Here is a 72,089-nt window from a genome sequence, read left to right on the forward strand (position 1 = left end):
GCGAAGATAAATCTTATTAGTAACCTGAAGGCGCAAAAGCTAATAAAAAAAGGTTTCTATGCAGTTCTAGCACAAGTTGAGAAAATCAATCCCGAAGAAAACAACATCAATGATGTTCCCGTTGCAAAAGAATTTCCCGATGTATTTACGAAAGAATTAGCGGGACTACCTCCACACCGATCTGTTGAATTTCAAATATATCTTGTACCAGGAGCTGCACCAATAGCTCGTGCTCCTTACAGACTCGCACCCAGTGAAATGAAGGAATTATAAAGCCAATTACAAGAACTTTTAGAGCGTGGTTTCATTCGACCAAGTACATCACCGTGGGGAGCTTCGGTGTTGTTTGTCAAAAAGAAGGATGGTACATTCAGGTTATGTATCGATTACCGAGAGTTGAAAAAACTTACCAGCAAGAACTGTTATCCACTATTGAGAATCGACGACTTATTTGATCAACTGCAAGTTTGTCAGTTTATTCAAAGATTGATTTACGTTCCGGGTATCATCAAATGCGGGTGAAGGAGGATGATATTCCAAAGACTTCTTTTAGAACTTGTTACGGTCATTATGAGTTTATGGTTATGCCGTTTGGATTGACTAACATACCAGCTGTGTTCATGGACCTCATGAACTAAGTGTGTGGACCATATCTTGACAAGTTTGTCATTGTTTTCATCGATGACATACTTATTTACTCAAAGAATGATCAAGAGCACGGAGAACATTTGAGAAAAGTGCTAGAATTGTTGAGGAAGGAAAAATTGTACGCTAAGTTTTCAAAGTGTGCATTTTGGTTGAAAGAAGTTTAATTCCTAGGACACGTAGTGAAAAAAGAAGGTATTCAGGTTGATCCGTCAAAGATTGAAACCGTTGAAAACTAGGAAACCCCGAAAACTCCAAAGCATATACGCCAATTTTTAGGATTGGCTGGTTACTATAGAAGATTCATTCAAGATTTTTCCAAAATAGCAAAACCCTCAACTGCATTAATGCATAAAGGGAATAAATTTGAATGGAAGGATGAGCAAGAGAAAGCATTTCAATTGTTGAAGAAAAAGCTAACTACGGCACCTATATTGTCATTTCCTGAAAGGAATGATGATTTTGTGATTTATTGTGATGCCTCAAAGCAAGGCCTCGATTGTGTATTAATGCAACGAACGAAGGTAATTGCTTATGTGTCTAGACAATTGAAGATTCACGAGCAAAATTATACGACTCACGATTTGGAATTGGGCGCTGTTGTTTTTGCATTAAAGACGTGGAGGCACTACTTATATGGGGTCAAAAGTATCATATATACAGACCACAAAAGTCTCCAACATATATTTAATCAGAAACAACTGAACATGAGGCAGCGTAGGTGGATTGAGTTGTTGAATGATTACGACTTTGAGATTTGTTACCACTCGGGAAAGGCAAATGTGGTAGCCGACGCCTTAAGTAGAAAAGACAGGGAACCTATTTGAGTAAAAGCTATGAATATAATTATTCATACTAACCTTACTACTCGAATAAAGGAGGCGCAACAAGGAGTTTTGAAAGAAGGGAATTTGAAGAATGAAATACCCAAAGGATCGGAGAAGTATCTTAATATTTGGGAAGACGGAACCCGGTATAGGGCTGAAAGAATTTGGGTACCAAAGTCTGGAGATGTGAGGGAAATGGTACTTAGGGAAGCACATAAAACCAAATATTCAATACATCCCGGAGCGGGAAAGATGTACCAAGATCTCAAGAAACACTTTTGGTGGCCAGGTATGAAAGCCGATATTGCTACATATGTAGGAGAATGCTTGACTTGTTCTAAAGTTAAAGCTGAATATTAGAAACCACCAGGTCTACTTCAACAATGTGACGACCCGGAAATTTCCGGCCAAATTTAATCTTAATCTTTATATGAATTCGACACGATAAGCAAAGTCTGTAATGTTGAGTCTCAAAATTTTTGAACTGTTTCATACATTCAATTACCCTTTGACTGTTCTCGACGATTCACGAACAATTAATTGTAAATAGATATGTGCGTAGGTATATATAAATAATAATTCGAAATATAATTTGAAGTATTATATGTTGTTGTTATTAAAAATTAATAAAATAAAAGTAGAATATTATAATAATTATTATTTAAAATATATCTCTATATATATAAATAAGGTATATTAAAAATAAATATTAAATGATTGTAATACTCGTTTGATGTTCTGATTGATATTAAGCAAGTTAAATTCAAACTTATGTAATTTTAAAATAAACGGTGATACGAAAATGAGTTCTATAAATTTTAGGCTTATTAAAAATGTATTTAGGAACTATTTGTTAAGTTTTAACACTTTTTATATTTTATCCAGAATTGAGAGGGACAGTTGATGTAATTTTTAGTTAACAAATTAAGAATCAAATTTTATACCATAATGACCAAAATAAATAAATATAACTAATCTAAAAATTTGGAATTTTTTTCCCGAAGACTTTTATCCGCCACTAATTATCAACGGAGTACGAAATAATGCCTCTAATAAAACTGTACAGAAATAATAGTTAATTTACCCGTGACTTGTGAATAATTATTCTCGTGTGTTCTTAAATTCAACATATACTGTGTTTTCATTTCCCACTTGATATAAACTATCCATTGAATCATGCCACTACTTCTATTTAACTGTTTGATCTTTGTTTTATTTTCATTCCTTTAACCCATTTGCAAAGAATATATCTATACATATATTTATATGTGCACATTAGTTATATTAACACACCATCACTAATATCTCAATGTTCCATATTCGTGAACTCCTCATTTCCCTCACAACTAGTCACTGAAACTTTACACCATCACCACCATCCGGCCACCAAGATCCACCACCATTCGAAACCCACCATGAACACCCCACTGTTATCCTATGGAAACTATTTGATGAGAAAACCCACGATCACCATGACCACCATTTTAGACATCTTAAACCCATTTCCATCCACCCTCAAGCCTAACCGCCACCATCATTCCTTCAATTACATTTTCTTTTGATTGTATCAAGAAACGCCACACACCACACCCACTTACTATTTTCTAATTCATTCGATCACCATCAATCTTCACCACCTCCGAACCTCCATCAAAACCGTCACCTGCAACCATGATTAACTCGCTGCTATTCTCTTCGGTTTTCTGTTAACTTCAAACACCAAGTAATCACCTTTACTGTTTTGCAACCTTCACCCACCATCAAACTTTTGCACGTTGCGTTTTATTTAACGAGCCAAACCCAAAACCCAGTAACCCATATTGAGTGCTACTGTTTCGGATAGAACCCACGTTCATTACCAATTTGAAAGCCGCCATCACTGCAACATCATCATCAAACCCACCTGAGTTTCTCTTTTCTTTTCTTTCCTGTTGGTTCGAAACACAACCACTGTTACTACTCTATTATTTGCTAAAACTGTTGCTTGTCGTGTTCAACTTGCAACCATCGAGACCCACTACGGTAGATAAACGAAAAGAATAAAGATGTGATCGTGATGATGGAGGAGACGATGAATAGTAATAATAAATATGATGAAAACAGTGAACGATTATTATGATGTTTGATGATGATGACCCTACGATGTTATGATGATAATAGATGATATGAATAAAGATGATAACAACTGGATGATGAATATAATGGGTGATGACGTATTCAATAAATGCTGTAATTGAAAACAAAAAAAATGATTGATACAGGATTCAATACGTTAACATTTTTGCTGGATAAACACCCCTGTTGGGCTGCACGATTTATTCAATATGGGTTTAGAGGATTGTTGGGCCTAGAAGTAACCATACTCCACAAGGCTAGCAAATTTTATTACGCACATAAACAATAGTAGCAAAAATTTCATGGCCACGATCCTATACATTAATGATGATGATGATGATGGATCGTGATATTAAAGATGATGATATCACAAGTATGATGATAAGCATACATGATAGATGATGAAGAAGGAAGTTCACAATGATGATGATTATGATCAATGATTTCGGTTATGATGTTATGATGAAGTTACAGTGATGATGATGACCTCGATGATGATATGATGGGTTTGGTTATGATAATGATGATGATACGGATGCGAGATGATGATGATGTTAGTAATGCATGATTATAATTATGATGGTATAAACATAAACCTTATTATTATTATTATTATTGTTATTATTATTGTTATTATTATTATTATTATTATTATTATTATTATTATTATTATTATTATTATTATTATTATTATATTATTACGAAAATAATAAGGATGTTAATAAAATGATATAAACTTGTTGTTGTAGTGACCCGAACTTTTCCATGTTTATATATATTAAATAAAATTGATATTTACATGATTAAGTGTTTCCAACATGTTAAGCAATCAAACATGTTAAGACTTGATTAATTGAAATAGGTTTCATATAGACAATTGACCACCCAAGTTGACCGGTGATTCACGAACGTTAAAACTTGTAAAAACTATATGATGTCATATACATGGATATATATATATATATATATATATATATATATATATATATATATATATATATATATATATATATTATAATAAGTAAACATATCATTAAGTATATTAACAATGAACTACATATGTAAAAACAAGACTACTAACTTAAGGATTTCGAAACGAGGCATATATGTAACGATTATCGTTGTAACAACATTTAAATGTATATATATCATATTAAGATATATTAATACATCATAATATCATGATAATGTAATAATTTAACATCTCTTTAGATATAATAAACAATGGGTTAACAACACTTAACAAGATCGTTAACCTAAAGGTTTCAAAACAACACTTACATGTAACGACTAACGATGACTTAACGACTCAGTTAAAATGTATATACATGTAGTGTTTTAATATGTATTCATACACTTTTGAAAGACTTCAAGACACTTATCAAAGTACTTCTACTTAACAAAAATGCTTACAATTACATCCTCATTCATTTTCATCAACAATTTTACTCGTATACACTCGTATTCGTACTCGTACAATACCTAGCTTCTAAATGTATTTGCTATTGGTATATACACTCTAATGATTAGCTCTTAGCAGCCCATGTGAGTCACCTAACCATGTGGGAACCATCATTTAACTTCTAGTATGAAATATCTCACAAAATTAAAAACTAATGGAGCCTATATGGGAACACCAATTTCACGTAAAGTAGTACTCTCACAAACACATTCACTTTGCAATTTTCTTGAATCAAATTACTCTCTCTCAAGTTTTCTTCCTTTGTTCTAAGTGTTCTTCATCATCTTCAATAAAATCTAGCTCAATCTAGTTCATAAATCCATACATAAACCAAGTTATAAAACAACTACTCAAGAACACACCAACAACACTTCCAAGTTTGCTAGCTTACTTCCAATCTTGCAAATCCACTTTGAGTAATCATCCAACCTCAAGAAATCTTTCTTATTTACAGTAAGATATCTTTCTAATACAAGGTAATACTCATATTCAAACTTTGATTCAATTTCTATAACTTTAACAATCTTATTTCGAGTGGAAATCTTACTTGAACTTGTTTTCGTGTCATGATTTTGCTTCAAGAACTTTCAAGCCATCCAAGGATCCTTTGAAGCTAGATCTATTTTTCTTATTTCCAGTAGGTTTATCCACAAAACCTGAGGTAGTAATGATGTTCATAACATCATTCAGTTCTTATATATAAAACTACCTTATTCAAAGGTTTAAACTTGTGATCACTAGAACATAGTTTAGTTAATTCTAAACTTGTTCGCAAACAAAAGTTAATCCTTCTAACTTGACTTTTAAAATCAACTAAACACATGTTCTATATCTATATGATATGCTAAATTAATGATTTAAAACCTGAAAGCACGAAAAACACCGTAAAACCGGATATACGCCGTCGTAGTAACACCGCGGGCTGTTTTGGGTTAGTTAAGTAAAAACTATGATAAACTTTGATTTAAAAGTTGATCTTCTGGGAAAATGATTTTTCTTATGAACATGAAACTATATCCAAAAATCATGGTTAAACTCAAAGTGGAAGTATGTTTTCCAAAATGGTCATCTAGACGTCGTTCTTTCGACTGAAATGACTATCTTTACAAAAACAACTTGTAACCTATATTTCTGACTATAAACTTATACATTTTCTGTTTAGATTCATAGACTTAAGTTTAATATGAAACCATAGCAACTTGAATCACTCAAAACGGATTTAAAACGAAGAAGTTATGGGTAAAACAAGATTGGATAATTTTGCTTGTTGTTAATCATATACTAGCTAACTCATATTGTATTATACATGTATTCTAATATATTATGTAATCTTGGGATACCATAGACACGAATATGATGTTTTGACATATCATATCGACCCATCTATATATATATTTCGGAACAACCATAGACACTCTATATGCAGTAATATTTGAGTTAGCTATACAGGGTTGAGGTTGATTCCAAAATATTATATATAATTTGTGTTGTGATCTAGCCTGAGACTTGTATACACGAGGTCGTGGATTGATTCGATATAATATATATTTCTTTATTTCTGTACATCTAACTGTGGACAACTAGTTGTAGGTTACTAACGAGGACAGTGACTTAATAAACTTAAAACATTAAAACGTATTAAAAATGTTGTAATTATATTTTGAACATACTTTGATATATATGTACATATTTGTTATAGATTCGTGAATCAACCAGTGGCCAAGTCTTACTTCCCGAAGAAGTAAAAATCTGTGAAAGTGAGTTATAGTCCCACTTTTAAAATCTAATATTTTGGGATGAGAATACATGTAATTTTATAAATGTTTTATGAAATAGACATAAGTAAATGAAACTACATTATATGGGTGAATGATCGAAGCAGAATATGCCCCTTTTTAGCTTGGTAGCCTAAGAATTTGGGAACAGACCCCCAAATTAACGCGAATCCTAAAGATAGATCTATCGGGCCCAACAAGCCCCATTCTGGAATTTGGAATGCTTTAGTACTTCGAAATTATCATGTCCGATGGGTGTCCCAGAATGATGGGGATATTCTATATGCATCTTGTTAATGTCGGTTACCAGATGTTCACCATATGAATGATTTTTATCTCTCTGTATGGGATGTATATTGAAATATGAAATCTTGTGGTCTATTATTACGATTTGATAAATATATAGGTTAAACATGTAACTCACCAACATTTTTGTTGACGTTTAAAGCATGTTTATTCTCAGATAATTATTAAGAGCTTTCGCTGTTGCATGCTAAAATATGGACAAGATTTGGTGTCAGCATGTTTGTATAATATTGTTTAAAACTGCATTCGAGATTTATTTTGTTGTAACATATTAATATTGTAAACCAATATGTATTGGTAGTGTGAAGTGTGATATTTTTAGATTATCATTTCTGGATAATCTAGGTGGTGTCCTTTTAACCTTGTCGATAAAATAAAGGTTATGGTTTGTTTTTAAAAACGAATGCATTCTTTGAAAAACGTCTCATATAGAGGTCAAAACCTCGCAACGAAATCAATTAATATGGAACGTTTATAATCAATATGAACGGGACATTTCAGTTGGTATCCGAGCGTTGGTCTTAGAGAACTAGAAATTTGCATTAGTGTGTCTTATCGAATTTGTTAGGATACATTAGTGAGTCTGGACTTCGACCATGTTTTCTTTAAAAACGATTGCTTAACACTTTTGTTGGAAACTATATATTATTAACATGTAAATTTTATGTGATATATTAACCTCTTAATGTGTTTGATATTGTGTGATAGATGTCTACCACTAGTACAAATCCCATAGACTCACCTAATAATAATGAAGAGTCGAATATAATTTGGGAAGATTCACAAATTCCCGAAGAAGAACCGGAAGAGGAGGAACCGGAAGAGGAGGAACCGGAAGAGGAGGAACCGGAAGAAGAGGAACAGGAAGAGGAGGAACCAGAGGAGGAAGAACAGGAAGAAGAAGAGGTTCCAGAGGAAGAAATATTGATACCCACAGTAAATCGTTTAAATAAAAGAAAATCCTTAACCAACGGACCAAAGTTAAAAATGGTCAATGGTGTTTCCGCCGAGGAAGCAAAATATTGGGAAGATTACCAATTTTCCGATGAATCGGATCCCGATGAGGATTCTGATGATGTTATAGAAATTACCTCGACCCAATTTAATATAGCAAAAGAAAATAATAAGGGAAAAGGTGTAAAAATAGAGAAACCTGATTCCAATCCCGATGAACTTTATATGTATCGGCAACATCCGTATCTCCCAAATTGTAACAATAACCCGGGAACCTCTAAACCACCAGGTTTTTCTAAACCATTGTGGAAAACGACAGCTCGTATTAGAGGAACTCCATATATCCCTAGAAAATTAGGAAAATGAACCAAGTCCGAAGAAGAAGAAACCAGTGATTCAGTTTCGTTGGTTGTAATCATGTTGTGTATTATATGTATTGTAGTGTGCTTGCACTTTTATGTTCTATGTAAAAATTGCTTGTATTGTTTGTTAATTATCTTTTACAAATCTAATCCTTGTCTATTTTACAGTATAAAAATACAAAATGGACGTTAAGGATAGACAACCAAAAATTTTAGAAGACCTACCAGGTGATATGATTGATGATATCTTGTCTAGAGTCGGGCAGAATTCATCAGCACAATTCGTTACGGCAAAATTAGTTTGTCAAACGTTTGAAAGACATTCCAGGCATGCCTTAGTATATAAAAGGCTTTCCTTTGAAAGATATGGTATATCACATTGGGGAGACTTTAAGTTACGCCAAGTTTTCTTTAACGCATTTAGTGCGGGAAACCCAGATGCAATTTTACGCTACGGGTTACGAACCTATTTTGACTCAACATATCCCAACATAGGACTCCGTTCTTTAGAAAGAGCTTCTAACATGCAACATAAAGAAGCATATTATGCTTACGGGTTAATAATGTTTGATTCTCATCAAATTGAGAAAAAGAACATTGGGTTGCAACTTTTAAATAAAACATTCTCACAAGTGACGGACTCAGTAGTTGGGGTAAGAAACAAGGTTATTAGATTGCTACAAGGCAGTTGGGCATTACAAAACCCTCGTCCTTTTGACGACATTACAACATGCTGCCTAGCCAATGGTCATAATGGTTACTTTTCACAAGACCAAGGATGGGAAGTCATTTTAGTAAAACCAGAATGCATGACTTGTTTTTAGACTTATGAATTACGTGTCTTTATTTCTTTTGCTGAACAACTTGCGTATTAATTAGAATTACCTTTATAGCTGCCGTGTAGCAAAGTTGTTATGTGTTATTGTAAGTTTGTAAAATTTTGTATAAAGTTTGAACCGAAATATTATTGTAATAAGTTTTTCATATAGAAGCGTAGTAGTTGAGTTGTATAGTAGCTAGTAAGTATGAACTTAACGGGTAGGTACTACCCGAAGTAAAACTATAATATGCTAAAATGAAGAAAAAGCTTTTATAAATAAGTTCATATAATGCTACGAAATACTGTTGACTACTCCTAAATTCTATATGATTAACTCAATTCTTTTGGCTATTTTTGAAGGAAATGGCACCGACGACTCGTCAGAACTTGAACATGAGTGAGGAAGATTTTCGTGTTTTCCCTGTAGCAATCATAGCCGCAGTACAGGCTGCGATGCAAAATAACAATAACTCTGGATCTAGCTGTGGAACTAATTTTACAAGAAATCGTGTAGGATGCTCCTACAAAGAATTCACTGCCTGCAAACCTTTGGAATTTGATGGAACCGAAGGACCAATTGGATTGAAACGGTGGACCGAGAAAGTCGAATTTTGCCATAAGTAAGTGTACTGAAGAGGACAAAGTTAAGTATGCTACGCATACCTTCATAGGTACTGCGTTAACGTGGTGGAACACCTAACTTGAACAGGTATGACAAAATGCTGCTTACGCGCTACCGTGGTCGGCATTCAAGCAATTGATGAACGAGCAGTACCGTCCTAGAAACAAAGTCCATAAGCTCAAGGTAGAGCTTAGAGAGTTACGAACACAAGGGTTCGACATTACCACATATGAACGACGATTCACAAAGTTGTGCCTATTATGTCCAGGAACGTTCGAAGATGAAGAAGAGAAGATCGACGCGTTTATAAAAGGGTTACCAGTAAGGATTCAAGAAGATGTGAGTTCACACGAACCCGCTTCCATACAAAAGGCAAGTCGAATGGCTCATAAACTCATAAATCAGATTGAGGGAAGAATTAAAGAGCAGGCGGCCGAAAAAGCCAACACGAAAAAACTCAAGAGGAAGTGGGAGGAAAACGGTGACAAGAATCACCAGTACAACAAGAAAAACAATTACAACCACAATCGCAACAACTATGCCAACAACCGCAACAACAATCGCAACAATAACCGCAATCCTAACAATAACTACAACAAACGTCCCAACAACAACAACAACAACAACAACCGTTCCAACAACAATAACAATCCCAACAACAACCTCAATAACAACAACGGCAACAAAAACCAAAAATGCCAAAGGTGTGAAGAGTACCACCAGAATGAGTTCTGCATGACATTTTGCACCAAGTGTAAAAGAACTGGCCATGGTGCAAGAAAGTGTGAGGTCTACGGACCTAAGTTTAACAGAGCTAAAGGGACAAATAGTGTCAAAACAAGTAATGTCGCCTTTGTTTGTTATGGATGTGGAAAACCGGGCCACATTAGAGGTAATTGCCTGAATCAGGGGAATACTAATGGGCAGGGCCGCCGAAGAGTTTTCAATATTAATACGGCAGAAGCGCAGGAAGACCTGGAGCTTGTTACGGGTACATTTCTTATTGACAATAAATCTGCTTATGTTTTACTTGATTCGGGTACGAATAGAAGCTATATGAGTAGAGATTTTTGTGCTAAATTAAGTTGCCCATTGACGCCTTTGGATAGTAAATTTTTACTAAAATTAGCAAAAAGTAAATTAATTTCAGCAGATAATATATGTCGGGATAGAGAAATTAAACTGGGGGATGAAACGTTTAAAATTGATTTAATACCTGTCGGGTTAGGGAGTTTTGATGTAATAATTGGCATGGACTGATTGAAAAAGGTAAGAGCAGAGGTCGTTTGTTACAAAAATGCGATTTGCATTATGCGTGAAAAAGGAAAACCTTTAATAGTGTACGGAGAAAAGAACAACGCGAAATTAAATCTTATTAGTAGTTTGAAGGCGCAAAAACTAATAAGAAAAGGTTGGTACGTCATTCTAGCACATATCAAGGAAGTTAAACCTGAAGAAAAAAACATCAGTGATGTTCCCGTCGCAAAAGAATTTCCCGATGTATTTCCAAAAGAATTACCGGGATTACCCCCACATCGATCCGTTGAATTTCAAATAGACCTTGTACCAGGAGCTGCACCAATAGCTCGTGCTCCATACAGACTCGCACCCAGCAAAATGAAAGAATTACAAAGTCAGTTACAGGTACTTTTAGAGCGTGGTTTCATTTGACCAAGCATATCACCGTGGGGAGCTCCTGTTTTGTTTGTCAAGAAGAAGGATGGTACATTTAGGTTGTGTATCGACTACCAAGAGTTGAACAAACTCACCATCAAGAACCGCTACCCAATACTGAGAATCGACGACTTATTTGATCAACTACAAGGCTCGTCGGTTTATTCGAAGATTGATTTACGTTCTGGGTATCATCAAATGCGGGTGAAGGAGGATGATATTCCAAAGACTGCTTTTAGGACGCGTTACGGTCATTACGAGTTTATGGTTATGCCGTTTGGGTTGACTAACGCACCAGCTGTGTTCATGGACCTCATGAACCGAGTGTGTGGACCATACCTTGACAAGTTTGTCATTGTTTTCATCGATGACATACTTATTTACTCAAATAATGACCAAGAGCACGAAGAACATTTGAGAAAAGTACTAGAGTTGTTAAAGAAAGAAAACTGTACGCTAAGTTTTCAAAGTGTGCATTTTGGTTGGAAGAAGTTCAATTCCTCGGTCATATAGTGAAAAAAGAAGGTATACAGGTAGATTCAGCAAAGATTGAAACCGTTGAAAAGTGGGAAACCCTGAAAACTCCGAAACACATACGCCAATTTTTAGGGCTAGCTGGTTATTACAGGAGATTCATCCAAGATTTTTCCAAAATAGCAAAACCCTTGACTGCATTAACACATAGAGGGAAGAAATTTGAATGGAAGGATGAACAAGAGAAAGCGTTTCAATTGTTGAAGAAAAAGTTAACTACGGCACCTATATTGTCATTACCTGAAGGGAATGATGATTTTGTGATATATTGTGACGCCTCAAAGCAAGGTCTCGGTTGTGTATTAATGTAACGAACGAAAGTAATTGGTTATGCGTCTAGACAATTGAAGATTCACGAGCAGAATTATACGACGCATGATTTGGAATTAGGCGCGGTTGTTTTTGCATTAAAGACTTGGAGGCACTACTTATATGGGGTCAAAAGTATTATATATACTGACCACAAAAGTGTTCAACACATATTTAATCAGAAACAACTGAACATGAGGCAGCGCAGGTGGATTGAATTGTTGAATGATTACGACTTTGAGATTCGTTATCACCCGGGGAAGGCAAATGTGGTAGCCGACGCCTTGAGCAGAAAAGACAGAGAACCCATTCGAGTAAAAGCTATGAATATAATGATTCACACTAACCTTACTACTCAAATAAAGGAGGCGCAACCAGGAGTTTTAAAAGAGGGAAATTTAAAGGATGAAATACCCAAAGGATCGGAGAAGCATCTTAATATTCGGGAAGACGGAACCCGGTATAGGGCTGAAAGGATTGGGTACCAAAATTTGGAGATATGAGAGAAATGGTACTTAGAGAAGCTCATAAAACCAGATACTCAATACATCCTGGAACGGGGAAGATGTACAAGGATCTCAAGAAACATTTTTGGTGGCCGGGTATGAAAGCCGATGTTGCTAAATACGTAGGAGAATGTTTGATGTGTTCTAAGGTCAAAGCTGAGCATCAGAAACCATCAGGTCTACTTCAACAACCCGAAATCCCGGAATGGAAATGGGAAAACATTACCATGGATTTCATCACTAAATTGCCAAGGACTGTAAGTGGGTTTGATACTATTTGGGTAATAGTTGATCGTCTCACCAAATCAGCACACTTCCTGCCAATAAGAGAAGATGACAAGATGGAGAAGTTAGCATGACTGTATTTGAAGGAAGTCATCTCCAGACATGGAATACCAATCTCTATTATCTCTGATAGGGATGGCAGATTTGTTTCAAGATTCTGGCAGACATTACAGCAAGCATTAGGAACTCGTCTAGACATGAGTACTGCTTATCATCCACAAACTGATGGGCAGAGCGAAAGGATGATACAAGCTCTTGAAGACATGCTACGAGCATGTGTTATTGATTTCAGAAACAGTTGGGATCGACACCTTCCGTTAGCAGAATTTTCCTACAACAACAGCTACCATTCAAGCATTGAGATGGCGCCGTTTAAAGCACTTTATTGTAGAAAGTGCAGGTCTCCTATTTTTTGGAGTGAAGTGGGGGATAGAAAGATTACGGGTCCAGAGATAATACAACAAACTACCGAAAAGATCATCGAAATTCAACAACAGTTGAAAACCGTCCAAAGTCGACAAAAGAGCTACGCTGACATTAAAAGAAAAGATATAGAATTTGAAATTGGAGAGATGGTCATGCTTAAAGTTACACCTTGGAAAGGTGTTGTTCGATTTGGTAAACGGGGGAAATTAAATCCAAGGTATATTGGACCATTCAAGATTATTGATCGTGTCGGACCAGTTGCTTACCGACTTGAATTACCTCAACAACTCGCAGCTGTACATAACACTTTCCACATCTCAAATTTAAAGAAATGTTTTGCTAAAGAAGATCTCACTATTCCGTTAGACGAAATCCAAATCAACGAAAAACTTCAATTCATCGAATAACCCGTCGAAATAATGGATCGTGAGGTTAAAAGATAGGTCAACACCTCCAACTTCTTAAAATTTCGGGACGAAATTTATTTAACGGGTAGGTACTGTAGTGACCCGAACTTTTCCATGTTTATATATATTAAATAAAATTTATATTTACATGATTAAGTGTTTCCAACATGTTAAGCAATCAAACTTGTTAAGACTTGATTAATTGAAATAGGTTTCATATAGACAATTGACCACCCAAGTTGACCGGTGATTCACGAACGTTAAAACTTGTAAAAACTATATGATGTCATATACATGGATATATATATAGTTAACATGATATTATGATAAGTAAACATATCATTAAATATATTAACAATGAACTACATATGTAAAAACAAGACTACTAACTTAAGGATTTCGAAATGAGGCATATATGTAACAATTATCGTTGTAACAACATTTAAATGTATATATATCATATTAAGATATATTAATACATCATAATATCATGATAATGTAATATTTTAACATATCTTTAGATATAATAAAAAATGGGTTAACAACATTTAACAAGATCGTTAACCTAAAGGTTTCAAAACAACACTTACATTTAATGACTAACGATCACTTAACGACTCAGTTAAAATGTTCATACATGTAGTGTTTTAATATGTATTCATACACTTTTAAAGACTTCAAGACACTTATTAAAGTACTTCTACTTAAAAAAAATGCTTACAATTACATCCTCATTCACTTTCATCAACAATTTTACTCGTATACACCCGTATTCGTACTCGTACAATACCTAGCTTCTAAATGTATTTACTATTGGTATATACACTCCATTGATCAGCTCTTAGCAGCCCATGTGAGTCACCTAACCATGTGGGAACCATCATTTAACTTCTAGTATGAAATATCTCACAAAATTACAAACTAATGGAGCCTATATGGGAACACCAATTTCACGTGAAGTAGTACTCTCACAAACACATTCACTTTGCAATTTTCTTGAATCAAATTACTCTCTCTCAAGTGTTCTTTGTAGTGACCAGAACTTTTCCATGTTTATATATATTAAATGAAATTTTTATTTACATGATTAAGTGTTTCCAACATGTTAAGCAATCAAACTTGTTAAGACTTGATTAATTTAAATAGGTTTTATATAGACAATTGACCACCCAAGTTGACCGGTGATTCACGAACGTTAAAACTTGTAAAAACTATAGGATGACATATATATGGATATATATATATATATATATATATATATATATATATATATATATATATATATATATATATATATATATATAGTTAAGATGATATAATGATAGGTAAACATATCATTAAGTATATTAACAATGAACTACATATGTAAAAACAAGACTATTAACTTAAGGTTTTCGAAACGAGGCATATATGTAACGATTATCGTTGTAACGACATTTAATGTATATATATCAAATTAAGATATATTAATACATCATGATATCATGATAATGTAATAATTTAACATCTCATTAGATATAATAAACAATGGGTTAACAACATTTAACAAGATCATTAACTTTAAGGTTTCAAAACAACACTTACATGTAACGACTAACGATGACTTAACGACTCAGTTAAAATGTATATACATGTAGTGTTTTAATATGTATTCATACACTTTTGAAAGACTTCAAGACACTTATCAAAGTACTTATACTTAACAAAAATGCTTACAATTACATTCTCATTCATTTTCATCAACAATTCTACTCGTATGCACTCGTATTTGTACTCGTACAATACACAGCTTCTAAATGTATTTACTATTGGTATATACACTCCAATGATCAGCTCTTAGCAGAACATGTGAGTCACCTAACCATGTGGGAACCATCATTTAACATCTAGCATGAAATATCTCATAAGATTACAAACTAATGAAGACTATATTGCCACCCTCATTTCACGTGAAGTAGATATAACACAAACACATTTACATTTCAATTTTCTTGAATTAAATTACTCTCTCTCAAGTGTTCTTCCTTTGTTCTAAGTGTCCTTCATCATCTGCATCAAAATCTAGCTCAATCTAGTTCATAAATCCATACATAAACCAAGTTATAAAACAACTACTCAAGAACACACTAACAACACTTCCAAGTTTGCTAGCTTAGTTCCAATCTTGCAAATCCACTTTGATTGATCATCCAACCTCAAGAAATCTTTCTTATTTACAGTAATATATCTTTATAATATAAGGTAATACTCATATTCAAACTTTGATTCAATTTCTATAACTTTAACAATCTTATTTCGAGTGGAAATCTTACTTGAACTTGTTTTCGTGTCATGATTTTGCTTCAAGAACTTTCAAGCCATCCAAGGATCCTTTGAAGCTAGATCTATTTTTCTCATTTCCAGTAGGTTTATCCACAAAACCTGAGGTAGTAATGATGTTCATAACATCATTCGATTCATATATATAAAACTATCTTATTCGAAGGTTTAAACTTGTAATCACTAGAATATAGTTTAGTTAATTCTAAACTTGTTCGCAAACAAAAGTTAATCCTTCTAACTTGAATTTTAAAATCAACAAGTCACATGTTCTATATCTATATGATATGCTAACTTAATGATTTAAAACCTGAAAACACGAAAACACCGTAAAACCAAATATACGCCGTCGTAGTAACACCGCGGGCTGTTTTGGGTTAGTTAATTAAAAACTATGATAAAATTTGATTTAAAAGTTGTCCTTATGGGAAAATAATTTTTCTTATGAACACGAAACTATATCCAAAAATCATGGTTAAACTCAAAGTGGAAGTATGTTTTCCAAAATGGTCATCTAGACGTCGTTCTTTCGACTGAAATGACTACCTTTACAAAAACGACTTGTAACCTGTATTTCTGACTATAAACTTATACTTTTTCTACTTATATTTATAAACTTAAGTTCAATATGAAACCATAGCAACTTGAATAACTCAAAACGGATTTGAAACGAAGAAGTTATGGGTAAAACAAGATTGGATATTTTTCTTGTTTTAGCTACGTGAAAATTGGTAACAAATCTATATTAATCATATCCTAGCTAACTTATATTGTATTATACATATGTTCTAATATATTATGTAATCTGGGATACCATAGACACGTATGCAAATGTTTTGACATATCATATCGACCAATCTATATATATTATTTGGAACAACCAGAGACACTCTATATGTAGTAATGTTTGAGTTAGCTATACAGGGTTGATGTTGATTCCAAAAATATATTTACTTTGAGTTATGATCTAGCCTGAGACGTGTATACACTGGGTCGTGGATTGATTCAAGATAATATATATCGATTTATTTCTGTACATTTAACTGTGGACAACTAGTTGTAGGTTACTAACGAGGACAGCTGACTTAATAAACCTAAAACATTAAAACATATTAAAAATGTTGTAATTATATTTTGAACATACTTTGATATATATGTACATATTTGTTATAGGTTCATGAATCGACCAGTGGCCAAGTCTTACTTCCCGACGAAGTAAAAATCTGTGAAAGTGAGTTATAGTCCCACTTTTAAAATCTAATATTTTGGGATGAGAATACATGCAATTTTATAAATGTTTTATGAAATAGACACAAGTAAATGAAACTACATTATATGGGTGAATGATCGAAGCCGAATATGCCCCTTTTTAGCTTGGTAGCCTAAGAATTTAGGAACAGCCCCCCAAATTGACGCGAATCCTAAAGATCGATCTATCGGGCCCAACAAGCCCCATTCTGGAATTTGAAATGCTTTTGTACTTCGAAATTATCATGTCCGATGGGTGTCCTGGAATGATGGGGATATTCTATATGCATCTTGTTAATGTCGGTTACCAGGTGTTCATCATATGAATGATTTTTATCTCTATGTATGGGATGTATATTGAAATATGAAATCTTGTGGTCTATTATTATGATTTGATAATATATAGGTTAAACCTATAACTCACCAACACTTTTGTTGACGTTTTCTCAGGTGATTATTAAGAGTTTCCGCTGTTGCATACTAAAATAAGGACAAGATTTGGAGTCCATGCTTGTATGATATTGTGTAAAAACTGCATTCAACAAACTTACTTTTTGATGTAATATATTCTTATTGTAAACCATTATGTAATGGTCGTGTGTAAACGGTATATTTTATATTATCATTATTTGATAATCTACGTAATGCTTTTTAAACCTTTATCGATAAAATAAAGGTTATGGTTGTTTTAAAAATGAATGCAGTCTTTGAAAAACATCTCATATAGAGGTCAAAACCTCACGACGAAATCAATTAATATGGAACATTTATTATCAATATGAACGGGACATTTCAGTTGGTATCCGAGCGTTGGTCTTAGAGAACTAGAAATTTGCATTAGTGTGTCTTATCGAGTTATTAGGATAAATTAGTGAGTCTGAACTTCGACTGTGTTTTCTTTAAAAACGATTGCTTAACACTTTTGTTGGAAACTATATATTATTAACATGTAAATATTATGTGATATATTAACCTCTTAATGTGTTTGATATTTTGTGATAGATGTCTACCACTAGTACAAATCCCATCGACTCACCTAATAATAATGAAGAGTCGAATATAATTTGGGGAGATTCACAAATTCCCGAAGAAGAACCGGAAGAGGAGGAACCGGAAGAAGAGGAACCGGAAGAAGAGGAACCAGAAGAGGAGGAACCAGAAGAGGAGGAACCGGAAGAAGAAGAGGTTCCGAAGGAAGAAATATTGATACCTACAGTAAATCGATTAAATAAAAGAAAATCCTCAACCAATGGACCAAAGTTAACAATGGTCAATGGTGTTTCCACCGAGGAAGCAAAATATTGGGAAGATTACCAATTTTCCTATGAATCGGATCCCGATGAGGATTCCGATGATGTTATAGAAATTACCTCGACTCAATTTAATATAGCAAAATAAAATAATAAGGGAAAAGGTATAAAAATAGAGAAACCTGATTCCAACCCCGATGAACTTTATTTGTATCGGCAACATCCGTATTTCCCAAATTGTAACAATAACCCGGGAACCTCTAAACCACCAGGTTTTTCTAAACCATTGTGGAAAACGATGGCTCGTATTAGAGGAGCACCATATATCCCTAGAAAATTAGGAAAACGAACCAAGTCCGAAGAAGAAGAAACCAATGATTCAGATTAGAGGGTTGTAATCATGTTGTGTATTATATGTATCGTAGTGTTCTTGTACTTTTATGTTCTATGTAAAAATTGCTTGTATTGTTTGTTAATTATCTTTTACGAATCTAATCCTTGTCTATTTTACAGTATAAAAACACAAAATGGACGTTAAGGATAGACAACTAAAAATTTTAGAAGACCTACCAGGAGATATGATTGATGAAATCTTGTCTAGAGTCGGGCAGAATTCATCAGCACAATTAGTTACGGCAAAATTAGTTTGTCAAATGTTTGAAAGACATTCCAGGCATGCCTTAGTATATAAAAGGCTTTCCTTTGAAAGATGGGGTATATCACATTGGGGAGACTTTAAGTTACGCTAAGTTTTCTTTAAGGCATTTAGTGCGAGAAACTCAGATGCAATTTTACGCTACGGGTTACGAACCTATTTTGACTCAACATATCCCAACATAGGACTCCGTTCTTTAGAAAGAGCTTCTAACATGAAACATAAAGAAGCATGTTATGCTTACGAGTTAATAATGTTCGCTTCTCATCAAAATGAGAAAAAAAACGTTGGGTTGAAACTTTTAAATAAAACATTCTCACAAGTGACGGACTCAGTAGTTGGGGTAAGAAACAAGTTTTTAGATTGCTACGAGGCTGTTGGGCATTACGAAACCCTCGTCCTTTTGACGACATGACAACATGCTACCTAGCCAATGGTCATAACGGTTACTTTCCACAAGATCAAGGATGGGAAGTCGTCTTAGTAAAACCTGAATGCGTGACTTATTTCTGGACTTATGAATTACGTGTCTTTATTTCTTTTGCCGAACAACTTGTGTATTAACTAGAATAGCCTTTATAGCTGCCGAGTAGTAAAGTTATTATGTGTTATATTTCACTCTATATGTATAATAGTGGTATTGTAAGTTTGTAAAATTTTGTATAAAGTTTGAACGCGAAATATTATTGTAATAAGTTTTTCATATAGAAGCGTAGCAGTTGAGTTGTATAGTAGCTAGTAAATATGAACTTAACGGGTAGGTATTACCCGAATTAAAATTATAAAATTCTAATATGAAGAAAAAGCTTTTATAAATAAGTTCATATAATGCTACGAAATACTATTGACTACTCTTAAATTCTATATGATTAACTCAATTCTTTTGGCTATTTTTGAAGGAAATGGCACCGACGACTCGTCAAAACTTGAACATGAGTGAGGAAGATTTCCGTGTTTTCCTTGCTGTGAACAGAGCCGCAGTACAGGCTGCGATGCAAAATAACAATAACTCTGGATCTAGCAGTGGAACTAATTCCACAAGAAATCTTGTAGGATGCTCCTACAAAGAATTCACTGCCTGCAAACCTTTGGAATTTGATGGAACCGAAGGACCAATTGGATTGAAACGGTGGACCAAGAAAGTCGAATCGGTGTTTGCCATAAGTAAGTGTGCTGAAGAGGACAAAGTTAAGTACGCTACGCATACCTTCATAGGTACTGCGTTAACGTGGTGGAACACCTATCTTGAACAGGTAGGACAAAATGCTGCTTACGCACTACCGTGGTCGGCATTCAAGCAATTGATGAACGAGCAGTACCGTCCTAGAAATGAACTCAATAAGCTCAAGGTAGAACTTAGAGAGTTACGAACACAAGGGTTCGACATTACCACATATGAACGACGATTCACAGAGTTGTGCCTATTGTGTCCGGGAGCGTTCGAAGATGAAGAAGAGAAGATCGACGCATTTGTAAAAGGGTTACCAGTAAGGATTCAAGAAGATGTGAGTTTACACGAGCCTGCTTCCATACAAAAGGCAAGTCAAATGGCTCATAAACTCATAAATCAGATTGAGGGAAGAAATAAAGAGCAGGCGGCTGATGAAGCCAACACGAAACAACTCAAGAGAAAGTGGGAAGAAACCAGTGACAAGGGTCACCAATACAATAACAACAACAACAATCACAACCATAATCACAATAACAACCATAACAACCGGAACAACAATCGCAACAATAACCGTAATCGTAACAATAGCTACAACAAACGTCCCAACAACAACAACAACTAAAAATTTCGTTTCAACAACAATAAAAATCCCAACAACAATCTCAACAACAACAATGGCAAAAAAACCAAAAATGCCAAAGGTGTGAAGAGTACCGCCAGAATGAGTTCTGCACGACATTTTACACCAAGTGTAAAAGAACTGGCCATGGTGCGAAAAAGTGTGAGGTCTACGGACCAAAGTTTAACAGAGCTAAAGGAACAGATAGTGTCGAAACAAGTAATGCCGCCTTTGTTTGTTATGGATGTGGAAAACCGGGCCACATTAGAAGTAATTGCCTGAATCAGGGGAATACTAATGGGCAGGGCCGCGAAAGAGTTTTCAATATTAATACGGCAGAAGCGTAGGAAGACCCGGAGCTTGTTACGGGTACGTTTCTTATTGACAATAAATATGCTTATGTTTTATTTGATTCGGGTGCGGATATAAGCTATATGAGTAGAGATTTTTGTGCTAAATTAATTTGCCCATTGACGCCTTTGGATAGTAAATTTTTACTCGAATTAGAAAAAAGTAAATTAATTTCAGCAGATAATATATGTCGGGATAGAGAAATTAAACTGGGGGATGAAACGTTTAAAATTGATTTAATACCAGTCGAGTTAGGGAGTTTTGATGTAATAATTGGCATGGAATGGTTGAAAAAGGTGAGAGCAGAGGTCGTTTGTTACAAAAATGCGATTCGCATTATGCGTGAAAAAGGAAAACCTTTAATGGTGTACGGAGAAAAGAACAACGCGAAATTAAATCTTATTAGTAGTTTGAAGGCGCAAAAACTAATAAGAAAAGGTTGTTACGTCATTCTAGCACACATCAAGGAAGTTAAACCTGAAGAAAAGAACATCAGTGATGTTCCCGTCGCAAAAGAATTTCCCGATGTATTTCTGAAAGAACTACCGGGACTACCCCTACATCGATCTGTTGAATTTCAAATAGACCTTGTACCAGAAGCTGCACCAATAGCTCGTGCTCCATACAGACTCGCACCCAGCGAAATGAAAGAATTACAAAGTTAGTTACAGGAACTTTTAGAGCATGGTTTCATTCGACTAAGCACATCACCGTGGGGAGCTCCTGTTTTGTTTGTCAAGAAGAAGAATGGTATATTTAGGTTGTGTATCGACTACCGAGAGTTAAACAAACTTACCATCAAGAACCGCTACCCACTACCGAGAATCGATGACTTATTTGATTAACTACAAGGCTCGTCGGTTTATTCGAAGATTGATTTACGTTCTGGATATCATCAAATGCGGGTGAAGGAGGATGATATTCCAAAGACTGCTTTTAGGACGCGTTACGGTCATTATGAGTTTATGGTTATGCCGTTTGGGTTGACTAACGCACCAGCTGTGTTCATGGACCTCATGAACCGAGTGTGTGGACCATATCTTGACAAGTTTGTCATTGTTTTCATCGATGACATACTTATTTACTCAAAGAATGACCAAGAGCATGAAGAACATTTGAGAAAAGTGCTAGAGTTGTTAAGGAAGGAAAAATTGTACGCTAAGTTTTCAACGTGTGCATTTTGGTTGGAAGAAGTTTAATTCCTCGGTCACATAGTGAACAAAGAAGGTATTCAGGTGGATCCATCAAAGATTGAAACCGTTGAAAAGTGGGAAACCCCGAAAACTCCGAAACACATTCGCCAATTTTTAGGGCTAGCTTGTTATTACAGGAGATTCATCCAAGATTTTTCCAAAATAGCAAGACCCTTGACTGCATTAACGCATAAAGGGAAGAAATTTGAATGGAAGGATGAACAAGAGAAAGCGTTTCAATTGTTGAAGAAAAAGTTAACTACGACACCTATATTGTCATTACCTGAAGGGAATGATGATTTTATGATATATTGTGACGCCTCAAAGCAAGGTGTCGGTTGTGTATTAATGCAACGAACAAAAGTAATTGCTTATGCGTCTAGACAATTGAAGATTCACGAGCAGAATTATACGACGCATGATTTGGAATTAGGCGCGGTTGTTTTTGCATTAAAGACTTGGAGGCACTATTTATATGGGGTCAAAAGTATTATATATACCGACCACAAAAGTCTTTAACACATATTTAATTAGAAACAACTGAACATGAGGCAGCGTAGATGGATTGAATTATTGAATGATTACGAATTTGAGATTCATTACTACCCGGGGAAGGCAAATGTGGTAGCCGATGCCTTAAGCAGAAAGGATAGAGAACCCATTCGAGTAAAAGCTATGAATATAATGATTCACACTAACCTTACTACTCAAATAAAGGAGGTGCAACAAGAAGTTTTAAAAGAGGGAAACTTAAGGGATGAAATACCCAAAGGATCGGAGAAGCATCTTAATATTCGGGAAGACGGAACCCGGTATAGGGCTGAAAGAATTTGGGTACCAAAATTTGGAGATATGAGAGAAATGGTACTTAGAGAAGCTCATAAAACCAGATACTCAATACATCCTGGAACGGGAAAGATGTACAAGGATCTTAAGAAACATTTTTGGTGGCCGGGTATGAAAGCCGATGTTGCTAAATATGTAGAAGAATGTTTGACGTGTTCTAAGGTCAAAGCTGAGCATCAGAAACCATCAAGTCTACTTCAACAACCCGAAATCCCCAAATGGAAATGGGAAAACATTACTATGGATTTCATCACTAAATTGCCAAGGACTGCAAGTGGTTTTGATACTATTTGGGTAATAGTTGATCGTTTCAACAAATCAGTACACTTCCTGCCAATAAGAGAAGATGACAAGATGGAGAAGTTAGCTCGACTGTATTTGAAGGAAGTCATCTCCAGACATGGAATACCAATCTCTATTATCTCTGATAGAGATGGCAGATTTATTTCAAGATTCTGGCAGACATTACAGCAAGCATTAGGAACTCGTCTAGATATGCGTACTGCCTATCATCCACAAACTGATGGGCAGAGCGAAAGGATGATACAAACACTTGAAGACATGCTACGAGCATGTGTTATTGATTTCGGAAACAGTTGTGATCGACACCTACTGTTAGCAGAATTTTCCTTCAACAACAGCTACCATTCAAGCATTGAGATGGCCCCGTTTGAAGTACTTTATGGTAGAAAGTGTAGGTCTCCGATTTGTTGGAGTGAAGTGGGGGATAGACAGATTACGGGTCCAGATATATTACATGAAACTACCTAGAAGATCATCGAAATTCAACAACGGTTGAAAACCGCCCAAAGTCGACAAAAGAGCTACGCTGACATTAAAAGAAAAGATATAGAATTTGAAATTGGAGAAATGGTCATGCTTAAAGTTGCACCTTGGAAAGGCGTTGTTCAATTTGGTAAACGAGGGAAATTAAATCCAAGGTATATTGGACCATTCAAGATTATTGATCGTGTCGGACCAGTAGCTTACCGACTTGAATTACCTCAACAACTCGCGGCTGTACATAACACTTTCCACGTCTCGAATTTGAAGAAATGTTTTGCTATAGAAGATCTCACTATTCCGTTAGACGAAATCCAAATCAACGAAAAACTTCAATTCATTGAAGAACCCATCGAAATAATGGATCGTGAGGTTAAAAGACTTAAGCAAAACAAAATACCAATTGTTAAGGTTCGATGGAATGCTCGTAGAGGACCCGAGTTCACCTGGGAATGAGAAGATCAGATGAAGAAGAAATACCCGCACTTATTTCCAGAAGATACGTCAACACCTCCAACTGCTTAAAATTTCGGGACGAAATTTATTTAACGGGTAGGTACTGTAGTGACCCGAACTTTTTCATGTTTATATATATTAAATGAAATTGTTATTTACATGATTAAGTGTTTCCAATATGTTAAGCAATCAAACTTGTTAAGACTCGATTAATTGAAATAGGTTTTATATAGACAATTGACCACCCAAGTTGACCGGTGATTCACGAACGTTAAAACTTGTAAAAACTATAGGATGACATATATATGGATATATATATATATATATATATATATATATATATATATATATATATATATATATATATATATATATATATATATAGTTAACATGATATAATGATAAGTAAAAATATCATTAAGTATATTAACAATGAACTACATATGTGAAAACAAGACTATTAACTTAAGGTTTTCGAAACGAGGCATATATGTAACGATTATCGTTGTAACGACATTTAATGTATATATATCATATTAAGATATATTAATACATCATGATATCATGATAATGTAATAATTTAACATCTCATTAGATATAATAAACAATGGGTTAACAACATTTAACAAGATCGTTAACTTAAAGGTTTCAAAACAACACTTACATGTAACGACTAACGATGACTTAACTACTCAGTTAAAATGTATATACATGTAGTGTTTTAATATGTATTCATTCACTTTTGAAAGACTTCAAGAAACTTATCAAAGTACTTCTACTTAATAAAAATGCTTACAATTACATTCTCATTCATTTTCATCAACAATTCTACTCGTATGCACTCGTATTTATACTCGTACAATACATAGCTTCTAAATGTATTTACTATTGGTATATACACACCAATGATCAGCTCTTAGCAGCCCATGTGAGTCACCTAACCATGTGGGAACAATCATTTAACATCTAGCATGAAATATCTCATAAGATTACAAACTAATGAAGACTATATTGCCACCCTCATTTCACGTGAACTAGATGTACCACAAACACATTTCCATTTCAATTTTCTTGAATCAAATTACTCTCTCTCAAGTGTTCTTCCTTTGTTCTAAGTGTTCTTCATCATCTTCATCAAAATCTAGCTCAATCTAGTTCATAAATCCATACATAAACCAAGTTATAAAACAACTACTCAAGAACACACCAATAACACTTCCAATCTTGCAAATCCACTTTGAGTGATCATCCAACCTCAAAAAATATTTCTTATTTATAGTAAGATATCTTTCTAATATAAGGTAATACTCATATTCAAACTTTAATTCAATTTCTATAACTTTAACAATCTTATTTCGAGTGAAAATCTTACTTGAACTTGTTTTCGTGTCATGATTTTGCTTCAAGAACTTTCAAGCCATCCAAGGATACTTTGAATCTAGATCTATCTTTCTCATTTCCAGTAGGTTTATCGACAAAACCTGAGGTAGTAATGATGTTCATAACATCATTCGATTCATATATATAAAACTATCTTATTGGAAGGTTTAAACTTGTAATCATTAGAACATAGTTTATTTAATTCTAAACTTGTTCGCAAACAAAAGTTAATCCTTCTAACTTGACTTTTAAAATCAACTAGATAAATGTTCTATATCTATATGATATGCTAACTTAATGATTTAAAACCTGAAAACACGAAAAACATCGTAAAATCGGATATACGCCGTCGTAGTAACACCGCGGGCTGTTTTGGGTTAGTTAATTAAAACTATGATAAACTTTGATTTAAAAGTTGTTCTTCTGGAAAAATGATTTTTCTTATGAACACAAAACTATATCAAAAAATCATGGTTAAACTCAAAGTGGAAGTATGTTTTCCAAAATGGTCATCTGGACGTCGTTCTTTCGACTGAAATGACTACCTTTACAAAAATGACTTGTAACCTGTATTTCCGACTATAAAATTATACTTTTTCTGTTTAGATTCATAAACTTAAGTTTAATATGAAATCATAGCAACTTGAATCACTCAAAACGGATTTGAAACGAAGAAGTTATGGGTAAAACAAGATTGGATATTTTTCTTGTTGTAGCTACGTGAAAATTGGTAACAAATCTATATTAATCATATCCTAGCTAACTTATATTGTATTATACATGTATTCTAATATATTATGTAATCTTGGGATACCAAATGTTTTGACATATCATATCGACCCATCTATATATATTATTTGGAACAACCATAGACACTCTATATGCATTAATGTTTGAGTTAGCTATACATGGTTGAGGTTGATTCCAAAAATATATATACTTTGAGTTGTGATCTAGCCTGAGACGTGTATAGACTGGGTCGTGGATTGATTCAAGATAATATATATATATCGATTTATTTCTGTACATCTAACTGTGGACAACTAGTTGTAGGTTACTAACGGGGAAAGCTGACTTAATAAACTTAAAACATTAAAACATATTAAAAATGTTGTAATTATATTTTGAACATACTTTGATATATATGTACATATTTGTTATAGGTTCGTATATCGACCAGTGGCCAAGTCTTACTTCCCGACGAAGTAAAAATCTGTGAAAGTGAGTTATAGTCCCACTTTTAAAATATAATATTTTGGGATGAGAATACATGCAATTTTATAAATGTTTTACGAAATAGACACAAGTAAATGAAACTACATTATATGGGTGAATGATCGAAGCCGAATATGCCCCTTTTTAGCTTGGTAGCCTAAGAATTTGGGAACAGACCCCCAAATTGACGCGAATCCTAAAGATAGATCTATCGGGCCCAACAAGTCCCATTCTGGAATTTGGAATGCTTTAGTACTTCGAAATTATCATGTCCGATGGGTGTCCCGGAATGATGGGGTTATTCTATATGCATCTTGTTAATGTCGGTTACCAGGTGTTCACCATATGAATGATTTTTATCTCTATGTATGGGATGTATATTGAAATATGAAATCTTGTGGTCTATTATTATGATTTGATAATATATAGGTTAAACCTATTACTCACCAACATTTTTCTTGACGTTTTAAGCATGTTTATTCTCAGGTGATTGTTAAGAGCTTCCGTTGTTGCATACTAAAATAAGAAAAGATTTAGAGTCCATGCTTATATGATATTGTGTAAAAACTGCATTCAAGAAACTTATTTTTTGATGTAATATCTAGTATGCGCTTTAGTTTTCGAATGTCTCGTTCAGTTTGTAAACCATTATGTAATGGTCGTGTGTAAATGGTATATTTTAGATTATCATTATTTTATAATCTACGTAATACTTTTTAAACCTTTATCGATAAAATAAAGGTTATGGTTATTTTAAAAATGAATGCAGTCTTTGAAAAATGTCTCATATAGAGGTCAAAACCTCGCGACAAAATCAATTAATATAGAACGTTTATAATCAATATGAACGGGACATTTCATTCTTCCTTTATTCTAAGTGTTCTTCATCATCTTCAATAAAATCTAGCTCAATCTAGTTCATAAATCCATACATAAACCAAGTTATAAAACAACAACTCAAGAACACACCAACAACACTTTCAAGTTTGCTAGCTTACATCCAATCTTGCAAATCCACTTTGAGTGATCATCCAACCTCAACAAATCTTTCTTATTTACAGTAAGATATCTTTCTAATACAAGGTAATACTCATATTCAAACTTTGATTCAATTTCTATTACTTTAACAATCTTATTTCGAGTGGAAATCTTACTTGAACTTGTTTTCGTGTCATGATTTTGCTTCAAGAACTTTCAAGCCATCCAAGGATCCTTTGAAACTAGATCTATTTTTCTCATTTTTAGTAGGTTTATCCACAAAAACTAAGGTAGTAATGATGTTCATAACATCATTCGATTCTTATATCTAAAACTACCTTATTCGAAGGTTTAAACTTGTAATCACTAGAACATAGTTTAGTTAATTCTAAACTTGTTCGCAAACAAAAGTTAATCTTTCTAACTTGACTTTTAAAATCAAATAAACACATTTTATATATCTATATGATATGCTAACTTAATGATTTAAAACCTGAAAACACGAAAAACACCGTAAAACTGGATATACGCCGTCGTAGTAACACCGCTGGCTGTTTTGGGTTAGTTAATTAAAAACTATGATAAACTTTGATTTAAAAGTTGTTCTTCTGGGAAAATGATTTTTCTTATGAACATGAAACTATATCCAAAAATCATGGTTAAACTCAAAGTGGAAATATGTTTTCCAAAATGGTCATTTAGACGTCGTTCTTTCGACTGAAATGACTACCTTTATAAAAACGACTTGTAACCTATATTTCTGACTATAAACTTATACTCTTTCTGTTTAGATTCATAAACTTAAGTTCAATATGAAACCATATCAACTTTAATCACTCAAAACGGATTTAAAACGAATAAGTTATGGGTAAAACAAGATTGGATAATTTTGCTTGTTGTAGTTACGTGAAAATTGGTAACAAATCTATATTAATCATATCCTAGCTAACTCATATTGTATTATACATGTATTCTAATATATTATATAATCTTGGGATACCATAGAGACGAATACAATGTTTTGACATATCATATCGACCCATCTATATATATATTTCGGAACAACCATAGACACTCTATATGCAGTAATGTTGGAGTTAGCTATATAGGGTTGAGGTGGATTCCAAAATATTATATATAATTTGAGTTGTGATCTAGCCTGAGACTTGTATACACGAGGTCGTGGATTGATTCGAGATAATATATATTGCTTTATTTCTATACATCTAACTGTGGACAACTAGTTGTAGGTTACTAACGAGGACAGCTGACTTAATAAACTTAAAACATTAAAACGTATTAAAAATGTTGTAATTATATTTTGAACATACTTTGATATATATGTACATATTTGTTATAGGTTCGTAAATCAAGCAGTGGCCAACTCTTACTTCCCGACGAAGTAAAAATATGTGAAAGTGAGTTATAGTCCTACTTTTAAAATCTAATATTTTGGGATGAGAATACATGCAATTTTATAAATGATTTATGAAATAGACACAAGTAAATGAAACTACATTATATGGGTGAATGATCGAAGTCGAATATGCCCCTTTTTAGCTTGATAGCCTAAGAATTTGGGAACAGTCCCCCAAATTGACGCGAATCCTAAAGATATATCTATCGGGCCCAACAAGGCCCATTCTGGAATTTGGAATTCTTTAGTACTTCGAAATTATCATGTCCGATGGGTGTCCAGGAATGATGGGGATATTCTATATGCATCTTGTTAATGTCGGTTACCAGGTGTTCTCCATATGAATGATTTTTATCTCTATGTATGGGATGTATATTGAAATATGAAATCTTGTGGTCTATTATTACGATTTGATAAATATATAGGTTAAACCTATAACTCACCAACATTTTTGTTGATGTTTAAAGCATGTTTATTCTCAGGTGATTATTAAGAGCTTCCGCTGTTGCATGCTAAAATATAGACAAGATTTGGTGTCAGCATGTTTGTATAATATTATTTAAAACTGCATTTGAGATTTATTTTGTTGTAACATATTAATATTGTAAACCAATATGTATTGGTAGTGTGTAAGTGTGATATTTTTAGATTATCATTTCTGGATAATCTAGGCGGTGTCCTTTTAACCTTGTCGATAAAATAAAGGTTATGGTTTGTTTTTAAAAACGAATGCATTCTTTGAAATACGTCTCATATAGAGGTCAATACCTCGCAATGAAATCAATTAATATGGAACGTTTATAATCAATATGAACGGGACATTTCAGTTGTGCTTTTGATTTAGGTATAATTATATACACTAAGAGATTAATAAATATGATTGTGGTTAAAGAATAAAAATAATAAGTATATAGATATGCTTATGGACATAAGTAAGGGTATAAAGATAATATGATTATGATCACGATATCGATCATGAGCGTAATGATAATAATAAGAAATATAATTATAATTATAAGAATGAATTTAATTATGATTTAAGTATGGTTATTACAAAAATTATATTATTATTATTTTAGTATTATTATAATTATTATTTTGACAAACAACTGATATATATATATATATATAAATATATTTTTTATATAGGTCCTAACTATACTAATATTACGTATTGATTTAAATAAAATGTTATTATTATAAAATTTAAATTAAGTTATATATAATGGATAAACATATTTTAATATAATCATATATATGAATATTAATTATTTATCTAAAATATATAAAATAGTTGTAATTAAACTATTTATTAATATAACATACAAATTATTAAGTATATTAATATTAATATATATACAACTTGTTTAATTGATATTATATGTGCTAATATTTTTATTCGTATGCATATTTTTACTGCAAAATATCGTATAGTAAGTTTCATTACTCCCTTTTTATATATATTTTTGGGACTGAGAATACATGCGCTGATTTTATTAATGTTTTACAAAATAGACACAAGTGATCAAAAACTACATTCTATGGCTGGATTATGAATATTGAATATCACCCCTTTTTAGCTTGGTAACCTAATAATTAGAAAACGGGTATGGCCCCTAATTGACGCGAATCCTAAAGATAGATCTATGGACCTCGACAAGTCCCATTCGGGGTGCGGATGCTTTATTATTATTATTATACAGACGAGAGGTTCTGTTTGGGGATATTCTATGCATTAAAGTTAAGTCAGTTATCAAGCGTTCACCATATGAATGATTTTAATTCGCGGGTTAGGCGTATCATTTTGTACTCGGGTTACGTGTACAATTAAATATATGAAATCTTGTGGTCTATTAAAATGATAGAAATGAATGTTTATGATAAACTAATGAACTCACCAACCTTTTGGTTAACACTTGAAAGCATGTTTATTCTCAGGTATGAAAGAAATCTTCCGCTGTGCATTTGCTCATTTTAGAGATATTACTTGGAGTCACTCATGACATATTGCAAAAGACGTTGCATTCGAGTCGTTGAATTCATCAAGATTATTATTAAGTCAATTATAGTTGGATGTATTATGAAATGGTATGCATGCCGTCAACTTTCATTGAAATGAAAGTTCGTCTTTTAAAAATGAATGCAATGTTTGCAAAATGTATCATATAGAGGTCAAGTACCTCGCGATGTAACTAAGTGTAATGTATTCGTCCAGATGGATTAGGACGGGTCACTACAAACAACCTGAAATCCCGTAATGGAAATGGGAAAACATTACCATGGATTTCATTACTAAATTGCCAAGGACTGTAAGTGGTTATGATACAATTTGGGTAATAGTCGATCGTCTTACCAAATCAGCACACTTCCTACCAATGAGAGAAGATGACAAAATGGAGAAGTTAGCACGACTATACTTGAAGGAAGTCGTCTCCAGACATGGAATACCAGTCTCTATTATCTCTGATAGGGATGACAGATTTGTTTCAAGATTTTGGCAGACGTTACAACAAGCATTGAGGACTCGTCTAGATATGAGTACTGCCTATCATCCACAAACTGATGGGCAGAGTAAAAGGAAGATACAAATGCTTGAAGACATGCTACGAGAAAATGTGTTATTCATTTTGAAAATGGTTGGGATCGACATCTACCGTAAGCAGAATTTTCCTACAACAATAGTTACCACTCGAGTATTGAGGCGGCGCCATTCGAGGTACTTTACGGTAGAAAGTGCAGATCTCCAATTTTTTGGAGCGAGGTGGGGAAAGACAAATTACGGGTCCAGAAATTATCCAAGAAACTACTGAGAAAATCATTCAAATTCAACAACGGTTGAAAACCGCCCAGAATCGACAAAAGAGCTACGCGGACATTAGAAGAAAAGATTTAGAATTTGAAATCGGTGACATGGTCATGCTTAAGGTATCACCTTGGAAAGGTGTTGTTCGTTTTGGAAAACGGGGAAAACTAAACCCGAGATACATTGGGCCATTCAAGATTATTGATCGTGTCAGACCTGTAGCTTATCGACTTGAATTACCGCAACAATTAGCTGGCGTACATAATACCTTTCACATGTTGAATCTGAAGAAATGCTTAGCTAAAGAAGATCTCACTATTCCTTTGGACGAAATTAAGATCAACGAAAAACTACAGTTCATTGAAGAACCCGTCGAGGTAATGGATCGTGAGATTAAAGGACTTAAGCAAAATAAAATACCAATAGTTAAGATTCAATGGAATGCTCGTAGATGACCCGAGTTCACCTGGGAGTGTGAAGATCAGATGAAGCAGAAATACCCGCACTTATTTCCAGATGAAGCGTCAACACCTCCAACTGCTTAAAATTTCGGGACGAAATTTATTTAACGGGTAGGTACTGTAGTGACCCGAACTTTTCCATGATTATATATTATATGAGATTCATATTTACATGATTAAATGTTTCCAAAATGTTAAGAAATCAAACTTGTTAAGACTTGATTAATTGAAATGAGTTTATGTAGACAATTGACCACCCAAATTGACCGGCGATTCACGAACGTTAAAACTTGTAATAAATGACATGATATATATATATATATATATATATATATATATATATATATATATATATATATATATATATATATATATATATATATATATATATATATATATATATATATATATATATATTTAACATGATATTATGATAAGTAAGTATATCACTAAGTATATTAACAATAACTTATATGCATAAAATGATACTACTTAATTAAGAAACTCGAAACGATATATATAACGATTATCATTATAACAACGTTTTAATTAAAATAAATATATATGTATTGTATTAAGATATTAATACACTATGATTAACATGATAAAATGATAATTAAATATATCATTAAGTGAATTAACAATGAACTACATAAGTAAAACAAGACTACTAACTTAAGGATTTCGAAATGAGTTATATATGTAACGATTATCATTGTAATAACGTTTTAATGTATATATATCGTATTAAGATATATTCATACACCATGTTATCATGATAATATAACAATTTAACATCTCATTGGATATAATAATAAAGGGTTGATTACATTAAACAAGATCGTTAACTTATAAGTTTCAAAACAACACATACATTTAACGACTAACGATGAGTTAACAACTTAATTAAAATGTATATATATGTATTGTATTAAGATGTATTAGCACACTTTTGAAAGGCTTAATGATATGTATCAAAATACTTCTACTTATCAAAAATGATTACATTTACATTCCCATTCGTTTTCATCAACAATTCTACTCGTACTCATTCAGTATTCGTACTCGTATTATACCCAGCTTTTAGATGTATATACTATTGGTATATACACATAAAAATTTGCTCCTTAGCAGCCCTAAATGATTAAGAAACATGAGAAACCAAACATTTGGCAACTAACTTAAATTATTACACTAAAAATCAAATTACAACTTGCATATATGTTAGCCTCCATTCACGTTTTTTTCAAGCTCACCACACACTTGCATTTTTCAATTCTCTTTCACTCATTTGATCTCTCTCTTATTCTCTCTTGATGTTCTAAGTGTTCTTCATCATATTCATCAAAATCTACATCAATCTAGCTCATAAATCCATACATAAAACAACATACAAAACAACTACTCAAGAACACTTCAAGAACACTTTCAAGTTTGATAGATTACTTCCAAGCTTTCTAATCCATTCGAAATAATCATCTAAGATCAAGAAACCTTTGTTATTTACAGTAGTTTATCTTTTTAATTCAAGATAATATTCATATTCAAACTTTGATTCAATTTCTTTAACTATATCTATCTTAATTCTAGTAGTAATCTTACTTTAATTTGTTTTCGTGTCATGATTCTACTTCAAGAACTTCCAAGCCATCAAAGATCCTTTGAAGCTCAAGTTATTTTCTCATCATTTCCAGTAGGTTTACCTACTATACTTGAGGTAGTAATGATGTCCATAACATCATTCAATTCATATATATATATAACTATCTTATTCGAAGATTATAATTTGTAATCACTAGAACATAGTTTAGTTAATTCTAAACTTGTTCGCAAACAAAGTTAATCCTTCTAAATTTACTTATAAAAACAACTTAACACATGTTTTATATCTATATGATATGCTAACTTAATGATTTAAAACTTGAAAACGCGAAGAACACCGTAAAACAGGACATACGCCGTCGTAGTTAAACCGGGGGCGGTTTTGGGTTGGATAATTAAAAACTATGATAACCTTTGATTTAAAAGTTGTTCTTCTGGGAAAATGATATTTCTTATGAACATGAAACTATATCCAAAAATCATGGTTAAACTCACAGTGGAATTATGTTTTTCAAAATGGTCATCAAGATGTCGTTCTTTCGACGGAAATGACTATCTCTTTCAAAAACGACTTGTAAACTGTAACTCTGACTATAAACCATCACTTTTTCTGTTTAGTTTCATAAATTTTATTTCGATACGAAACCATAGCAATTTGATTCACTCAAAACGGATTTATAACGAAGAAAGTATGGGTAATACAAAATTGGTTAGAATTACTAGTTTTAGCTACGAAAATTTTTATAAACAATTCTATACTAACTATATCAAAGCTAATTTTCTTGTATTATACATGTCTTGATAGACCATTGACACGTATACAATGTTTTGACATATCATATTGACATCATCTATATATATTATTTTGAATTACCCATAAGATACTATATGCGGTAATGCTCGAGTTAGCATATAATGGGTCAAGGTTAATTCTAAAATAATATATATACCATGGGTTGTGATCGAGTCTGAGACATGTATACACTGGGTCGTGGGTTGATTCGAGATAATATGCATAATATGATATATTGATTTATTTATGTACTACTAACTGTGGACTACTAATTGTGGACTACTAACGTTGGACTGCTAGTTTAACAACTTAATTCGTCAACACGTAATAAAATATGATATGAATATATTTCTATCATACTTTGATATATGTATATATTTGTTATAGGTTCGTGAATCGACCTGTGGCCAAGTCTAAATCTCGACGAATTAAAAATCTGTGAAAGTGAGTTATAGTCCCATTTTTACTATAGAATATTTTTGGGATGAGTATACATGCAGTTTTATAATGTTTTACAAAATAGGCACAAGTACTTGAAATTACATTCTATGGTTGGATTATTATACTGGATATCACCCTTTTTAGCTTGGTAGCCTAAGAATTGGTGTTTATTATAACTTCCACCAATTGACGTGAATCCTAAAGATAGATCTATTGGGCCTAACAAACCCCATCCAGGTTACGGATGCTTTAGTACTTCGATTTATCATGTTCGATGAGAGTCCCGGAATGATGGCGATATTCTAGATGCATTTGTGTTAACGTCGGTTACCAGGTGTTCACCATATGCATGATTTTTATACACTTGCGAGTGTATGTTTATTTGAAAAATGAAATCTTGTGGCCTGTTATTACAATTTGATATATATATATATATATATATATATATATATATATATATATATATATATATATATATATATATATATATATATATATATATATAGGTTAAACCTATAACTCACCAACATTTTTGTTGACGTTTTAAGCATGTTTATTCTCAGGTGATTATTAAGAGCTTCCGCTGTTGCATATTAATTAAGGACAAGATTTGGAGTCAGCATGTTGTATAATATTGTTTAAAAACTGCATTCAGGAACTTATTTTGATGTAACATATTATTATTGAAAACCATTATGTAATGGTCATGTGTAAACGGTATATTTAGATTATCATCACTTGATAATCTACGATATGATTTCTAAACCTTGTCGATACAATAAAGGTTATGGTTTGTTTTAAAAAAGAATGCAGTCATTGAAAAACGTCTCATATAGAGGTCAAAACCTCACAACGAAACCAATTAATATGAAACGTTTATAATCGATATGAACGAGGCATTTCAATAAGAGAACCTGGTACAAATTCTAAGCTACACTCTAGTTGTATAACTAGAAGTGTTACCCTCAAATCATGGGTGAAATACAGTTAAACAGGTGGATCTGCCAAAATAGTTGTTCTCCGAGAATAGGGAAACGACACTCATCAAGTGCCCCAACGACCACTCTAATGACTTTAGAGTAGGGTAAACACTTGAAGGAGGATCATGGAATTTAAGTCCCACGTGACTTATAATGAGATAAACAGTTCTTAGATTTGGCTCCAAGTAGCTCTCTTTATTCGGCTTTGGCCCCAAAAGGGTCTAATGTACAGGTTACTATTTTCATGAAAATGTGTACACGGATCATCCAATAAGATAGATGATCGCTTCAAACTGCACAATTTAGGCTTTCACCCATTGTACTCAATGCTCCAGCTGTTACCCTGGACAGAACTTCGAATTTAACCTCAACGGGCAATTGGTTTGAAAGTTCAAGACTTTCTCTTCCCACAGTACCTTTACACCTGAATAAGATGTTAATATGAAATTGTATAGTTTAGGAAGATGCTATACCAAGTGAAACGAAACTTGAAAAACTTTACTTCCAAGTTTTAAATAGAACAACTTTTAACTAGGAAAACTTTACTTCCTTTTAACACACACACTCACGCAAAACACAAGACAGTATATAAAACACCAACTTCATTGAGGTACCTATACAATTCAACTCACAATAATGATAACATATGTTTAATAATATAGCTACACTTGGCTTTTAAAATCTTCAAAAATTTTAAAAATCCTAAAATTCTTCAACAATTGACTTAAAAATAAGACAAAAGCCAAGTGTAATACATCCGTGAGAATTTATATCTCCCCTCACACTTAAGATCGTGTAATGTCCTCATTAGATGAAATCGGAGAAATCAAATATAAATTCGAGAGGGCGATAGACTCCAGCTCCTTCTCAACTGATGCTTGGATGGTAGCAGACTCCATCCTTTAACCCCCCGGAACCTTTACCCGAAGATTTATACCCAATCGCATTTAACAACCAAACATCTGCTTCCTTTAACTCCTTGGTCTACTCTCTAAGCTTCTTCTTTTCTTTCTTAAACAAATTAGACACTACCTCTATCTCACAAACTCATCCTTTTCAGACTTAGCATTTCTAATCCAATTATATAACTTCCTCATTGACTCATCAACAATATTATCATACACAAGATGTTTAACTACAAGTTTCTCCTAAACCTTTCCCCCACACTTATTCGATTTACTAGCTCCAGTTTTATCCTTAACACTTCCAACACTAGTAACCATATTCACAAAATCTACGGGTGTGGGTTACGGCTTAACAATATACTTAGTCTGAAAACTTAAGGCTTTACCTCTATCTCTTAAAACCAAATTCGCAGTTCTCCAATCACTTAATGCACCCGCAGTTGCTAAAAATGGTCTACCTAGAATAATCGGTACAACAACCTTATCTGAAATCATATCAACAACTACAAAATCCATGGGAAACTCTAATTCACCAACGTTAACAACCAAATTTTCAATAATCCCTACTAGTTTACTAACCGGCTGGTCAAACAATCTAACCCCCGAAGTAGTTGGCTTAAGTTCACCTAAATTCAAATGCGAGTAATTAGAATAAGGCATAAGATTTATAATCGCACCTAAATCAGTTAAACACCCAAAAATCTCAGAACCATCAATCCTACAAGGCACTATGAATGGCCTAGGATCACCGTGGCAACTCATTCTTCCTAACTATAGCAGAATATTCCGCTTCAAGAAACGCAGATGATGCCTGCGCATGCTATCCTTTCCTAGCCATCAAGTCCTTCAAAAATTTCCCATAATTGGGCATACCTGCAAGAACATCAACCAAAGGAACATTCAAAAATATATTATCGGTAATTAAAAACTTACAAACATTTTCATTTGGCTTTTCAGATCAAATGGCTTACGGATAAGGAATAGGCGGCTTTTCAACTTGAACTTTAGGTGATGGTTTCACCTCTCCTTCTCTTCTCCCTTCAAATTTCTTAACAAAGTCTTTCACTCTCAAACCAGAAGACTCGGTAGTCTCCTTCTTCATGTCTAACTTGTGCACAATTGAATGGGAAGAAGCACCAGACATCAAAGTCATCAAATGGTTACCATACTTGTGCATGATATAACTAACTCTAATCCCCTCTTCATAACAAAATGCTATGCTCTTAACATTTTCCATCGTCTTCACCTCATCAATGTGATATGGTGTATAATCTGCCATATCAGACAAATCATAAATCAAAACTTCACCATACTCAGTAGACATCGTACAAGCACCAATATCATCAAACTAATCATCATCTTCATAAACAGAGATGGCATTCACATTCTGATAATTGGAAAACTGTGGCTCCTTCTTCAATGACACCTGAGAAGAACTAGAATTTCCGGATTGATTCTAGTTTCCTGAAGAACTATGATTGGGGTTAACTTGGGTAGTAGATGGAAGAGTACTCGGCATCCTCTCTAATAAAAAGTGACTAATCCTACCCATTTCTCTTTCAAGTATTTGAATCGAAGACTGCTGATTCTGCATTTGCTGTTTCGTGAGTTCCTCGTTCTCCGATTACTTAACCATGTATCCTTTGATCAAATCCTCTAAACCAGATTTCTCACCCTGTAACTACTTATTCTGCTGATACTGATTCTGATAAAGTGGTTGTTGGTAGTTTTTGATGATTTCTATTATAGAACCCGGTGGTCCATTTCTCAGATAACCCAAACTACCTCCTGAAAACTGATTACCCTCATAAACAACCTGAGAAATCATCGGCCTATCATTAATATCACAATATTTGTTCAAATAAGGCCATTTGCAACGTTCACAACTCATTTGAATCGCAACTACGGTCTTGTTCAACTTCTCAAACTCTCTACCGAATGTCTTCATTAGATTAGCTAATGATGCTAATGTCATACTGTAGTGACCCGAACTTTTCCATGTTTATATATATTAAATGAATTTGTTATTTACACGATTAAGTGTTTCCAACATGTTAAGCAATTAAACTTGTTAAGCCTTGATTAATTGAAATAGGTTTCATATAGACAATTGACCACCCAAGTTGACCGGTGATTCACGAACGTTAAAACTTGTAAAAACTATATGATGACATATATATGATTATATATATAGTTAACATGATATTATGATAAGTAAGTATCTCATTAGGTATTTTAACAATGAGTTATATACATAAAATTGAGTTTATTGAATTAAAAAACTCGAAACGATATATATAACGATTATCGTTATAACAACGTCTTACTAAATACATATGAATCATATTAAGATATTGATACACTATGTTTAATCATAATAAATGATAAGTAAACATGTCATTAAGTGTATTAACAATGAACTACATATGTAAAAGCAAGACTACTAACTTAATGATTTCGAAACGAGACATATATGTAACGATTATCGTTGTAACAACATTTAACTGTATATATATCATACTAAGATATATTAATATATCATAATATCATGATAATGTAATAATTTAACATCTATTTAGATATAATAAACAATAGGTTAACAACATTTAACAAGATCGTTAACCTAAAGGTTTCAAAACAACATTTACATGTAACGACTAACGATGACTTAACGACTCTGTTAAAATGTATATACATGTAGTGTTTTAATATGTATTCATACACTTTTGAAAGACTTCAAAACACTTATCAAAATACTTCTACTTAACAAAAATTCATACAATTACATCCTCGTTCAGTTTCATCAACAATTCTACTCGTATGCACCCGTATTCGTACTAATACAATACACAGCTTTTAGATGTATGTACTATTGGTATATGTAGTGACCCGAACTTTTCCATGTTTATATATATTAATTGAGATTGATATTTACATGATTAAATGTTTCCAACATGTTAAGCAATCAAACTTGTTAAGACTTGATTAATTGAAATATGTTTCATATAGACAATTGACCACCCAAGTTGATCGGTGATTCACGAACGTTAAAACTTGTAAAAACTATATGATGACATATATATGGATATATATATATATAGTTAACATGATACTATGATAATAAAACATATCATAAAGTATATTAACAATGAACTACATATGTAAAAACAAGACTACTAACTTAATGATTTTTAAACGAGACATATATGTAACGATTATCGTTGTAAAGACATTTAATGTATATATATCATATTAAGAGATATTCATACATGATAATATCATGATAATATAATAATTTAAAATCTCATTTGATATTATAAACATTGGGTTAACAACATTTAACAAGATCGTTAACCTAAAGGTTTCAAAACAACACTTACATGTAACGACTAACGATGACTTAACGACTCAGTTAAAATGTATATACATGTAGTGTTTTAATATGTATTTATACACTTTTGAAAGACTTCAATACACTTATCAAAATACTTCTACTTAACAAAAATGCTTACAATTACATCCTCGTTCAGTTTCATTAACAATTCTACTCGTATGCACCCGTATTCGTACTCGTACAATACACAGCTTTTAGATGTATGTACTATTGGTATATACACTCCAATGATCAGCTCTTAGCAGCCCATGTGAGTCACCTAACACATGTGGGAACCATCATTTGGCAACTAGCATGAAATATCTCATAAAATTACAAAAATATGAGTAATCATTCATGACTTATTTACATGAAAACAAAATTACATATCCTTTATATCTAATCCATACACCAACGACCAAAAACACCTACAAACACTTTCATTCTTCAATTTTCTTCATCTAATTGATCTCTCTCAAGTTCTATCTTCAAGTTCTAAGTGTTCTTCATAAATTCCAAAAGTTCTAGTTTCATAAAATCAAGAATACTTTCAAGTTTGCTAGCTCACTTCCAATCTTGTAAGGTGATCATCCAACCTCAAGAAATCTTTGTTTCTTACAGTAGGTTATCATTCTAATACAAGGTAATAATCATATTCAAACTTTGGTTCAATTTCTATAACTATAACAATCTTATTTCAAGTGATGATCTTACTTGAACTTGTTTTCGTGTCATGATTCTGCTTCAAGAACTTCGAGCCATCCAAGGATCCATTGAAGCTAGATCCATTTTTCTATTTTCCATTAGGTTTATCCAAGGAAATTAAGGTAGTAATGATGTTCATAACATCATTCGATTCATACATATAAAGCTATCTTATTCGAAGGTTTAAACTTGTAATCACTAGAACATAGTTTAGTTAATTCTAAACTTGTTCGCAAACAAAAGTTAATCCTTCTAACTTGACTTTTAAAATCAACTAAACACATGTTCTATATTTATATGATATGCTAACTTAATGATTTAAAACCTGGAAACACGAAAAACACCGTAAAACCGGATTTACGCCGTCGTAGTAACACCGCGGGCTGTTTTGGGTTAGTTAATTAAAAACTATGATAAACTTTGATTTAAAAGTTGTTATTCTGAGAAAATGATTTTTATTATGAACATGAAACTATATCCAAAAATTATGGTTAAACTCAAAGTGGAAGTATGTTTTCTAAAATGGTCATCTAGACGTCGTTCTTTCGACTGAAATGACTACCTTTACAAAAACGACTTGTAACTTATTTTTCCGACTATAAACCTATACTTTTTTTGTTTAGATTCATAAAATAGAGTTCAATATGAAATCATATCAATTTGATTCACTCAAAACGGATTTAAAATGAAGAAGTTATGGGTAAAACAAGATTGGATAATTTTTCTCATTTTAGCTACGTGAAAATTGGTAACAAATCTATTCCAACCATAACTTAATCAACTTGTATTGTATATTATGTAATCTTGAGATACCATAGACACGTATACAATGTTTCGACCTATCATGTCGACACATCTATATATATTTCGGAACAACCATAGACACTCTATATGTGAATGTTGGAGTTAGCTATACAGGGTTGAGGTTGATTCCAAAATATATATAGTTTGAGTTGTGATCAATACTGAGATACGTATACACTGGGTCGTGGATTGATTCAAGATAATATTTATCGATTTATTTCTGTACATCTAACTGTGGACAACTAGTTATAGGTTACTAACGAGGACAGCTGACTTAATAAACTTAAAACATCAAAATATATTAAAAGTGTTGTAAATATATTTTGAACATACTTTAATATATATGTATATATTGTTATAGGTTCGTGAATCAACAGTGGCCAAGTCTTACTTCCCAACGAAGTAAATCTGTGAAAGTGAGTTATAGTCCCACTTTTAAAATCTAATATTTTTGGGATGAGAATACATGCAGGTTTTATAAATGATTTACAAAATAGACACAAGTACGTGAAACTACATTCTATGGTTGAATTATCGAAATCGAATATGCCCCTTTTTATTAAGTCTGGTAATCTAAGAATTAGGGAACAGACACCCTAATTGACGCGAATCCTAAAGATAGATCTATTGGGCCTAACAAACCCCATCCAAAGTACCGGATGCTTTAGTACTTCGAAATTTATATCATATCCGAAGGGTGTCCCGGAATGATGGGGATATTCTTATATATGCATCTTGTTATTGTCGGTTACCAGGTGTTCACCATATGAATGATTTTTATCTCTATGTATGGGATGTGTATTGAAATATGAAATCTTGTGGTCTATTGTTACGATTTGATATATATAGGTTAAACCTATAACTCCCCAACATTTTTGTTGACGTTTAAAGCATGTTTATTCTCAGGTGAATATTAAGAGCTTCCGCTTTTGCATACTAAAATAAGGACAAGATTTGGAGTCCATGTTTGTATGATATTGTGTAAAAACTGCATTCAAGAAACTGATTTCGATGTAACATATTTGTATTGTAAACCATTATGTAATGGTCGTGTGTAAACAGGATATTTTAGATTATCATTATTTGATAATCTACGTAAAGCTTTTTAAACCTTTATTTATGAAATAAAGGTTATGGTTTGTTTTAAAAATGAATGCAGTCTTTGAAAAATGTCTCATATAGAGGTCAAAACCTCGCAACGAAATCAATTAATATGGAACGTTTTTAATCAATAAGAACGGGACATTTCAGTTGGTATCCGAGCGTTGGTCTTAGAGAACCAGAAAATTTGCATTAGTGTGTCTTATCGAGTTTGTTAGGATGCATTAGTGAGTCTGGACTTCGACCGTGTTTTCTTTAAAAATGATTGCTTAACATTTTTGTTGGAAACTATATATTTTTAACATATGAATATTATGTGATATATTAATCTCGTAACGTGTTTGATATTATGTGATAGATGTCTACCTCTAGAACAAGTCCCATTGACTCACCTAATAATAATGAAGAGTCAAATGTAAATTGGAATGATTTGTGGACTGATTCACAAGTTCCCGAAGAGGAACCGGAAGAAGAGTCGGAACCGGAAGAAGAATCGGAACCGGAAGAAGAATCGGAACCGGATGAAGAAATAGAACCGGTGGGGGAAATAATAAAACGGTTAAGTAAAAGAAAATCCTCAACCAACCGACCAAAGTTAATTATGGTCAATGGTGTTTCCGCCAAGGAAGCAAAATATTGGGAGGATTACCAATTCTCCGATGAATCGGATTCCGACGAGAATTCCGATGATGTTATAGAAATTACCCCAACTGAATTTAAAAAGGCAAAAGAAAATAATAAGGGAAAAGGCATAAAAATAGAGAAATCTAATTCCAACCCCGATGAACTTTATATGTATCGTCAACCCCCGAAGTCCTTAAGTTGTAACAATGACCCGGGAACCTCTAAACCACCAGGTTTTTCTAAACCAATGTGGACAACGACGGCTCGTATTAGAGGAACATCATATATCCCTAGAAACTTGGCAAAACGAACCAAAACTGAAGAAGAAGAAACGAGCGAGTCGGAATAAGATAGTTGTATTCGTGTGGTGTAATATATGTAATATAGTGTTCTTATGCTTTATGATATATGTAAAAATTGCTTTTTATGAAACTAACTCTTGTCTATTTTACAGTTTAAAAACACAAAATGGATAGACAACCCAATATTTTAAGAGACCTACCCGGAGACATGATTGATGAAATCTTGTCTAGAGTCTGCCAGAATTCTTCGGCACAACTATTTAAGGCGAGATCAGTTTGTAAGACATTCGAAGAACGTTCCAAGAATGTCTTGGTTTATAAGAGACTTTCATTTGAAAGATGGGGGATATCACATTGGGAAACCCATAAGTTACGATGTGTTTACTTTGACGCATATATTGCGGGGAACCCAAATGCTATTTTACGCAACGGGTTAAGAAATTATTTTGACTCAATATATCCGAATATTGGACTTCGTGATTTAGAAAAAGCGGCTAACATGCAACATAAAGAAGCATGTTATACTTACGGATTAGTAATGTTCGCTTCTCACCAAAGTGAGAACAAGAACATCGGGCTACAACTATTAAACAAAACGTTTCCACAAGTGACGGAGTCGGTAATTGGGGTAAGAAATGAGGTTTTTAGATTATTACGGGACTGTTGGACATTACGTAACCCTCGTCCCTTTGATGATGTTACAACACGCTGTCTTATCAACGGCCATAACGGTTATGTTGCACAAGACCAAGGATGGGAAGTAGTCCTAGTAAAACCAGAATGCATGACTTGTTTCTGGACGTATGAATTACGTGTCTTTATTGCCTTTGCCGAACGACTTGTGTACTAGCTAGAATTGTCTTCACAACTATCTTGTATCAAAGTTATTGTGTGCTATATTTCATGCTTTATGTAAAATAAGCGGTATTGTAAGTTTGTAAAATATTGTATAAAAGTTTGAACGCGAAATATTATTACAATCAGTTTTTCATATAGAATTGTAGTAGTTGAATTGTATATTAGCTACTAAGTATGAACTTAACGGGTAGGTACTACCCGAATTTAAACTTATAAAACGCTAATATGAAGAAAAAGCTTTTATAAATGAGTTCATATTATGCTACAAAATACTATTAACTACTCTTAATATTCTGTATGATTAACTTGTTCCATTTAACTATTTTGAAGGAAATGGCACCGACTACTCGACACACCGTGAATATGAATGAAGAGGAATTCCGTACTTTTCTAGCTTCAAATATAGCCGCAGTACAGGCTGCGCTACATACCAACAATAACCTTGGATCTAGCAGTACAGGAAATCGTGTAGGATGCACCTACAAAGAATTCACTGCCTGCAAACCTTTGGAATTTGATGGAACTGAAGGACCGATCGGATTGAAACGGTGGACCGAGAAGGTTGAATCGGTGTTTGCCATAAGTAAGTGTACTGAAGAGGACAAAGTGAAGTACGCTACGCACACCTTCACAGGTTCTGCGTTAACATGGTGGAATACCTATCTAGAGCAAGTGGGACAAGATGATGCGTACGCACTACCGTGGTCAGCATTCAAGCACTTGATGAACGAGAAGTACCGTCCCAGAACCGAGGTCAATAAGCTCAAGACAGAACTTAGAGGGTTACGAACCCAAGGATTTGATATTACCACGTACGAAAGACGATTCACAGAATTGTGCCTATTGTGTCCGGGAGCATTCGAAGATGAGGAAGAGAAGATCGACGCGTTTGTGAAAGGATTACCGGAAAGAATCCAAGAAGATATAAGTTCACACGAGCCCGCCTCCATACAACAGGAATGTAGAATGGCTCACAAACTAGTGAACCAGATTGAAGAAAGAATTAAAGAACAGACTGCTGAAGAGGCCAATGTGAAGCAAGTCAAAAGAAAGTGGGAGGAAAACGGTGATAAGAATCACCAATACAACAACAACAACAGCAATTACAACAATAATCGCAACAATTATCCCAACAATCGTAACATCAATCGCAACTACAACAAACGGCCCAACAACAACAACAACAACAACAGCAACTACAACAATCATCCCAACAACAATAATAACCGCAACAACAACAACAATCAGAAGCAGCTATGCCAAAGGTGTGAAAAGAATCACTCGGGGTTCTGCACCAAATTTTGCAACAAGTGTAAAAGAAATGGTCATAGTGCGGCGAAGTGTGAGGTCTACGGACCAGGGGTTAATAGAACGAAAGGAACAAATGGTGTCGGAACGAGTAATGGCGGAGCAAGTAGTGTCGGAGCACGTTATGCCAATGTAGTTTGTTATAAATGTGGAAAACCAGGCCACATTATTAGAAATTGCCCGAACCAGGAGAACACGAATGGACAAGGCCGTGGAAGAGTTTTCAATATTAATGCGGTAGAGGCACAGGAAGACCCGGAGCTTGTTATGGGTACGTTTCTTATTGACAATAAATCTGCTTACGTTTTATTTGATTCGGGTGCGGATAGAAGCTATATGAGTAGAGATTTTTGTGCTAAATTAAGTTGTACATTGACGCCTTTGGATAGTAAATTTTTACTCGAATTAGCAAATGGTAAATTAATTTCAGCAGATAATATATGTCGGAATCGAGAAATTAAACTGGTTAGCGAAACATTTAAGATTGATTTGATACCAGTAGAGTTAGGGAGTTTTGATGTGATAATCGGTATGGACTGGTTGAAAGAAGTGAAAGCGGAGATCGTTTGTTACAAAAATGCAATTCGCATTATACGAGAAAAAGGAAAACCCTTAATGGTGTACGGAGAAAAGGGCAACACGAAGCTACATCTTATTAGTAATTTGAAGGCACAAAAACTAATAAGAAAAGGTTGCTATGCTGTTCTAGCACACTTCGAGAAATTACAAACTGAAGAAAAGAGCATCAATGATGTTCCCATTGCAAAAGAATTTCCCGATGTATTTCCGAAAGAATTACCGGGATTACCCCCACATCGATCCGTTGAATTTCAAATAGATCTTGTACCAGGAGCTGCACCAATAGCTCGTGCTCCTTACAGACTCGCACCCAGCGAGATGAAAGAACTGCAAAGCCAATTACAAGAACTTTTAGAGGGTGGTTTCATTCGACCAAGCACATCACCGTGGGGAGCTCCTGTTTTGTTTGTCAAGAAGAAAGATGGTACATTCAGGTTGTGTATCGACTACCGAGAGTTGAACAAACTTACCATCAAGAACCGCTACCCACTACCGAGAATCGACGACTTATTTGATCAACTACAAGGCTCGTCTGTTTATTCAAAGATTGACTTACGTTCCGGGTATCATCAAATGCGGGTGAAAGAAGATGATATTCCAAAGACTGCTTTCAGAACACGTTACGGTCATTACGAGTTTATGGTCATGCCGTTTGGTTTAACTAATGCACCAGCTATGTTCATGGACCTTATGAACCGAGTGTGTGGACCATACCTTGACAAGTTTGTCATTGTTTTCATTGATGACATACTTATTTACTCAAAGAATGACCAAGAACACGGTGAACATTTGAGAAAGGTGTTAGAAGTATTGAGGAAGGAAGAATTGTACGCTAAGTTTTCAAAGTGTGCATTTTGGTTGGAAGAAGTTCAATTCCTCCGTCACATAGTGAACAAAGAAGGTATTAAGGTGGATCCGGCAAAGATAGAAACTGTTGAAAAGTGGGAAACCCCGAAAACTCCGAAACACATACGCCAGTTTTTAGGACTAGCTGGTTACTACAGAAGGTTCATCCAAGACTTTTCCAGAATAGCAAAACCCTTGACTGCATTAACGCATAAAGGGAAGAAATTTGAATGGAATGATGAACAAGAGAAAGCGTTTCAGTTATTGAAGAAAAAGCTAACTACGGCACCTATATTGTCATTGCCTGAAGGGAATGATGATTTTGTGATTTATTGTGATGCATCAAAGCAAGGTCTCGGTTGTGTATTAATGCAACGAACGAAGGTGATTGCTTATGCGTCTAGACAATTGAAGATTCACGAACAAAATTATACGACGCATGATTTAGAATTAGGCGCGGTTGTTTTTGCATTAAAGACTTGGAGGCACTACTTATATGGGGTCAAAAGTATTATATATACCGACCACAAAAGTCTTCAACACATATTTAATCAAAAACAACTGAATATGAGGCAGCGTATGTGGATTGAATTATTGAATGATTACGACTTTGAGATTCGTTACCACCCGGGAAAGGCAAATGTGGTAGCCGATGCCTTGAGCAGGAAGGACAGAGAACCCATTCGAGTAAAATCTATGAATATAATGATTCATAATAACATTACTACTCAAATAAAGGAGGCGCAACAAGGAGTTTTAAAAGAGGGAAATTTAAAGGATGAAATACCCAAAGGATCGGAGAAGCATCTTAATATTCGGGAAGACGGAACCCGGTATAGGGCTGAAAGGATTTGGGTACCAAAATTTGGAGATATGAGAGAAATGGTACTTAGAGAAGCTCATAAAACCAGATACTCAATACATCCTGGAACGGGGAAGATGTACAAGGATCTCAAGAAACATTTTTGGTGGCCGGGTATGAAAGCCGATGTTGCTAAATACGTAGGAGAATGTTTGACGTGTTCTAAGGTCAAAGCTGAGCATCAGAAACCATCAGGTCTACTTCAACAACCCGAAATCCCGGAATGGAAATGGGAAAACATTACCATGGATTTCATCACTAAATTGCCAAGGACTGCAAGTGGTTTTGATACTATTTGGGTAATAGTTGATCGTCTCACCAAATCAGCACACTTCCTACCAATAAGAGAAGATGACAAGATGGAGAAGTTAGCACGACTGTATTTGAAGGAAGTCGTCTCCAGACATGGAATACCAATCTCTATTATCTCTGATAGGGATGGCAGATTTATTTCAAGATTCTGGCAGACATTACAGCAAGCATTAGGAACTCGTCTAGACATGAGTACTGCCTATCATCCACAAACTGATGGGCAGAGCGAAAGGACGATACAAACGCTTGAAGACATGCTACGAGCATGTGTTATTGATTTCGGAAACAGTTGGGATCGACATCTACCGTTAGCAGAATTTTCCTACAACAACAGCTACCATTCAAGCATTGAGATGGCGCCGTTTGAAGCACTTTATGGTAGAAAGTGCAGGTCTCCGATTTGTTGGAGTGAAGTGGGGGATAGACAGATTACGGGTCCGGAGATTATACAAGAAACTACCGAGAAGATCATCCAAATTCAACAACGGTTGAAAACCGCCCAAAGTCGACAAAAGAGCTACGCTGACATTAAAAGAAAAGATATATAATTTGAAATTGGAGAGATGGTCATGCTTAAAGTTGCCCCTTGGAAAGGCGTTGTTCGATTTGGTAAACGAGGGAAATTAAATCCAAGGTATATTGGACCATTCAAGATTATTGATCGTGTCGGACCAGTAGCTTACCTACTAGAGTTACCTCAACAACTCGCGGCTGTACATAACACTTTCCACGTCTCGAATTTAAAGAAATGTTTTGCTAAAGAAGATCTCACTATTCCGTTAGATGAAATCCAAATCAACGAAAAACTTCAATTCATCGAAGAACCCGTCGAAATAATGGATCGTGAGGTTAAAAGACTTAAGCAAAACAAGATATCAATTGTTAAGGTTCGATGGAATGCTCGTAGAGGACCCGAGTTCACCTGGGAGCGTGAAGATCAGATGAAGAAGAAATACCCGCATCTATTTCCAGAAGATTCGTCAACACCTTCAACAGCTTAAAATTTCGGGACGAAATTTATTTAACGGGTAGGTACTGTAGTGACCCGAACTTTTCCATGTTTATATATATTAATTGAGATTGATATTTACATGATTAAATGTTTCCAACATGTTAAGCAATCAAACTTGTTAAGACTTGATTAATTGAAATATGTTTCATATAGACAATTGACCACCCAAGTTGATCGGTGATTCACGAACGTTAAAACTTGTAAAAACTATATGATGACATATATATGGATATATATATATATATATAGTTAACATGATACTATGATAATAAAACATATCATAAAGTATATTAACAATGAACTACATATGTAAAAACAAGACTACTAACTTAATGATTTTTAAACGAGACATATATGTAACGATTATCGTTGTAAAGACATTTAATGTATATATATCATATTAAGAGATATTCATACATGATAATATCATGATAATATAATAATTTAAAATCTCATTTGATATTATAAACATTGGGTTAACAACATTTAACAAGATCGTTAACCTAAAGGTTTCAAAACAACACTTACATGTAACGACTAACGATGACTTAACGACTCAGTTAAAATGTATATACATGTAGTGTTTTAATATGTATTTATACACTTTTGAAAGACTTCAATACACTTATCAAAATACTTCTACTTAACAAAAATGCTTACAATTACATCCTCGTTCAGTTTCATTAACAATTCTACTCGTATGCACCCGTATTCGTACTCGTACAATACACAGCTTTTAGATATATGTACTATTGGTATATACACTCCAATGATCAGCTCTTAGCAGCCCATGTGAGTCACCTAACACATGTGGGAACCATCATTTGGCAACTAGCATGAAATATCTCATAAAATTACAAAAATATGAGTAATCATTCATGACTTATTTACATGAAAACAAAATTACATATCCTTTATATCTAATCCATACACCAACGACCAAAAACACCTACAAACACTTTCATTCTTCAATTTTCTTCATCTAATTGATCTCTCTCAAGTTCTATCTTCAAGTTCTAAGTGTTCTTCATAAATTCCAAAAGTTCTAGTTTCATAAAATCAAGAATACTTTCAAGTTTGCTAGCTCACTTCCAATCTTGTAAGGTGATCATCCAACCTCAAGAAATCTTTGTTTCTTACAGTAGGTTATCATTCTAATACAAGGTAATAATCATATTCAAACTTTGGTTCAATTTCTATAACTATAACAATCTTATTTCAAGTGATGATCTTACTTGAACTTGTTTTCGTGTCATGATTCTGCTTCAAGAACTTCGAGCCATCCAAGGATCCATTGAAGCTAGATCCATTTTTCTCTTTTCCAGTAGGTTTATCCAAGGAAATTAAGGTAGTAATGATGTTCATAACATCATTCGATTCATACATATAAAGCTATCTTATTCGAAGGTTTAAACTTGTAATCACTAGAACATAGTTTAGTTAATTCTAAACTTGTTCGCAAACAAAAGTTAATCCTTCTAACTTGACTTTTAAAATCAACTAAACACATGTTCTATATCTATATGATATGCTAACTTAATGATTTAAAACCTGGAAACACGAAAAACACCGTAAAACCGGATTTACGCCGTCGTAGTAACACCGCGGGCTGTTTTGAGTTAGTTAATTAAAAACTATGATAAACTTTGAACATATTTTGAACATACTTTAATATATATGTATATATTGTTATAGGTTCGTGAATCAACAGTGGCCAAGTCTTACTTCCCGACGAAGTAAATCTGTGAAAGTGAGTTATAGTCCCACTTTTAAAATCTAATATTTTTGGGATGAGAATACATGCAGGTTTTATAAATGATTTACAAAATAGACACAAGTACGTGAAACTACATTCTATGGTTGAATTATCGAAATCGAATATGCCCCTTTTTATTAAGTCTGGTAATCTAAGAATTAGGGAACAGACACCCTAATTGACGCGAATCCTAAAGATAGATCTATTGGGCCTAACAAACCCCATCCAAAGTACCGGATGCTTTAGTACTTCGAAATTTATATCATATCCGAAGGGTGTCCCGGAATGATGGGGATATTCTTATATATGCATCTTGTTATTGTCGGTTACCAGGTGTTCACCATATGAATGATTTTTATCTCTATGTATGGGATGTGTATTGAAATATGAAATCTTGTGGTCTATTGTTACGATTTGATATATATAGGTTAAACCTATAACTCACCAACATTTTTGTTGACGTTTAAAGCATGTTTATTCTCAGGTGAATATTAAGAGCTTCCGCTGTTGCATACTAAAATAAGGACAAGATTTGGAGTCCATGTTTGTATGATATTGTGTAAAAACTGCATTCAAGAAACTGATTTCGATGTAACATATTTGTATTGTAAACCATTATGTAATGGTCGTGTGTAAACAGGATATTTTAGATTATCATTATTTGATAATCTACGTAAAGCTTTTTAAACCTTTATTTATGAAATAAAGGTTATGGTTTGTTTTAAAAATGAATGCAGTCTTTGAAAAATGTCTCATATAGAGGTCAAAACCTCGCAACGAAATCAATTAATATGGAACGTTTTTAATCAATAAGAACGGGACATTTCAGTATATACACTCCAATGATCAGCTCTTAGCAGCCCATGTGAGTCACTTAACACATGTGGGAACCATCATTTGGCAACTAGCATGAAATATCTCATAAAATTACAAAAATATTAGTAATCATTCATGACTTATTTACATTTAAACAAAATTACACATCCTTTATATCTAATCCATATACCAACGACTAAAAACACCTACAAACACTTTCATTCTTCAATTTTCTTCATCTAATTTATCTCTCTCAAGTTCTATCTTCAAGTTCTAAGTGTTCTTCATAAATTCTATAAGTTCTAGTTTCATAAAATCAAGAATACTTCCAAGTTTGCTAGCTTACTTCCAATCTTGTAAAGTGATCATCCAACCTCAAGAAATCTTTCTTATTGACAGTAAGATATCTTTCTAATACAAGGTAATACTCATATTCAAACTTTGATTAAATTTCTATAACTATAACAATCTTATTTCGAGTGGAAATCTTACTTGAACTTGTTTTCGTGTCATGATTCTGCTTCAAGAACTTTCAAGCCATCCAAGGATTCTTTGAAGCTAGATCTATTTTTCTCATTTTTAGCAGGTTTATCCATAAAACTTGAGGTAGTAATGATGTTCATAACATCATTCGATTCATATATATAAAACTACCTTATTCGAAGGTTTAAACTTGAAATCACTAGAACATAGTTTAGTTAATTCTAAACTTGTTCGCAAACAAAAGTTAATCATTCTAACTTGACTTTTAAAATCAAATAAATACATTTTATATATATATATATATGATATGCTAACTTAATGATTTAAAACCTGGAAACACGAAAAACACCGTAAAACCGGATATACGCCGTCGTAGTAACACCGCGGGCTGTTTTGGATTTGTTAATTAAAAACTATGATAAACTTTGATTTAAAAGTTGTTTTTCTGGGAAAATAATTTTTCTTATGAACATGAAACTATATCCAAAAATCATGGTTAAACTCAAAGTGGAAGTATGTTTTCCAAAATGGTCATCTAGACGTCGTTCTTTCGACTGAAATGACTACCTCTTACAAAAACGACTTGTAACTTATATTTCCGACTATAAACCTATACTTTTTCTGTTTAGATTCAGAAAATAGAGTTCAGTATGAAACCATAGCAATTTGATTCACTCAAAACGGATTTAAAACGAAGAAGTTATGGGTAAAACAAGATTGGATATTTTTTTTGATTGTTGTAGCTACGGGAAATATTGTAACAATTCTATACAAATCATATCCTAGATAACTTATATTGTATTATACATGTATTCTAATATATTATGTAATCTTGGGATACCATAGACACGTATGCAAATGTTTTGACATATCATATCGACCCATGTATATATATTATTTGGAACAACCATAGACACTCTATATGCAGTAATGTTGGAGTTAGCTATACAGGGTTGAGGTTGATTCTAAAAATATATACACTTTGAGTTGTGATCTAGCCTGAGACATGTATACACTGGGTCGTGGATTGATCCAAGATAATATATATTGATTTATTTCTGTACATCTAACTATGATCAACTAGTTGTAGGTTACTAACGAAGACAGCTGACTTAATAAACTTAAAACATTAAAACGTATTAAAAATGTTATAAATATATTTTGAACATACTTTGATATATTTGTACATATTTGTTATAGGTTCGTGAATCGACTAGTGGCCAAGTCTTACTTCCCGACGAAGTAAAAATCTCTGAAAGTGAGTTATAGTCCCACTTTTAAAATCTAATATTTTGGGATGAGAATACATGCAAATTTTATAAATGTTTTAAGAAATAGACACAAGTAAATGAAACTACATTATATGGGTGAATGATCGAAGCCAAATATGCCCCTTTTTAGCTTGGTAGCCTAAGAATTTGGGAACAGACCCCCAAATTGACGCGAATCCTAAAGATAGATCTATCGGGCCCAACAAGCCCCATTATGGAATTTGGAATGCTTTAGTACTTCGATTTTATCATGTCCGATGGGTGTCCCGGAATGATGGGGATATTCTATATGCATCTTGTTAATGTCGGTTACCAGGTGTTCACCATATGAATGAATTTTATCTCTATGTATGGGATGTATATTGAAATATGAAATCTTGTGGTCCATTATTATGATTTGATAATATATAGGTTAAACCTATAACTCACCAACATTTTTTGTTGACATTTTAAGCGTGTTTATTCTCAGGTGATTATTAAGAGCTTCCGCTGTTGCATACTAAAATCAGAACAAGATTTTGAGTCCATGCTTATATGATATTGTGTAAAAATTGCATTCAAGAAACTTATTTTTGATGTAATATATTCTTAATGTAAACCATTATGTAATGATCGTGTGTAAACGGTATATTTTAGATTATCATTATTTGATAATCTAGGTAATGCTTTTTAAACCTTTATCGATAAAATAAAGGTTATGGTTGTTTTAAAAATAAATGCAGTCTTTGAAAAACGTCTCATATAGAGGTCAAAACCTCGCGACGAAATCAATTAATATGGAACGTTTATAATCAATATGAACGGGACATTTCAGTTTGTATCAGAGCGTTGGTCTTAGAGAACCAGAAATTTGCATTAGTGTATCTTATCGAATTCATTAGGATACATTAGTGAGTCTGGACTTCGACCGTGTTTTCTTTAAAAATGATTGCTTAACACTTATGTTGGAAACTATATGTTATTAACATGTAAATATTATGTGATATATTAACCTCTTAATGTGCTTGATATTGTGTGATAGATGTCTACCACTAGCACAAATTCTATCGACTCACCTAATAATAATGAAGAGTCGAATATACTTTGGGAAGATTCACAAATTCCCGATAAGGAACCGGAAGAAGAGGAACCGGAAGAAGAGGAACCAGAAGAGGAGGAACCGGAAGAATAAGAGATTCCGAAGGAAGAAATATTGATACCTATAGTAAATCGATTAAATAAAAGAAAATCCTCAACCAACGGACCAAAGTTAATAATGGTCAATGGTGTTTCCGCCGAGGAAGCAAAATATTGGGAAGATTACCAATTTTTCGATGAATCGGATCCCGATGAGGATTCTGATGATGTTATAGAAATTACCTCGACCCAATTTAATAAAGCAAAAGAAAATAATAAGGGAAAAGGTATAAAAATAGAGAAACCCGATTCCAATCCCGATGAACTTTATATGTATCGGCAACATTCGTATTTCCTAAAATGTAACAATGACCCGGGAACCTCTAAACCACCAGGTTTTTCTAAACCATTGTGGAAAACGACGGCTCGTATTAGAGGAACACCATATATTCCTAGAAAATTAGGAAAACGAACCAAGTCCGAAGAAGAAGAAACTAGTGATTCAGATTAGAGGGTTGTAATCATATTGTATATTATATGTATTGTAGTGTGCTTGTACTTTTATGTTCTATGTAAAAATTGCTTGTATTGTTTATTAATTATCTTTTACGAATCTAATCCTTGTCTATTTTACAGTATAAAAACACAAAATGGATGTTAAGGATAGACAACCAAAAATTTTAGAAGACCTACCAGGAGATATGATTGATGAAATCTTGTCTAGAGTCGGGCAGAATTCATCAGCACAATTAGTTACGGCAAAATTAGTTTGTCAAACATTTGAAAGACATTCCAGGCATGCCTTAGTATATAAAAGGCTTTCCTTTGAAAGATGGGGTATATCACATTGGGGAGACTTTAAGTTACGCCAAGTTTTCTTTAAGGCATTTAGTGCGGGAAACCCAGATGCAATTTTACGCTACGGGTTACGAACCTATTTTGACTTAACATATCCCAACAAAGGACTCCATTCTTTAGAAAGAGCTTCTAGCATGCAACATAAAGAAGCATGTTATGCTTACGGGTTAATAATGTTCGCTTCTCATCAAATGGAGAAAAAGAACATTGGGTTGAAACTTTTAAATAAAACATTTTCACAAGTGACGGACTCAGTAATTGGGGTAAGAAACAAGGTTTTTAGATTGCTACGAGGCTGTTGGGCATTACGAAAACCTCGTCCTTTTGACGACATAAAAACATACTGCCTAGCCAATGGTCATAACGGTTACTTTTCACAAGATCAAGGATGGGAAGTCGTCTTAGTAAAACCAGAATGCATGACTTGTTTCTAGACTTATGAATTACGTGTCTTTATTTCTTTTGCTGAATAACTTGCATATTAACTAGAATTGCCTTTACAGCTGCCAGGTAGCAAAGTTATTATGTGCTATATTTCATCCTATATGTATAATAGCGGTATTGTAAGTTTGTAATATTTTGTATAAAGTTTGAACACGAAATATTATTGTAATAAGTTTTTCATATAGAAGCATAGTAGTTGAGTTGTATAGTAGCTAGTAAGTATGAACTTAACGAGTAGGTACTACCCGAATTAAAACTATAAAATGCTAATATGAAGAAAAAGCTTTTATAAATAAGTTCATATAATGCTACGAGATACTATTGACTACTCTTAAATTCTATATGATTAACTCAATTCTTTTGGCTATTTTTGAAGGAAATGGCACCAGCGACTCGTCAGAATTTGAACATGAGCGAGGAAGACTTCCGTGTTTTCCTTGCAGCAAACATAGCTGTAGTATAGGCTGCGATGCAAAATAACAATAACTCTGGACCTAGCAGTGGAACTAATTCCACAAGAAATCGTGTAGGATACTCCTACAAAGAATTCACTGCCTGCAAATCTTTGGAATTTGATGGAACCGAAGGACCAATCGAATTGAGACGGTGTACTGAGAAAGTCGAATCGGTGTTTGCCATAAGTAAGTGTACTGAAGAGGACAAAGTTAAGTACGCTACGCATACCTTCACAGGTACTGCGTTAACGTGGTGGAACACCTATCTTGAACAGGTAGGACAAAATGCTGCTTACGCACTACCGTGGTCGGCATTCAAGCAATTGATGAACGAGCAGTACTGTCCTATAAATGAAGTCAATAAGCTCAAGGTAGAGCTTAGAGAGTTACGAACACAAGGGTTCAACATTACCACATATGAATGACAATTCTCAGAGTTGTGCCTATTATGTCCTGGAACGTTCGAAGATGAAGAAGAGAATATCGACGCGTTTATAAAAGGGTTACCAGTAAGGATTCAAGAAGATGTGAGTTCACACGAGCCCGCTTCCATACAAAAGGCAAGTCGAATGGCTCATAAACTCATAAATCAGATTGAGGGAAGAATTAAAGAGCAGGCAGCGAAAGAAGCTAACACGAAACAACTCAAGAGAAAGTGGGAAGAAACCAGTGACAAGGGTCACCAATACAACAACAACAATTACAACCACAATTGCAACAACTATCTCAATAACCGCAACAACAATTGCAACAATAACCGCAATCCCAACAACAACAACAACAACAACAACAACAACAACAACAACAACAACAACAACAACAACAACAACAACAACAACAACAACAACAACAATAACTACAACAACCGTTCCAACAACAATAACAATCCCAACAACAACATCAATAACAACAACGGCAACAAAAACCAAAAATGCCAAAGGTGTGAAGAGTACCACCAGAATGGGTTCTGCACGACATTTTGCACCAAGTGTAAAAGAACTGGCCATGGTACGAAAAAGTGTGAGGTCTACGGACCAAAGTTTAACAGAACTAAAGGAACAAATAGTGGTGAAACAAGTAATGCCGCCTTTGTTTGTTATGGATGTGAAAAACTGGGCCACATTAGAAGTAATTGCCCGAATCAGGGGAATACTAATGGGCAGGGCCGCGAAAGAGTTTTCAATATTAATACGGCAGAAGCGCAGGAACACCCGGAGCTTGTTACGGTTACGTTTTTATTGATAATAAATCTGCTTATATTTTATTTGATTCGGGTGCGGATAGAAGCTATATGAGTAGAGATTTTTATGCTAAGTTAAGTTTCCCATTGACGCCTTTGGATAGTAAATTTTTACTCAAATTAGCAAACGGTAAATTAATTTCAGCAGATAATATATGTCGGGATAGAGAAATTAAACTGGGGGATGAAACGTTTAAAATTAATTTAATACCAGTCGAGTTAGGGAGTTTTGATGTAATAATTGGCATGGACTGATTGAAAAAGGTGAGAGTAGAGGTTGTTTGTTACAAAAATGCGATTCGCATTATGCGTGAAAAAGGAAAACCTTTAATGGTGTACGGAGAAAAGAACAACGCAAAATTAAATCTTATTAGTAGTTTGAAGGCGCATAAACTAATAAGAAAAGGTTGTTACGTCATTCTAGCACACATCAAGGAAGTTAAAACTGAAGAAAAGAACATCAGTGATGTTCCCGTCGCAAAAGAATTTCCCGATGTATTTCCGAAAGAATTACCGGGATTACCCCCACATCGATCCGTTGAATTTCAAATAGACCTTGTACCAGGAGCTGTACCAATAGCTCATGCTCCTTACAGACTCGCACCCAGTGAAATGAAAGAAATACAAAGTCAATTACAGGAACTGTTAGAGCGTGGTTTCATTCGACCAAGTACATCACCAATGGGAACTCCTGTTCTATTTGTTAAGAAGAAAGATGGTAAATTCAGGTTGTGTATCAACTACCGAGAGTTGAACAAACTTACCATCAAGAACCGTTATCCACTACCTAGAATTGACGACTTATTTGATCAACTACAAGGCTCGTCGGTTTATTCGAAGATTGATTTACGTTCTGGGTATCATCAAATGCGGGTGAAGGAGGATGATATTCCAAAGACTGCTTTTAGGACGCGTTACGGTCATTACGAGTTTATGGTTATGCCGTTTGGGTTGACTAACTCACCAGCTGTATTCATGGACCTCATGAACCGAGTGTGTGGACCATACCTTGAAAAGTTTGTCATTGTTTTAATCGATGACATACTTATTTACTCAAAGAATGACCAAGAGCACGAAGAACATTTGGGAAAAGTGCTAGAGTTGCTGAGAAAAGAAAAACTGTACGCTAAGTTTTCAAAGTGTTCATTTTGGTTGGAAGAAGTTCAATTCTTCGGTCATATAGTGAACAAAGAAGGTATTCAGGTGGATCTAGCAAAGATTGAAACCGTTGAAAAGTGGGAAACCCCGAAAACTCCGAAACACATACGCCAATTTTTAGGGCTAGCTGGTTATTACAGGAGATTCATCCAAGATTTTTCTAAAATAGCAAAACCCTTGACTGCATTAACGCATAAAGGGAGGAAATTTGAATGGAAGGATGAACAAGAAAAAGCGTTTTAATTGTTGAAGAAAAAGTTAACTACGGCACCTATATTGTCATTACCTGAAGAGAATGATGATTTTGTGATATATTGTGACGCCTCAAAACAAGGTCTTTGTTGTGTATTAATGCAACGAACGAAAGTAATTGCTTATGCGTATAGACAATTGAAGATTCACGAGCAGAATTATACGACGCATGATTTGGAATTAGGCGCGGTTGTTTTGCATTAAAGACTTGGAGGCACTACTTATATGGGGTCAAAAGTGTGACGATGTAAGACCCGAATATTTATCTTGCTTGTTTGTGTATTAAGACGTTTGGGATTGGGTTTCGCGGATTATTTATATAAAGTTTAAAATGCAAAAGAATCTGTTTCAGTTAGGTCGCGCGCCGCGCGGGGATTCGGCGCGCCGCGCCGTTTGCTGCTGACAGAATCCCTTGTTTTCTTAATTGGTTTAAATGAAGGGCAAATGGGTAATTTCACTTGAGGCCGGATTTGTGAGGCTTATGAGCTAGTTTGGATCAGTTTTGGATCCCATTCACATCCACTCATCATCTTCATCCATTTTTGAGAGAGAGTAAGAGTTTAGAGAGAGATTGGAGGTTTTGGTGAGGAAGAAGCTCGAATCGTTCAAAGTCTCGGGTTTTAAAGTTGTTCCCTTCGTTCTCGGCTACACGGTGATAGTATTGGTAAGCTCAAACTCCGAATTTCATTCTTGTGACTTGATATTCAATTTAGGGTTTTGAGTTAATTTGTTGAGTAACCCACTTAGGTGATGAACTGGGTTTATGGTGACTAGTTATTCTTGTCACTTGGCGGGTTTTGGGTTGGATGACGGTTTGGCCTTGATTAGGCTTTGATTATGAGTTTAATCACTTGGATTAGTGATTATGGAAGTGTTGAAACCTATTTAGGGTTATTTGATTGACTAACTTTGACTTTGGGTCAAATTAGGGTTTGGTGGTGATTATGACCCATTTGGTGACTTAATGAGGTTTATGAACTTAAAATGGATTAAGTTGGAATATTAAACCGTGTTAAATGTGTTTTGGTGTCAAAACTTATAAAGGACGAGATTTTGACCTTTATGGGTCAAAATTAGGGTTTAAGTGTCTAAATGGGTATGACACGTGTTTGACACTTGAGTTCGGGTTTAATTGGCTTATTAGGACCATTCTCATTTGTGTTAGTGATTATTGGTTAGTTCGGGCACGGTTTGTGCTTGGAAGTGCAATTGGGTCGAAATTGCACTAAGTGTTGAATTGGGTTGGTTTGTAAATCCATCCTAATTGTATTGTTGTAATTGTGATAATGGAATAGGTATTTTCCATTGGCGAGTTGCGGATTACTTGGAAGCTTTCTTCAAGACTTCAAGGTGAGTGATATTATCCTATGTACATATGTATGTGTAGGATGGGTGCGGGTCGGGTGAAGTGATTCTCGGCTATAGAGCTCACTTCACATGTAGGTGGACTTGATGGACTTTTGTATAAGTCCAATTGGCACGGTTGTGCGTTTTGGTTGACCATCTTTGGCGAAGTACACGTTCGTGTGTACATTATCACACGTGATTGTGATTTGGATGTTGTGGCCCCGATGTGGTGGATTATATAATCCCGTGACCGTGGGTTTGAGTTGGAGAAGTGAATCGCGTGTGGTTTCGGATTCACGATGACGCGTGTGGTTTCGGTCATCTTATCAAATGAATCTCGTGTAGTTCGGATTCATGGTGACTCGTGTAGTTCGGTCATCCTATTGAGGTAGTAATCTCGTGTGGTTTCGGATTACTAAGGCTCGTGTAGTTCGGCCAACCTCGATGTTGTGAAGATAGTAATCTCGTGTGGTTTCGGATTACTAAGGCTCGTGTAGTTCGGCCAATCTTCATTGTGGCATTTGGTTCTCGGTATTGGGTTAAGGTGTTAACCTTGTTCGTTTATATTGTTATATATATTAATGTATTGTTGTGTTGTAGCTAACCCTCCGGGTGTAGCCATTTGGAGATGTTCACTTTGTCGTTGGTGGACTCATATTTGTTGTTGTACCTTTAGCTTGATGCTTAGAGATTGTACGGTATGCTTAGTGTAGTTGCTTTATATTTGGATGCTACGGTATGCGGTATTTGTTTGTGTGGCGTATTCATTTTATACATATATATGTATGTAGTATATTATCATTCACTAAGCGTTAGCTTACCCTCTCGTTGTTGACTCTTTTTATAGATTGCATGCGGATGGTGGCTCGGGTAAGCGCGAGGATTTGAGGAATTGCATAGTTTGCGTAGAAGGCTTGCTTTTGGATTTATTAGGATTGGGTAGTGTATCCCCAATCGCCATGCTCGGCTTTGTTTTGTATTAAGAGTCTTATGGTTTAAAATTGTATTTTTATACTTAAGGGGTAATTTGGGCACGTGTGGGCCCCACTTTGTAAAACTCGCTCAAACCTTAGTTATGTGCTAGTTTTACATATATTAATGTACGGTTAAAATCGTTTTGGCTAAATGTGTCGGGAACTAGTCAAACATTTTCGTTAAATTGACTTCCGGGGACAGCGGGCTGTCCAGGTGATTTGGCGCGCCGCGCGCCCACCTGGCGCGCCGCGCGGATGAACTGCACCAGAAATTTTTTTTTTGTTGTAAAATTTAACGGGAATTGTCGTGGTTTGGTTTGGGTTGTTACAAGTGGTATCAGAGCATGGTCTAAGGGATTTAGGTGACTTGAGATAGGTGCCTAGACTTAGACTTTTGTGTGTGCTTAAATTGTTGCGGGACTTGTAGGATTACGGGTCGGAATGGGTTTGGTTAGTGCCTTGACTATAGGTTGACTAACGTTTATATTAGTAATGCGGATATTATTAATATGTTGTTGTGTTGTGATAATAATACTCGCGTGTGTTTGTACCGCGTAGAATTTTGGTTGTGTTTGTTTATATCATCGAGCGAGGCGGTCGTTGTACTAACAAGTCGATGCGGCGTGTGTGCGTAATAAGAACTTGCAGACCTTATTACGGGTGCAAATCGTGTCTAACGAGTGATGTACGACGAGTGCTTAGCAAGATGGGTCGGGGTTGTGCGTGTTTACTTATACGTTCGTGATCTAATCGCTTTGCATTCCTTAGAATGGCGACGGGAAGTGGGATCGATACGAACAACGCGGAGGTTAACGCTAGAGTTGCGGCCGCCGTTGCGGAGCAAATGGGTGCGTTGGAAGAAAGAATGGAAAGGAAGTATTCCGAACTTCAAAGTAGTGGTGAAATGGAGCGTTATCTTAAGAGCTTCATGAGGACTAAACCCCCGATGTATGACGGGAAACCGGATCCTTTGGTGAGCACAACATGGATTTCGGATGTCGAAGGGTGTTTTCGTACTATTGATTGCCCTCCCGAGAGGAAGACAAGACTCGCTACGAGTTTGTTGCGGGGTAGGGCAAGGGATTGGTTGGATGGTAAGATTGATCTTGTCGGTGGTGAGACGTTTATGGCCTTATCATGGGACGAGTTTAAGGAAGAATTCTTTGAGGAGTTCCGGACTTCGGCCGATTTGTGGGAATTGCGTAATGAGTTGCGAAATTTGCGACAAGGATCTATGGATTTGAGTACTCTTAAGACGACCTTTATGGCGAAGGCTCGTTTTTGTCCGGAGTATTTGGGAAATGATCGTTTGTTAATGGGGGATTTCTATCGGACCTTGAATGATGACTTGAAGGGTAAGATTAGTCGGGGTCAAGCGAAATCGTTTTCGGAATTATTCGACTTGGCTAGAGGTTTCGAGTCGTATTCACGATCGAAGAGGGGTGAATCTTCAAGTGAGAGAAGAGTTGTTTCTTATGGTGCTCCGAGTAAGAGGACTAAGGGTCCGAGTGTGAGCACGGGTGGTACGCGAACGGGTATATCGGATTCTAGTGCGGCTAGGTGTTACAATTGTGGCGTAAGGGGTCACAAGTCTTGGGAATGTTCGGTACCAAAGGGTGGTAGTATGGTGTGCTTCAATTGCCAAAAGGAAGGACATCGTAAGTCGGAATGTCCCAAGTTAGCGGGGACGGGTGCGGCGAGGAGACGTTAAGGTACGCTTCATTTTAATAAATAGGTCTTTTGATTATTTATAAAATGCCGGTTGAGTTTGAGTTGTATGCCTTTGTTGTGCATGTTATGCTATGGGTGACGTTCCTAATGGAAGTACCCTAAGGTGATGTTTGATTGTCGGGCGAAGGGCGTAAGACTTGGTGCAACCAAGCATTCCTTAGTATTTGGGGTATGTTTCTACCAAGCCACGGAAATGGTTTTGGTGTTCGATTGTTAAGCGCGTGTTCGCTTGTGTGTTGAAGTTGATGAACCACGAGGTTCGTCGGGTGATTGGAACCTTTGAGATCGAGTGTTTAAAATCTCGATGTGTGTTGGTAATGGAGTCTTTATGACGCGACATTAGGTGCCTCTTTTATACCTACTAGCGTGGTGTCGACTCCGATTGTGTTGTAGTTACATTGTACTTAGGGTACCGGGAGGAACCCTTAAGTACACGAGTGACTCGGTGAAATTGACAACTATAGTAATTGGATGATTGCGAGGGTGTAGTTTGTGTAATGCGTGGTACACTTTTCGTTCGAAATGTTTAAGGATTGTTTGAAATCCTTCGTATGCTCAAGGTTGGAGCAAGGTGTAGTGATGGGTCGTGTGTACCCAATCGTTGGTAAAGTCTACCTTTGGTAGCATTGTACGGTTGTACGAGTGTGATATAGGAACGTGGTTCCAAGAGGGGGAGTCGCATTTCCGCACGAGGAAGTTTTAGTGTGATATTTCGGATGATGTTTTTGGTAGATCCGGAAATTTCGTCGAGACCTAGTTTGGTCAACTTGTGGTAGAGTACAATTTTGGTTAAAATGTACTTATGATATTGGATTGGAATTACCACTGAGGTGGTAATGTGGTAAATCTCGTTGAGAGATAATGGACGTGTTTAGTGAGCAAGGTGAAATCCTTCGGTTAAGGGAGGTGTGTGTCGGATTCTCTGTTGGGGAATCATTGTTTGGTACCTATGTTTGATATAGGTGGTTCTTGCTCGATTGTGGGGATGGTTAGTGGTATCCGTTAGGATTCACTATAGTGCAGCAGGGCGCGATGTTGCACTACTCGTTGTTTGAGGCCGAAAGTGCGTATGTGATCGATGAAGCATGATCTTTAGGGTCCGCTGACTTCATCGTGGTATTGATGATTAATGAAGCATGATCTTCGGGTCCGCTGACTTCGTTATGGTATGGTTGATTGATGAAGCATGATCTTTAGGGTCCGCTGACTTCATCATGGGAGTACGTGATCGGTGAAGCATGATCTTCGGGTCCGCTGACTTCATCCGGTGTTGAGATTGGTGAAGCATGATCTTCGGGTCCGCTGACTTCATCATGGTTGTGAATCGCGTGTGTTTTCGGATTCACGATGACGCGTGTGGTTTCGGTCATCTTATCAAATGAATCTCGTGTAGTTCGGATTCATGGTGACTCGTGTAGTTCGGTCATCTTATTGAGGTAGTAATCTCGTGTGGTTTCGGATTACTAAGGCTCGTGTAGTTCGGCCAACCTCGATGTTGTGGAAGTGAATCTCGTGTAGTTCGGATTCACAAATGACTCGTGTGGTTTCGGTCATTGTATTGAGGAGTGAGTCTCGTGTAGTTCGGATTCACAAATGACTCGTGTAGTTCGGTCATTCCTCCGGGATAGTGACTCTCGTGTAGTTCGGATTCACTATGGCGCGTGTAGTTCGGCCATTCCCGATTGTTGTTGTGGTGAAGGTAGTGAGTCGCGTGTAGTTCGGATTCACTAAGGCGCGTGTGTTTTCGGCCAGCCTTCGTGTTGTGTGATCTGTCGGTTGTTTTATACACCGATGGTGGGGTCGTGAGGACCATGTTGTGTGATTAGTGATGCGATAGCCGTGTTTCGCTCACATGTTGTTACGGGTGTGACGAAAGTCGATTTTGTACACCTTGGTTTAGCGTTGCCATCATCGTTTTGGACGTTATCGGTTTTAGCCGTTTGTTATGATGTTACGGTAGTTGCGCTTTGGTCGTATTGCGCACTACAAGGGATGTTAGTGGTTGGTGTTGTCCGTAAGGATTCGTTTGGTTCGTTCTTCATCGTTTCTGGTTGTTGACCTTAGGTTGAGACTTGGTTGCTTTTAGCGTTGTACTCGGTAATAGTACGCTAAGGGATTGATATCTCGGTATGAGATTGGTTGAGTTTTCCCGATGTTAGGGAATGAGCATGGTTTTAGTGCTCGGATGGTGATTTGAATAAATCGCGGGTGACGATTTAGTTGTGGAAGGCGATTCGTTGGGAAGGAATTGCTTAGGAAAGTCGGATTGGGACTTATGTCGAGGACCGTAGGGTGAGGTCCACTTGGTTAAGTGATGAGGATCACGAGGACGTGATCGAGTTTAAGTGGGGGAGAGTTGTAAGACCCGAATATTTATCTTGCTTGTTTGTGTATTAAGACGTTTGGGATTGGGTTTCGCGGATTATTTATATAAAGTTTAAAATGCAAAAGAATCTGTTTCAGTTAGGTCGCGCGCCGCGCGGGGATTCGGCGCGCCGCGCCGTTTGCTGCTGACAGAATCCCTTGTTTTCTTAATTGGTTTAAATGAAGGGCAAATGGGTAATTTCACTTGAGGCCGGATTTGTGAGGCTTATGAGCTAGTTTGGATCAGTTTTGGATCCCATTCACATCCACTCATCATCTTCATCCATTTTTGAGAGAGAGTAAGAGTTTAGAGAGAGATTGGAGGTTTTGGTGAGGAAGAAGCTCGAATCGTTCAAAGTCTCGGGTTTTAAAGTTGTTCCCTTCGTTCTCGGCTACACGGTGATAGTATTGGTAAGCTCAAACTCCGAATTTCATTCTTGTGACTTGATATTCAATTTAGGGTTTTGAGTTAATTTGTTGAGTAACCCACTTAGGTGATGAACTGGGTTTATGGTGACTAGTTATTCTTGTCACTTGGCGGGTTTTGGGTTGGATGACGGTTTGGCCTTGATTAGGCTTTGATTATGAGTTTAATCACTTGGATTAGTGATTATGGAAGTGTTGAAACCTATTTAGGGTTATTTGATTGACTAACTTTGACTTTGGGTCAAATTAGGGTTTGGTGGTGATTATGACCCATTTGGTGACTTAATGAGGTTTATGAACTTAAAATGGATTAAGTTGGAATATTAAACCGTGTTAAATGTGTTTTGGTGTCAAAACTTATAAAGGACGAGATTTTGACCTTTATGGGTCAAAATTAGGGTTTAAGTGTCTAAATGGGTATGACACGTGTTTGACACTTGAGTTCGGGTTTAATTGGCTTATTAGGACCATTCTCATTTGTGTTAGTGATTATTGGTTAGTTCGGGCACGGTTTGTGCTTGGAAGTGCAATTGGGTCGAAATTGCACTAAGTGTTGAATTGGGTTGGTTTGTAAATCCATCCTAATTGTATTGTTGTAATTGTGATAATGGAATAGGTATTTTCCATTGGCGAGTTGCGGATTACTTGGAAGCTTTCTTCAAGACTTCAAGGTGAGTGATATTATCCTATGTACATATGTATGTGTAGGATGGGTGCGGGTCGGGTGAAGTGATTCTCGGCTATAGAGCTCACTTCACATGTAGGTGGACTTGATGGACTTTTGTATAAGTCCAATTGGCACGGTTGTGCGTTTTGGTTGACCATCTTTGGCGAAGTACACGTTCGTGTGTACATTATCACACGTGATTGTGATTTGGATGTTGTGGCCCCGATGTGGTGGATTATATAATCCCGTGACCGTGGGTTTGAGTTGGAGAAGTGAATCGCGTGTGGTTTCGGATTCACGATGACGCGTGTGGTTTCGGTCATCTTATCAAATGAATCTCGTGTAGTTCGGATTCATGGTGACTCGTGTAGTTCGGTCATCCTATTGAGGTAGTAATCTCGTGTGGTTTCGGATTACTAAGGCTCGTGTAGTTCGGCCAACCTCGATGTTGTGAAGATAGTAATCTCGTGTGGTTTCGGATTACTAAGGCTCGTGTAGTTCGGCCAATCTTCATTGTGGCATTTGGTTCTCGGTATTGGGTTAAGGTGTTAACCTTGTTCGTTTATATTGTTATATATATTAATGTATTGTTGTGTTGTAGCTAACCCTCCGGGTGTAGCCATTTGGAGATGTTCACTTTGTCGTTGGTGGACTCATATTTGTTGTTGTACCTTTAGCTTGATGCTTAGAGATTGTACGGTATGCTTAGTGTAGTTGCTTTATATTTGGATGCTACGGTATGCGGTATTTGTTTGTGTGGCGTATTCATTTTATACATATATATGTATGTAGTATATTATCATTCACTAAGCGTTAGCTTACCCTCTCGTTGTTGACTCTTTTTATAGATTGCATGCGGATGGTGGCTCGGGTAAGCGCGAGGATTTGAGGAATTGCATAGTTTGCGTAGAAGGCTTGCTTTTGGATTTATTAGGATTGGGTAGTGTATCCCCAATCGCCATGCTCGGCTTTGTTTTGTATTAAGAGTCTTATGGTTTAAAATTGTATTTTTATACTTAAGGGGTAATTTGGGCACGTGTGGGCCCCACTTTGTAAAACTCGCTCAAACCTTAGTTATGTGCTAGTTTTACATATATTAATGTACGGTTAAAATCGTTTTGGCTAAATGTGTCGGGAACTAGTCAAACATTTTCGTTAAATTGACTTCCGGGGACAGCGGGCTGTCCAGGTGATTTGGCGCGCCGCGCGCCCACCTGGCGCGCCGCGCGGATGAACTGCACCAGAAATTTTTTTTTTGTTGTAAAATTTAACGGGAATTGTCGTGGTTTGGTTTGGGTTGTTACAGACGACCCGGAAATTTCCGACCAAATTTAAACTTGATCTTTATATGATTCAACATGATAAGCAAAGTCTGTAATATTGAGTCTCAAAATTTTGAACTGTGTTCATGTATCCTATTACCCTTTAACTATCTCCAACGATTCACGAACAATTGGATGTAAATAAATAAACGAATATAAATGTGTGTGTATATATATATATACATATGAATTATATGTATAATTAGTATTATAGGTATATTGGATTATATATAAAAGTTATACATATTATATCTTGACAGAACATAATATTTTAAATAAATATATATTACTTACGTATGTAAAACATTTACATTCTCATACACATTCACATAAATATAATACAATTAATATACAAAAATATGTATTAAATAATAATATATATACTTATAATAAAATGTAAAAATATTCAGATATGTTATTATATATATTATATAGTTACAATGTAATAAATAATTAATATTATGTAATATTAATTACAAGTTAATCTATGATTGTTGTGTTAATACTGATATTATGATTATTACTTTCATTATTATTAACAATATTAATATTTTTTATTTATTTTTTTATATTAGTTATTATCATTATTATTATTTAAACTATTTTTTTTAATTTTTTTATTTTTTTTATTGGTGATATCCTATATTAGTTATCTTTAATATTATTAATATCATGATTAATATTATTAGTAATAATTATTATTATCAATTATTATTATTAATAGTAATAGAATTTTTATTTACATATATTTATTGAAACTAAAACTAACGAGTTATTTAAGGGAGTAAGTTGTCTATCATTATCTAACTGTATTTAAATCTGATTCTTGTCTTTGATTTGGTTGTAAAGTGGAAATTCAATCACATAAACATCCAAAATCAGTTAGCCATATTAAATCAGACTTTATTCTTTATATTTTTTTTCTTGTACGATCGAATAATTCTTATCTCTAATCTGGTCATCAATCGAACCCAATCAGAAGAAGCAAACAAAATCAATTATACATAAATGATAATTGTACAAATCAGCTACAGTGAAAAGCAAATTTTTTATTTTTATTTTATTTCAATTTCTGTCCTCGAGAATCAATCTGTCGATGCCAGTGTGGTTATACAACAAATGAATTCTCAAAACTATTAGGAAAATCATTGAACCTATCCATTACTTTATCAATAATAACCATCCATTACAACAACTCAAATAAAAAACCGAAAAGAGAAGAAGCTGAAAACATATAACCTCTTTTCTATGATCAAACCAAACCATCATTTGAAACCACCACCTTCCTCTACCCTAACGCCTAGAATCACCACTACATGTGTTCTTTTAGTTTCCTGAACAACCTCGAACTACCATCATTATCTTGTTAATTGTTTCTCTTGTGAACAAGAACCAAAATGACAACCACCACGGTTATCACCTTCTCTTCTTTCTTCGCCATCATCAGCGTGTTTTACTATTGTTATCCATCGGTTTCGCTTCTGTCTCAGCTGCAAATAAACTGCAACTACTGCTCGAATTCTTCCACTTACGTGTTGATTTAAACTGCGAATGGTATAAATTTAACAACTAGTGCGTGCCTTTTCTTCCTTTTTCTTTTGATCGACATAATTAAAGAGGTAACCCACTAAACAACATGGTGATATTATAGTCTCCCACTACACCATGTATCATAAGCTATTGACATATTTTATGTTTTTAAAACATTTGTGGACCCATATTTGGTGATCTTTTCTTTTGCTTCCTGTTAATAATCGATCAGCCCAATTCCCCTTTATGACTTTTTTTTATCACTTGCCATTACACGTTTTATTTTTTTTTCTTATGACCGACAAGTCACTAAAGCAAATAACCCTATCTATCATAAAAAAAAAAATCGATGATGATTGTGAAACTGGTCCTGGTTCAAATTGCAAACTACCCCACTCACCATTTTATATTGCTAGTGGGATACAAAGGGATTAGTCATGCAATAAAGAAAAGTGATACTCATGATCTTGGTGATGAAATAATGTTATGATGATGAAGTGAACGATGGCTGATATTACGTTTATCTTCCTATTTCGTTCAATGAAACCCTACCATACTTTCATTAGATTGCCAATTCATAAAACTGCTACTGATCGAACCTTTTGGTTAATCAATATAACGGACTGTTTAAAGGATTTAATTAACACACAAGTGGGCGATTAGATTAGACTCCATCTTAATATTAATAGGCTTAAGTTGGGGTTTCTTTTATTTATCAAATGGACTTGCAAATTGGACTTCATTTATTAATGGGCTGCATGAATATATAATCTTACTTGGGCTTTCAAGGTTAGCCCAACATAAGGTTTATTATGATGATGACGAGGTAATCGTAGATGATTATGATGATTAAGATGATTATGATGCTCAATTGATTAATGAAAAAGAAGATGAAACAGTTAGATATGTAGCTTATATGCTTTATTTCGGGTATCAAATCAAAAAAGTAAGCGACAGTGGAATGGTTTGGTGGGTTGTTGGGTTAGTGAGAGGTCTCAAGTTCGAGCCCGAGCTAAGGAAAATTCTTTTTAGAAACTCACTCCTTAAGGTAGTATTATTTATATTTATTATTATTATTATTATTATTATTATTATTATTATTATTATTATTATTATTATTATTATTATTATTATTATTATTATTATTATTATTATTATTATTATTATTATTATCAATGTTATTTTTATTATCATATTTACTTATAATATCATTTTTACTAAAATACTAAATATTATTGAAACTACCATTTTTATTAAAATTATCATTTTTATTATTATTATTATATTATAACAAATAA

The sequence above is a fragment of the Rutidosis leptorrhynchoides genome, chromosome 1, assembly GCF_046630445.1.
Source record: "Rutidosis leptorrhynchoides isolate AG116_Rl617_1_P2 chromosome 1, CSIRO_AGI_Rlap_v1, whole genome shotgun sequence".
Taxonomy (NCBI): Eukaryota; Viridiplantae; Streptophyta; class Magnoliopsida; order Asterales; family Asteraceae; genus Rutidosis; species Rutidosis leptorrhynchoides.